The 72,089-nt window shown below is 37.3% G+C and overlaps 2 protein-coding genes across 4 annotated transcripts; one reads left to right on the forward strand and one right to left on the reverse strand.

Moving 5' to 3' along the window:
• Positions 1-5,505: 5,505 nt before the first annotated feature.
• On the reverse strand, positions 5,506-49,892 carry fhl3a (four and a half LIM domains 3a). Of its 3 annotated transcripts, XM_058746546.1 has the most exons (7): positions 49,672-49,892; positions 38,094-38,137; positions 13,781-13,959; positions 12,243-12,417; positions 9,074-9,243; positions 8,149-8,335; positions 5,506-7,989 (listed from the first exon to the last, which is right to left on the reverse strand). In XM_058746546.1, exons 3-7 carry the CDS (start codon positions 13,934-13,936, stop codon positions 7,838-7,840), a joined length of 840 nt encoding a protein of 279 aa, XP_058602529.1. In that variant the 5' UTR covers positions 13,937-13,959; positions 38,094-38,137; positions 49,672-49,892; the 3' UTR covers positions 5,506-7,837. The 3 variants fall into 3 exon arrangements, with proteins under 3 accessions (XP_058602529.1, XP_058602527.1, XP_058602528.1); XM_058746544.1 differs by lacking the exon at positions 38,094-38,137 and having other exon boundaries at positions 49,672-49,890; XM_058746545.1 differs by lacking the exon at positions 49,672-49,892 and having other exon boundaries at positions 38,094-49,659.
• A 3,954-nt stretch (positions 49,893-53,846) lies between these two features.
• Positions 53,847-56,976, forward strand: utp11 (UTP11 small subunit processome component). The gene is made up of 9 exons (XM_058747140.1): positions 53,847-53,920; positions 54,022-54,093; positions 54,372-54,433; positions 54,950-55,052; positions 55,176-55,289; positions 55,379-55,472; positions 55,892-56,022; positions 56,355-56,465; positions 56,678-56,976. Exons 2-9 carry the CDS (start codon positions 54,034-54,036, stop codon positions 56,759-56,761), a joined length of 759 nt encoding a protein of 252 aa, XP_058603123.1. The 5' UTR covers positions 53,847-53,920; positions 54,022-54,033; the 3' UTR covers positions 56,762-56,976.
• Positions 56,977-72,089: the final 15,113 nt, after the last annotated feature.

Genomic DNA, 72,089 nt, shown 5'->3' on the forward strand with positions numbered 1-72,089 from the left:
CATGCTGGCGGTTATTAAGCCTCTTATTAAGAAACCACAACTAGATCCTAGTGAACTGGCAAATTACAGACCCATTTCAAATCTTCCATTTATGTCTAAAATTTTAGAAAAAGTTGTGTCTGCTCAATTGTGCTCCTTCTTGCAAAAAAATGATCTCTGTGAAGAATTTCAGTCAGGTTTCAGGCCCCATCACAGCACAGAAACTGCACTTGTTAAAATTACAAATGACTTGCTTCTTGCGTCAGACCAAGGCTGCATCTCATTGCTAGTTTTACTTGATCTTAGTGCTGCGTTCGACACTATTGATCATGACATACTCATAGATTGATTACAAAACTTACCCGTATAGTATTACCCGTATTCAAGGGCAGGCTTTAAGATGGTTTAGATCAGGGGTACTCAAGTTCAGAGGCCAAGGCTAACTTTTTAAACTACACATGATACGAAGAGCCATAAATTACAATTTGCATCATCAGACTTTATTTAAGACAATATTTGCAGATTTACTGATTTAGAAATACAGTTTATTACTTATCTAAGTCTTGCTTGTCCTTGTCCTATTTAAAATAAGACTGAGCATGAAAATATATATATATTGGGCCGCCTGTTGAGTACCTCTGGTTTAGATCCTCATCCTACCTGTCAGATCGCCACCACTTTGTTTATTTAAACGGGGAGTCATCTCAATTATCACCAGTAAAGTATGGAGTACCAGAAAGATCTGTCCTAGGTCCTCTGTTGTTTTCAATATACATGTTGCCCCTTGGTAATATTATTAGAAAATACGGGATTAGTTTCCATTGTTATGCTGACGATACTCAACTATATATCTCAGCAAGACCAGATGAAACTTCTAAATTATCTAAGCTAACAGAGTGTGTTAAAAAATGTAAAAGACTGGATGACCAATAATTTTCTCCTATTAAATTCAGATAAGACAGAGATATTACTTATTGGACCAAAAAACAGTACACAGAATCTCTTGGATTACAATTTGCAACTAGACTGATGTACTGTTACTTCCTCTACAGTCAAAAATCTGGGTGTTATATTAGACAGCAACTTGTCTTTTGATCATATTTCCAATGTTACAAAAACAGCATTCTTCCATCTTAGAAACATTGTCAAGCTGTGAAACATGTTACCTGTTTCCGATGGAGAAAAGCTAATTCATGCATTCATGACCTCTAGACTGGACTATTGTAATGCACTGCTAGCTGGTTGTCCTGCATCTTCAATAAACAAGCTACAGGTAGTCCAAAATGCAGCAGCTAGAGTCCTTACCAGGTCAACAAAATATGATCATATTACCCGAATTTTACAGTCTCTGCACTGGCTATCTATTAAGTTCCGTATCAGTTACAAAATATTATTACTTGCCTATAAGGCCCTAAATGGTTTAGCTCCTGCGTACCTAACTAGTCTTCTACCACGCTACAATCCAACCCGCTCCCTAAGGTCACAAAACTCTGGACTTTTGGTAGTACCTAGGATAGCAAAGTCCACTAAAGGAGGTAGAGCTTTTTCACATTTTGCTCCCAAACTCTGGAATAGCCTTCCTGATAACATTCGGGGTTCAGACACAATCTTTCTGTTTAAATCTAGATTAAAGACACATCTCTTTAAGCATTCACATAATGCATCATAATCTTGTACTGCATTTATATCTGATCAAACGCACATTATTATGTAGTTTGGGATGAACAAATCATTTTTGCTTGGATGGAACAGCAGCTACGCTAATTATGTCTCTATTTGTTTCTCTGTTTCTGCCACGGGATTAACAGAAGCTTCAGTCTGGATCCAGATGATGCCAACCCCTCAGAGGACCTCAGAGGATGTCAACCCTCAGACAACATACAGAATTACCAAATTTTGCCATAAGTTAAATATATTAAGTTTCTACAATATATAAATATATTGTAGAAACTTAATTTCCTGTAAAGCTGCTTTGCAACGATTTGTATCGTAAAACGCGCTACACAAATAAACTTGAATTGAATTGAAAGTTAATATAAACTGACATTTCAGACATTTATCCTGAGAAATTTGTATCATTTTATTGCAGAATAAGTCATAGTGTCACTCATTTTACTAGGCTGTTTGCAAAGCTGAAAATAACATGTGTAACACAAGACAAAATGTTTTGTTTTGTCATAAGAGAATAGTTGTAGTGGTCAGTTGCGCAGACTAAAATTAATCTTGCCTCATGCTGAGGACCTAAAATTGTATCATAATATTAATCCAAATATTTACAGTTCAACTTGGAATAATCTGTAACATCAATTTAAATATGTTGTTAGGAAAACTCCATCTACTGTCAGAAATAGGAAATACATTTATATCATTGTACTTCTTTTGTAAGTGTTAGGGCCTCTACATCCCTTCCATAGCTTCTTAAAATCAAACAGCTGTGACCATAATAGTGCCAGGAACTGTCTCATCCGTTGGTGACTTGTAAAATCAGCAAGTGTTCATGTCAATTGTAACCACATTCCATACTTTGTCATCTTGACCTTAAACGACATCAGAAAACAGTCCAGTAATTGATTTTTAAAAGGATATTTAGAAATACTCAACCAAGTAACCAACCAAGCTGACTAATTCTGAAAGCTTGTCTAGACGTCTGCTCTAACATCATTTATGACCGTAACACTTACATTTCTCTCTCTCATTGTTAAGAGACATGGAAGAATTGAGCTGAAATGTGTAATCGATGTGAGTCATAAGGATTCTGTTCTTACTGTGAATCATCTCTGCTCCCAAATTGCTTAGCATGTCGACCTTATTTAGCCATCTTATACCTTATTTTTAGGTTTCTGTTGTGTTCGCCAGAATTCGACAAGAAGCACAGACTACTATACCTGCAAATAGGTCCTTGATTTCTCAGGTCATCCACAGATTTCATAAAGGCCATTCAGGTAAACAAGATTAAATGCACTTCTTGGAAATTCATTTCAACAACATGCTGACTTCAATCTAAGTTGTTCAATTTGGCTGTCTGAAGCACAAGCTTTCAAAAAAAAAAAATTAAAAAGTGTCAAGTGTTTGTCATGCGGTGTGACCTACGTACTAGTGTGTAACGAGGATACTATCTGCTAAATAGCCTAATCTGTGCTTTATAGAGCAACTTTCTGTTGAGCTGGAGTCCTGCTTTTAATGAGCATTTAAGTTCCATTAGCCCCCCACTAATTTTATAGGCAAATTTAGCGTGATGTCTTTACTGGTTAAATAATCACTGTCTGGCATGTGTTAGAAAATGCTTCTTGATAATAACAAGCAGACACATGAACCAGTATTGCATTTCTTGTTAAGCTTAAGCTATCTGTTAAAAATATGTTATGAGACTTAAGGAATAGAAGAACCACAATCACAAATGGCTTTATCGAGACACATAACGCCAAATAAAAGTGCACACAAAACAAGCTATTGTTCCCCACAGTGCTTCATTACTCTGCACTTAGTGTCATCATGGGAACTAGCAGTGTGTACAATAAATCATCAGGTATTTTCAGAGAGCATTGTGATAAAGTGAGATGACATCACACACTTTCTCATGGCTAGACTTCTCTCCTGATTCTCTGGGCATGAGTTGGATAAATAAGAATTGAAGTAGAATCCAAAGAATGCAGCTTAATTCTGTTTGTACAAATTACATCAGTGACATTATTTTGGTTTAAAATTAACTTTTACAGCCTCCAAACATCAGTGATGTCTTGTTTGAAGAAAATTAACTTATAATAAAATCAGATGTTCTTATTTCTGCCATTTCTACTTTTATGGTCACTATGGTTTTGGATACTAATTCTAAAAGTTTTACTTACAAATATATACTTTTAAGTTGTTTAAGTATAGACAAAGTGTGTGTGTGCGCACGCGCGTTTTTGTGACAAATGAGGACATAAATTTGTGACAATAATGACAAGGGTATGACATAGGTATTACATGGAGAAGGTGACTTTTCAGGACATTACCCCATGTCCCCACTTTTCAAAACGCTTATAAATCACACAGAATGGAGCGTATTGAAAATCTGAAATAGCACAAAGTCTCCTGTAAGGGGTAGGTTTAGGTGTAGGGTTGGTGTAGAGCAATAACACATACAGTTTGTACAGTATAAAAACCATTACGCCTATGGGATGTCCTCACTTTTCACAAAAACAAACGTGTGTGTGTGTGTGTAGGACATATTGGACATATCCCAAAACTTAACAATCCCTATATGATTCACTGACCACTAACTCTCAAACAAGTTTAGTAAATCACTTTAACTGACTCATTAAAAAGAACCAGTTCATAAGAGTCATTTTCATCACGTGCTGTAATGTAGCACTGCCCTAAAGTGCATATTTTCTGCTGTCAGTAGCAACTAGCAATTGAACACAACAATTACCACCAACTATTTTGGTGGTTTAAGATCGAGAAGTAGTATTTTCCATTCATTTTCTCCATAGGCATTTTAATTACTAACTATAGCTGTAAGATTATTCCTAATAGATTTGCTCCAAAACGTTTTGCTAGAAATCAGTTTATCTAAAGAATAGGAAAATCCAAGGTAATATTACTTCTGGAACCATACTCTTGTGATCTTTAAATCTATAACACTTTAAATTTAATAATATTCCTTCTCTGTACATTTTTGGTGAGAGTATTTGTACATTTAGTTTCACTCTTTGTCTCTCCTCTATTGCTAAACCTTCTAATCTAGTACATTATCTAGATAACAACATCCCTCACTCATCCTCTACCTGTCCTCCTTTTTTTGTGAGATATAACAATACTGGTGTTGTCACCCCAATCCTGAAGGAATGTTGTCTAGATCCTGCAGATTTAAATAATTACACATGTAGCTTACATCTCCCTTTTGAAGAAAATGTGTCGGAGAGAGTTTTCCTGTCAGCTTTAGTTGCAGCCTTTCCAGTCTGGATGTAGCACTGAGACAGTTCCCCACAGGTTGTTAATGACCTCCTCCTTTCTGTTGTCTCAATCTTCTCAGTTTGAACTGTCAACCATGAACAGCTTTGCATGTGATACTGTCTGCAGTAATATACGTTGCAATTGGCATAACTGACACAGTTCACTTCTGGTTCACTTCTTACCCTGATGAAAGTTTTTTTAAGAACACAATCCCCCCAGCCCTTTTAACAAGAGGTGTTCCCTAGGGATCTGTTCTTGGTCCCCTCTTTTTTTGTAAACTGGTAAAACATCTACTATACAATAATAAAATGTTGTCAGTTTGCAAACAGTACATATCTTGTTTGCAATTAAATGTATTTTGACATAATACATAGCATGGCTACTTTTGAATGATTGTATCGTAGTACCCATATCTACCAGCAGGCGTCATGTTAACCAGCATAACATTAACCTGTTGGTCTTGCCCCACAATACTTGATGATCTGCTGATATACTCTTATACTGTACCTTGAGTATCAGCCACAGTCAGTTTTACTAATTTATAATGAAGTGAGATCCATTTAAATGAGTTTTATAGTTTAAGTCAAAGCTCTTTATTATGGTTGGTTTGCTGATTTAATACAGACATGATAATGTCAGACAAAAGTTATTCTATTCAAAACTGGATGAAAGAAGACGTTTCATCATTCATCTAAGTACTTTTCAGCAGTTTTAGGGCTTCATAACTCATCTCAGTGACTGTATCAGGTTTGGTGGCCTCATCACTTGATTAATTAAATACAGGAGCCACTTAAGTCAGTGAAGTTTTGAATCACTTCAACTTCACAGTGTCCGGTTTTCCCACACGGCCTTCCTGGTAATGATTCACCCACCACTCATGTGATCCTCCTAACCCTCCTCCATTGCCTCACTGGCCCTCTCTTTTTTTTCCCATAAACCTCTTGACTGTGTGTATGTAACTGAACCCCAGTGGAAGTACCATGGACCAGCTCCAAAAACTTCAATCTTCCCTCCCTCTCTCCTCTGTTGTCCTCTCATTTTCATTTTCGGCTGTTCTCTCCCACATGCTCTCCCAACGTCCACCAGAAGGCCTCCCTCCCCCACCACCATGTCCCGTTCTCCTTTTCCATTTCCTTCTTTGGTGAAAATGCTGAAAAAGAGAAGGGGAGGAAGACCTTCACCAGTGTTGAGAGGGAGCAGATTTGGCCACGTGTTTGTTTTAAGTTCTTATGCCTCATCAAGGCGAAGAAATAGCACACTCAGCACGTTTGCACATAAACACACCCATCTAGAGGCACGAGGTAACCCTGAATGAGCTTGAAGACCGTAGAGGATACTAGTAGGCTCTTGGGTGCTTGGCCCAAACCGAGTCAAATTTTACCAAAAATACTCGTTTTTGGTGCTTTTGCATAATGTAGTCTCTGAAAAAATGACATCACAATTGGTTTAATTTATAAAATATTTAACAACCATCAATAAACTTTTTTTTTTTTTTTTTTTTTACCACACCTCAAACTTACAAAGCTTGAATCACTTTAATTAAGAAATGCACATTAGCCAACTCTTTCTCTCCTGTATTAAAGCTCAAAGTGAATATATACTTATACATTTAGAAATACTCAGAAGGTGAAACTAGTAAAATTGGCATTAATAAAATAACAATACTTAATGTCTCAATTTGACAAAGTCTGACAACATGCATACTATCATTTTTGACATACTGACACAAATATTGTTTCATTTCATTCACTCTTAACACAGAGGAGACATGTTTATAAAGACTTAAGAAATTATGATTGTAGAAGTCATACTGAATTATCAAACAAATAAAAAACAGGAAGTGAACAGGAAATAATATGTAGTTTGTGTATATACAGTGTAATGTGTGCTGTATCTCAAAGTTTCTGTGCTTTTATAGATAATTCAAGCTATAGTAGTGCAAATGCAAGTCTGTCCTCCACCTGTATACAAAATGCATTTCAAACTTCATTTTCCCAAACATCTCTGGACTGCAGAAACATTTCAGCTGTTATTTTTATTCTAACATTGCTATGCATTTTGGAAGACTCCCACTGAATTGAATGCATATGCAATTCAACAAATGTTGTTTGATGCTGAAGTTTTGCTAAGAAAGACAAAAGGTTTTAGTGAAGTTTTAGAAAAGAGTGCTCACTAACTACAGCAGTCACACATACAGTATTTATGTGACATATATGGTGTGTAAATGCCTAGATGTTTAGCTTTGTGGCTGCTTCTTAAAGTGTAATTTTACTGTACCCAAAACTCAAAATCAGTTGTGCTTTCATTCATGTAGCCTACACTTTGCTTGGCACAGAGTGTTTGGAACAGTTCTAAATGGGAGTTCAGTCACTTTAACAGAACACCAAACCTTTGACCTTTGAGTGTTTATGAAGGAATCTGTTTGAGTTCTTTCACAGGCTGCAAACACAGACTACATCCACCCATTAATGACCATTACCAGCCTAATGACAGTTCTGGCTGGCCAGGAAAAATAAAGATGGGAATAACTAGTAGGCAGATCAGATATTTTTATCTGTGCATAGAGACCTACAAGTTTATGGAGTGTTGATTCTGGATTGTGCAATGGATAGACTGTAGTTGGAACTCTGCATCGCGTGGCTTTCACAACTCAACAGCAATCTTTGGTGCATCTTTTAAAAGTCTTGTTTATCCAGTCGTAAACCAGCAAGCCTATTCTTTGAGTATTTTGGTGAAACTCAGACTATTGTGTGTGGGGGCAGATTGCTGGTTTGCCGTGATCCTCAAACAGCAGTATCTGCATGGGTGTAACTTGAGATGTGAAGTTCTCATTTGAGGGCACAGCAGTGTAAAATAGACGTGTGCATGTATATGTATGCGTGCATATGGGAAGGTAAGGTGTGTGGATAGGGGTTGCGTTCTATAAGTTGCTGTTGCAGTTGCGACAGAGAATCTCATCTTGCTCGGGGAAGAAGCCTGCGCCCACCAGCGACACAGAGCAACGAGAGCAGGTGAAGCACGGCTGGTGCCACTGCCGGTCCTCGAACGAAATGTACTTTCCTCCACCAAAACCTAAAATGAAATAAAAATCATGTAAAATCTCTGTGACATTTCAGATGAGTTCATCACATGACGTCAAAACTAAGACATCTGTAATCCCTGACACAAAACCTGTTGCGGCACCACTGTCCGTATCTATTTTTAAACCAAAGTGACGTCCATGCATGTTACCTGTAATAGGTTTTTTGCAGGCTTCACACTTCTTGGCATACAGATTGCCAAAACATTTGAGGCAGTATGGGCTGTCATCGCGGGAGGTGAAGTGTTGGCCAGCTAGTTGGACTTTACAGCTTGTGCATACAAAGCACTCCTTATGCCACGGCTCATCCCTATAGGTCACACCACCTTTAGCCAAGGCCTGAGGAGGAGAGAGTTCATCAGAGACACAAACAGTAACCTGTCAGCATGAGCTTCTGTATACTTGACCTAAACCAAGCTACATGGAAAAAGGTATGACATTCAAATGTATTGATTTACCATTGTTTATTATGCATAAAACCTTATGTCATGAATGTGCATTCATATAATATTCAGGAATTGCATACTAGGGATGGGTCACTATGGTTGTATAGTTTACTCAGTTTGCTCAACAATTGAGGTTGGATAGTTTTAACTATATTGCTAATAACTGAGCACCAAATTAGCATATTAGAATGATTTCTGAAGGACCATGTGACACTGAAGACTGAAGTAATGGATGCTGAAAATTCAATATTTTTACAATATTACTGTTTTTTTTTTTAATCAAATAAATGCATGACAAAAACAAAAAATCGTAACAATTATAAATGTTTGATAATATGCATATGTGTGTGTGTGTGTGTGTGTGTGTATAAATTATTTTATTTATTAATTTATTTTTTGTATTTCACAGAACTGTAAAGCCAAGATGCCAAACAGATGGTGCTTTGTCCAGGACAGGATGTAAAACTGACAGTCAGAGTTAATCAGTGACCAGCAAGACTTCTGATATGCAACAGGAAGGAGAAATGAGGTCAGAATTCTGACTTTTTGTGCAGGAATGTGTGTGTGGACTGATGAGAAACACATGGTTACGTATTACAGGCAGAGAAGCTAGTAAAACCCCACCACTGACCTGTTTACATCGAGTACAGCGCGGTGCAAACTTGTTCTCATAGCAGGGTACACAATAGTGGTCATCTTTATCTGGAATAAAGGACTTGGAGCCTATTGGCTGCTGACAGCTGTTGCAAATGAAACAGCTCTCATGCCATGTGGAGCCAGCATACTCAAGCTTCCTGGTTCCTGTGAGAGAGAGAAAAAGGAAGGAAGCCTTTAAAATAAACAATTTCCTTGTTTTCGACAGCTGTGGATACCATGTTGCCATAAAATCTATAACTTTAATTAGCGATGTAACTTTACAAATATAACTAGGGCAGAGAACTGATTATATGTGGCCCTAGAAGCACGGGTATATTTGTAGCAATATCCAAAATACATTGTATGGGTCCAAATTATCGATTTTTCTTTTATGCCAAAAATCATTAGGATATTAAGTAAAGATCATGTTCCATGAAGATATTTTGTAAATTTACTACTGTAAATATATCAAAACTTAATTTTTGATTATGCATCACTAAGGACTTAGACAGCTTTAAAGGCGATTTTCTCAATATTTAGATTTTTTTTTGCACCCTCAGATTCCAGATTTTCAAATAGTTGTATCTCAGCCAAATATTTCCCTACTCTAACAATTATACAGATTATGTATAAATCTCAATTTGAAAAAAAAAAGACCCTTATGACTGGTTTTGTGGTCCAGGGTCACACATATTTGGATCGAATTAAGGACATGATGTGCTAATTAAATTCATTTCAGTGAATTAATTATTAAGCATATTGTTAATAAATATATTCATGTATACTGTATATTTGAAATAATTCTGACCTTTATTAAAGCTAGATTGCGATAGGATAAAGACAATGAATTAAAATACTATACACTGAAATATTTTCTTAAAACTAGAAGAAAGGCTTAAAAACAAAGACCATGATGCATAGTGTTTATTTGCAGACAGGTTATTACGTAAACATGGTCAAATATGCCATTGTTTGGTCCTCAAGTCAGGCAATTCTCAGAGATGACAGATCTCCCAGTTAAGTAATGCTGCCATTTTGCTGGAAAATAGTTATAATATGTCTTATTCTCTGATAAAAATCATAATTGCCCATCAAAATTGCCTAGATTCTTTGCATTTTCCCATTGTGGGACCTGCTGATGAGCATGTCACCAACAGTCACTTCACCCAGTTTGAAAGAGAGATCTCACCTGAGACTACTTATCGCTGGGATTTCCCTACAAAAGATGAATTTGAGCTTTCAAAGTGACAAAATGATGATCTGACAGTCGAGCCTCATCAAATGATTAGCAGGTTAAAGGTTGACGTTCATAATCCACTAAGCGTTTCACACGTTACCCAGATCAAAAGCCCTATGGAGATCCTCCTTAAAGAGGCCCCACTGTCAAAATCACCAAAGCTTTACACAGAGGGCAAATGATAAAGGTCGTAATCCCCTGGATAACAACAACAAAAAAAAAGTTACAGCAAGGCTGTCTCCCTCAAGTTTAAAACTCACCCTAAAACATGCATCACCACATTTATCAAAGCAAAGTATGAACTATGGACGAGAGCCCCCCATCCTTTGTCTTTCCCTTGTCATCTGCACATCACAAATAGAGGCCCTAACCACTAACAATACGTTCCTCTTCCTATAAATGCAGCCCTCAGGTTATATGCATGAACCGGGACTGGCGGAATATTTTTTATCTTCTTGTTTTTGGTTTGGCAATTTTTGGAGATTGCAATACTGCTTGATTTGTTCACTGGATTTAACTCAGAAAATAACAGCCACACATTTTTTAATGTCAAAAGCAGCTAGATTTACGTTTTCAGTAGGAAATAACAGTACTTGCAAGGCAGCAAAATAAATGTTACAATTTTCATCTTTGCAGTCTAAAGGCGACAGTCTAAACCCGTAAAACCTTTGTTCATCTTCGGAACACAAATTAAGATTTTATGAAGTTATAAAAATTCTTTTTCTGTGCAAAGAAAACAAAAATAAATTTTCATTTCGTAATTTTCATTTTTGGGTGAACCTTTAAGATGGTTAAATAGGCGCCAAGACCAAGAGGAGTTCAATATGCAAATACTATATTTTCATATACTATAAATATGCAAATAAATAATTTTGACAACATCACTGTTGGTTACACTGTCGGTGCTGAACATTTGCAAAGTTTAAAGCTAAAAAACCAAGTCTAATACACCTAAGAATGAAATTATTAACAAAACAGCATTACACTACCATTCAAGAGTTTGTAGAATTTTTAAAGTCTATGTTCACCAAGAGTATGGCAAAGCTAAATTTTCAGCAGCAAATTAATGCCACATGAAATCATTCTAATATGCTGATTTGTGCTCAATGTTGAAAACAGTTGGTCTGCTTAATATTTTTGTGGAATACATTTATTTTTATGAATAGAAAATTCAAAAGAACATGATTTATTTGAAATAGAAATCACTTGTAATCCATTTAATGCATCCTTGCTGAAAAAAAAAATCTTACTGACCCTAAACTTGTGAACAGTAGTGTAAGTGGTTTAGGCTGAATAAGTTTCATACTTGAGTTAAAAACAAACTAACCACAACTCTAACCACATTTACGGAAAATCAATGCCTTGCAGGCATTAGAAAAATACATAAAAGGACTTTCAATGCTGGGCTCACTTTGCAAGCCTTGTAAAAGAACAACATACGTAACCTTTTGGAATTGTTACCTGCATTTCAGATGGATGCAGCCTTGCTGAAATAGTTTACTGGCTTATCTCCTCCTATCATCAGAGGCTTGGATGGCAGCCATGCGCAATGATTTGGCTGAGAGACAGCAAGCCAGGCAGACTGGCAATTATTTTGTCACATCTAACCTGCGCAACACTCCCTCACCTCTCTCTCTCTATTTTAGTCATGCTGCTGGTACTTCAGATTTGCTTTGGCAGAACTTTGCAACTTTGCCCCTTGTTTTGGCTCCTTCATGTTTGTGAATCTAATGTTACCTGCATACCTGTGGTTGTGACATGCTGTCTGTTTCAGTAGTGTGAAGACTTGCAGTCTTACACAACAGTATTGAGAACAAACTGAAGGAACGGTGCCAGAGTGCAATCGGACTAGACCTGTGACCAGTCTGAACAAGATTTGTCAGGAAATTACATGAGTTATGACTGATGATGTGTGCTGATGTCATACCAGGCATGACAGTTTTATCGCAGGCCACACATTTGGAGGAGAACTCGTTGCAGTAGCAGTCATTGCATAGAAGAGCATCGTCCTGGCTGGTGAAGGGCTCGTCTGCCAGTGAACGGTCACAGCGGAAACAGCGGAAGCAGTGCTCGTGGTAGTGACGGTCCTCGTAAAATAGCTCCTGAATCACAAGGACAGAGATGTTATGAACATTTAAGGGGAGAGTTCATGCAAAAATCATGTTGTCTGACCTTTTTTCAATGGAACACAAAAGGTACAATGTTGAAGAATGAACTTTTGGGAGGGTGAGTAAATCATGACAAATTTGCAGCAGCTGGTGCACTGGTGTCTCCATATTAGAATATTAAAAAAACTGCAGTTATTGTTAAAGAAAAGTTGACATACCAACAGATTAGCCATGATAATCAGAAAAAAAGTCAGAAGAGGCCACAAATTAAACCGCTTTTCCTCGATCCCAAGTACATTTCTGATTATGATCTCAAGTAATGGTTATTCAGCTTCTCAAACGCTAGCACATGTGCATCTAGTTATGAGTGTGTGCCTGGGTCAACTCCTCGTGTAAAATATGTAAACACATAGTAATAAGACAGGGAGGGTGAAATTTATGACCTGTGCTGCAAATGGCCAAGACAAACAGTGACTTAATTTAGCATCTGCTGTCCCTCATTGTCAATAAGTCATCAGACTCTTTGTCTGTAAGCGCATGGATTCGCGATTTCCTGTGGGGAGTTTACTGCTGTGGTAAATGAACAGCATTGTTTGGTTTTTATTTAATTTTGAAGGGATTAGTTACCCTCAGAATGGGTAGGATTAAAAACTCAATTGGTTGCTATTATGTTTTGCCTTAGGTTTTTAACATTGTTGGCCTGACTGAAGCTGAATGACATTTCTAATTGGACAATAAATGCCTCTCTCAAAAGAACTGCTAAACGGACAGTTTCAGTCTGAAACCACATAAAAACGCTTTCACGGTGTAATTGAGTCTCAAAATTTTCAAACCACCATGGATATGCTCCTGTAAAATCAAAATTTTGCTTTAGAATGTGAACCAGGCACTGTTTGCATGGTGTTTTTTAGGGAATAAAATCTAAAGGTGCGGTCAAATTTACCGTCATGTGGAAAATTTTGTGGGAGAAATTAGTTATTCCAATACAAATCCACATCTGGAATTTTGTGAGAGATTTCACACCGGGTTCATGCAATTTGGTCATGCAAATTTGTCACATTGGCCAATAGAAAGAAAGATTTGAAAGTGAATTCTGTGTGAACTGTGCTTCATACATTGCCAAACTAGTGATAATGGACTTTTTTTTCATCAAAATGTGATTGCACCTTAAAGCAACAGTCCACATTTATTGTCATTGTATCGAAAAGAGCAGCTTAAAAAAATATATTCTTTTGTGTTCCACAGAAGAAATAAAGAAAGAAGTAAAGAACAGAAGAAATAAAGTAATACAGGTTTGGAATGACACAACAAGGGTGAGTAAATTAGGACAACTATCTCTTTAATAAGTGCAACTCACTCTTGAATCATGGCCAATCAGCTCTTTGCACTCATCGCAAGTGTTGGCAAACAGGCTGTCGTAGCAAGGGATGCAGTAAGGGTTGTCCTCCGCCTGGATGTATTTCCTGCCGTATAAGGACTCCTTGCAGTTGTCACAATCAAAGCGTTCGCTCATGTTGCTCTGATCCGAGTCAGTCCCTGTGACAACACAAGAAAGATTCAGGGAGGTGAGCTTTCAGTCACAGCTACATTGCACAGAGAAAGACAAAGACACACACGAACAAACACAAACAGGCAGAACTGTCACGAAGCACTGTGCAAAACGTCTATTAAGTTTTATAGCTCTGTGATGATAGCTGGGAAATGAGAGGGAGGAAGCTGGAATTTTAGCAAGCACACAACCTTATGCTGCATGTTACGTGGCAGCTGTAGCGGCACTTCAACGGGAGGTCACTTTTAGACATTTCTAAGTTTGACCCCCACTTTTTGAGAAATGATCATTGTGTTTTAAGAGCTTCGTTTTGCTTGGCCACAGACCAGTGTTTCTCAATGTTTTTTCACTATGTCACACTGTGATGATTGTGTTTTTGAGACACTGTAGCAAGATAAAAGTACTTTAACTTAAAAAAGCATCAAGACCTTTTTTCCCTAAAATGTTGTGTCTGCATCTACTTGTTTTTGCATGAAAGTAAACGACCCCTTAACATGGCTAGCCTTTTAGCAAGTTATGTAAGGCAATCATATAATCATATATATATAATCAGGCAAACATTAAATCAAAATTTAACGTTCACAAACCAGAATTAGAGTTGAATGATTATTCATTAGTTTTATCCGTTATTAATGAGCTGAACTTTTCAAACCATTGCTTGCACATATGGCCAAATAGGCTAAATAAATGTCACTTAATGAGCACTGATTTCCTCTTTGTTATAGGTTTATCAAATTTCTGGAGTTTGCATCCAAAGCCCAAAGTATAGTTCACTTTTTATGTGTACGCTACCATATGCGTACAGTGCACATGGCACAAATTTCGTCATCAGAATAGTACGCGCACCACCCGATTTTTGTAACCACGTGTACAGGTCGCACACGTGCATTTAATTTGTTTTGCACTAATCAGTTGTTCCACAAGGTGGCAACACTGTCCTGGTCCGCTGTTTCACAGTAGAAAACGAAACTAAAGAGACAGAACAACAACAGCAACAAAATAGCGAAGACTGCAACAACAACAGAAGACTGCATTGACAAATGCTTCTGTGACACTGTCTCTACACCGGACACGAGCAGCGCGACTCAACAAAATACAATCGAATCCATTATAATCAGCGATGCTGTCTACACTGGATGCGGCACGGCGTGACACAACAAATCCCCGACATTAAACTAATTCCACGTTCTATTTATAATGTACTAACACAAAGTTCAAATGATTTTTAACGGTCGCTCTGTCACGTCCAGTGTAGACAGACTTTAGCCGTTGTTGCGCGCCGCGACGACTGTCATGTCCAGTGTAGACATGTTGTGAGAGTTTTATTAAATTGCTGCAACTTTAGTTAAAGTACAAAGGCATTTTTATCAGTCATAACGTCTGAAGAATTATAGCACAGTAGTGTTGTCAAAATTACTGACTTCTGTACCAGTCGAAACATCCATTTCCCGCTAACATTTGAATGCTGTTGAGTGGATTCCTAAACACTGCTTGAAAATGTTAGCGGTTAATGGACGTTTTTAAAATTTCAGTACCTAAAATTTCTGGTACCGAAGTCAGTAGTTTTGAAAATACTATAGCACAGACACTGGACTAAGATGAAGCTTTCTAGCCTGCTTGTGTCGACCACCTGAGTTCACGCATCAAATGGAGTACACTTTGAAAGGCTACGTGTTCAACTGTATGCATACGCTAGTTTACATGTACATAAATGAAGTATACTTCGGGGTTAACCCAGACTTTCTCGCTTAGTCATCCACGTGCCAAAAAAAAGACAAACCCTCACTGCCTGACAGATAAAAGGCCTGCAAGATCACAGAGGTAAGACTATATTCTTGACTGTTGGAGGTCTGCGCATTTGAATGCTTCACCAGCAAATATTTGTGAAGTAAACACTTCTGCCTTCAATGCGCAGACCACCTAGGGATATTGTTTAGAGAACCACAAAAGTGACAAGAACTCTTTTTTGAAAGACCAAGCACTGATCCCAAACAACACAGATGGGTTTGTGTTTTTTTATTTTGTAATGCCTGTCTTACATCAGACGCACATCTTCATAAGGGAGTATGGATCAGATTTGTTCACATTTGGTACAAAAACATACCCCACGTTCACAATGCTAGGTGTTAAAACCATTTACAGTAATCACATAAACCGACAGTGTAATAAAAACACCAGCTTGACCTTAAAGTGAGCATATGGCTCTGCGAGTGCCCGTCACGGAATAATATTGTTACAGCGTTGCGGCAACGCTATCAGGTTGCCAAAACATTACAGAGACATTGGAGGAAAGCCTTATGATAAGTGATAGGCCTCCCTGGAAGAGACAAGCTCAGTGCATCAGTTTCTACCCAGCTAATAATAATAATCAGCCACCACTGAAATAATGAATCTATTTGCGCTCCCTGTCTTACACACGCCCATAGGGAGGGTGTAATCACAGGATGCAAGATGAAAGATATCAACCACCGTGTTTCATCTTTCCTCTTTCCCCTGGCCTGACAAAAGGCTCAAATGATCGTGGGTGTGAAAGGCTAAGATAAAAAAAGAGCAACGCACCTCCCAAAGCTTCATAAATAATCAGCTGACACTCTTTTACTACGATGATACCACTTACTCTCAGCTGAGAGCTGCTTTAAAAGCTTCTTTGCCCTGGATCTGCTCGTAAATTAGGGAGTGTTAATGTTAAAGGCTCCTGTGGCCTGAGGCTGCCCCTGGTTTACATCATTACAGACCTACGTTTGAGGGAATATGAACCTTCTCTGTTCCCATCAAGGCTATCTTGGTTTTGTGTTTCTCGTAGATGGGTCAATTTCACATTTTTTGTCTTAATTTAGTCAAAAGTACATTACAAATGCAAATTTTCTTTTCAAATATAAGGCTTTGTAGGTTCATGTTGTAAAATGTCATGTGGTGTGACTCTCCAAAAATGTATGATACTTATGAATTAATAATACATAATATGTATAAAAATTACATTTTGACCCTGAAACTATATAAAACTTTTTTGAAAATAATGGAAGATTTGTACGATGTGAAGATGTGTCTTTAAAATGTTTTCAAAACCAAATTTAATCAAATTTAAGCGTTTCTAAGAAATTGGCATACATTTTTTTCAATTTTATTTTTCCTTTTATTTATTCAGAAAAACATTTATATCATAATATGCTCAACAGTGTTATTTTAGCAATATTTATATAAGGTTTCTATATTACTATTAACATTTTGAATAAGCCTTTATTTTATATTTAGATTTTACTTTTATTTATATTTTCTGTTTTAATTTTAAATGTTGCTTATGTGCTCTTTTAATGTGTTTTTGACATTTTTATAAATTTTTTATTTTTATTCTTGATTTTTAAAAAAAATTTATTTAAGTTTTAGTTTTTTGAAGTTTTAGTTTCATTTCAGTTAGTAATTTTAGTACTTCAACTTTATTAGCTTTAGTTTCAATTTCATTTTATTTCAGGTTAATTTCAATTAAGATTTTTTGAAGTTTTAGTTTTAGTTAACAATAACAACACTGCTGCCCTTTCATGACAAGTATCAGGATCTTTTTTTAGTACCAGAGACAGCTTTTGTGCAGGTGTGTGAACACCTGGGATCCATCTCACAACCGCCATCTACTTCCTTCATTCAGACCTCCAGAGCTAATGGTTGTCATTTCCTGGCAACTTATTAGACTGCAAGAAGGAGTGATGAAACCTGGCTTAGTGCTAAATGTAGCATGTTCTAAAAAAGAAGTCATGGAGGTCTGATAAACATCTTTTAAATGTATGTGAAGAAAATGCATTGCTTATAATGAAAGTTGACAGATCTAAGCATCTCTGTTCTTTGATTTGGCAGGCATATGCTAAATTTCACATTAAATTTCATCTAAACACAGGACAGGCTGTTTGCACATGCCAGGAAGGATAACCAACAGCGCTTCGAAGGCCTCATCGTTCACCCAAGTAACGTCAACAATAGCCGTTCTGCAGCCTGACTACAAGTGTGTTTACGGTCTCTGGGGAGACGTGAGCTTTAGTTAGAATAACTCGCCTCCTGGTAATAATTAAAGATGAGGTAGGACCGAGTCCTTCACTGTACGAGGGAAATATTGTTCCTGCTATTAAATATAAATACTTATTTTGTCAAGGGCGGGGGTTGTTATTACTTCCTTTCTGTGCTGAGTTCCTAAAACATCTTATGAGAGCAACAAATGAAACAAGCAACATGAGAGTAAATGGGCAGTTTGGACTAAGGCGGAGAGCATGATGTCATCAGTGACCCCAGGGCTAGACGTCCAGAAGTGATTCAATCCAGAAGCTGGGAAGATGAAGCAAGACCTCTCCCTTTACTTACAAAGTCAGAGTTGGCTTTGGTTGAAAGCTAACGCGGTATTTTGTACAGAACCACAAGGAACCCTCTGACACATTGCAGAAAGTGTAAGCAGGAATTTCCTCTTCTTTGCACAAAGTGTTTTGTGACTGATGAACTGGCATGAGGTAAAATACCAAAACTGCGAGCAAAACAGTCCTTGAGGGTTGAGGATGTCCAACAAAACACCATGACCTATCAGCTCTGTTTATTTAATATAGTCTGCAAAATGTCACTGCTTTTAGACAAACCATCAGAACATAATCACACAATGTCTTCATGGAAAACATGTTTTCTATCTATCTATCTATCTATCTATCTATCTATCTATCTACTTTATTTTTCCTGTTCATCTGAAATAGAACATTCGTTCATCTTCGGAACACAAATTCAGATATGTTTGATGAAATCCAAGAGCTTTCTGACCCTGCATAGACAGCAATGTAACTGACACTTTCAATGCCCAGAAAGGTAGTAAGGATAATCGATAAAATAGTCCACGTGACATCAGTGGTTCAACCGTAATTTTATGAAGCAACAAGAATACTTTTTGTGCACAAAGAAAACAGCGTTGTTGTCTATGCAGGGTCAGAAAGCTCTCTGATTTCATCAAAAATATCTTAATTTGTGTTCCGAAGATGAACAAAGGTTTTATGGGTTTGGAACGACATGAGGGTAAGTAATTAATAAGAGAATTTTCATTTTTGGGTGAACTATCCCTTTAACTAACATACTAACCAACTAATATAATTATTTGACCCTTTTACTGTTGCTGATTTCTTGGTGATAGTGAACATTCTGAGACAACATGCAGCTTTGTGGCTTCCAGCGTAGACAGTTGCTACATACTGTGTCGTTGGTCACTTCCAATGCTGTCAGTCTGTCTTCCTGCACTACTATGAAGGAAATAATTGTTTTAGCAGCCTTAGGCCAGCTCTCAAATATTTCAAAGCAACTATCTTGTCGCCTTCTGGTCCTATCTATATCTGAAGGATATGGCGGTCCTTCTCAGAACAGTCTGTGAGATTCTTGGGGAATGACAAGGCCACAATGGCATGTTTGTCTAACTTCAGAGAGGCCAGACTGAAAGGGAGCAGGGCAGTAGGGGCATGGGCAGTGTGTTCACGCAGACCCCCATCTCGCTGCAGTTTCACAGACAACAGCACTAATCCTCTGACCAAACTCCCATCACGCTCTGCTTCACTTTAAACGGGCCGACTGTGCCTCCCGCTGGGAAACTGACCCGGGCCTTTCCTGTTCCTAGGGTCCAGCCAGAGCTCGGCCTGTCAAACGTCTGCCTGGGCAACAGGAGGCAATGGCTGCTTGCCACCTCACCGTGACTATTACACAACACCCCAAATTTAATAACTCAACTACTTTTACTGTATATCATCAGATATAGTTATCATTGAATTAAATGTTCTGTCAATGGAATAACATTCTGTTTTGCATCAAACATCCCATTGCAAAATAGATTCTGTCAGATTAATACTGAGGCTGCCATAATTGGCCACATAATTTCAGGCTTGTGGCAAATGTGATGAATGTAATATTCTCTGTTAGGTAGCCTATAAGAAAAGAATCGTGTGTACTGTTTATGTAATGTGTAGCTTTTAGAAACTTTAACAGTTTTAACAGTTTTAACTTCAAAACAGAGTGATGAAGGGCAGGTAGGATCACAAAGGTTTATAAAGTAAACTGGCAAATGAAAATGCAGCATATGGATAAACAGACAGCAGCACACTGAGATCTGTCTGCCACTGGAGCAGCTCCAGGCACAGCGATAGCTCTAGATTTAATTTACAGTCAGCAGAAAACACACAACATTGTATGTCCAATGGCAACATAGCAATTGATATTATTTATATCTATCTATCTATCTATCTATCTATCTATCTATCTATCTATCTATCTATCTATCTATCTATCTATATATATCTATACTGTGATATTCTGTCACTAATGCTACAGTAAAATCACTGTGGAGTACATTGACTCCATATTGAATTTCAGAGGTCAGACATTCTTGACTGAATCTGAAGTGCTAAAATTAAGAGCTGACAGGTTCCAGAGACAAGATGGAGGTGATGTCTGCCAGACAAAACATTTATGTTTTTGTTGTAAAGTCACAGTATCAATTTAATATGAGAACGCTGTGGTGGAGAAGAAGTAGGCTACATGTGCACTTGGTATTGCCTTTTAGGATTGGCTCTCACCACATCAGATAAGGCAAAAATGGCAGAGAGAAGGAGGAAAGAGAGGGAGAGCGAGTCTTATCTAAGGAAGCAGGGAGGCAATTGCCGATGAAGAGGAGATAGGATTCAAAAACAAATCCGAACATTTGCTCTCGCTCATTCACACATCATCTTTATCAGTTTTCGATGCTTGACAGAAGAGTAATCTCCACTTACATTAGGTATTTTGTATACAGTACAGTACATATAAAAGCTGTTTTCTCATATCTGCTGATGTTCACATGCTGAACAGTGGTTCTCAAACCCTCCAAAGTCTGGAAAAAACGACGTTATTGAGTAAATAAATTATAATTAAATAAAAAGCTAAATACATCATTTATTTTAATCTCTATGCCACTGTTTAAGATCTTCAGCTGCCTATGTGTAATGGTTGTGCTTGTGAAATTGGGCCTTTGTTGTTTACTCTCCCTGGAGAAGATGCTTTGACAATGTTAGTAAATGATCTGTTCGACTGCCGCCACAGAGTTTAAAACCTACACATTTTCTCTAGTGTGACAGTGATAACAGTTAACATTCGTACTGGCCAGACACCAAATGTTGCAACCGCAGAGGGCTTGATCTCACTTATACCGTGAATCCATCTTCTGTTACAGGCCCAGCCATGTGGAACAGATGTCACTGACCACAGTTATCCTTCAGAATGACCATCATCAGCAAATAATCCACACCAAGACAGCTTTGCAAAACAACAAGCTTCGACATAAACCAGACAACATGCCAAATAAACAAACGCTCTTTCTTTCTAACCATTTTTTTTTTAATCAACCTAAAGTATTATTTACCCCTGCATAAGATTAAATCACTACTAGCCTCATTGATGCAAGAAGGCAGATACTCTTGGGTGACTGATCAGTATGGGTCTGTTTGTTAGTTTCTGAGCCTATTCTATTATACTGCATGTTAGATGTGAGACAGGAACAAGCCAGAAGAACAGACATACACCAGGCCTAACATGTAATTTCCACTGAGCCCTTAAAACACAGCTTTGTGCCGCATGAGGATAGCAAAGTCAGGTTCACCTCGTAAACATCAATGTACATTAATGAGCACCTGCTTCAGGAGCTAACATTAACAAGGATGTCATTTTCCTAGCTTTTAAGAAGAAGGGAGGTGTGGATATTTGCCCTGAAAATCACCTTCACAAACCACCAGCCCTTCAAGAAGCATATGGATGTGTCTTTAAGCCATCATCCAAGGCTAACTCGAACTCCCTTCACAACAATAATGGCCTTATTTGACCCTTTTGGCTTTTTCACTATAGCTGTTTGACATTTCAGACTCAATCTGTGCCAAGACGGTTTAGCTAAAGGCTAGTGCAGCAGTCATTAAAAAGGACACGCAGAGCTGCACAGTCAATTAGCAAAGCCCCAAAGTCATTGTCAGCAGAGTCTAGCTAAAGCCTTTGTGCTTTAGCAAAGGCCCTGAGGAGGAGGAAATTTCCTGTTTCACAGAAATTTTATTCTAAATTACAGCTCTGTATGAGAGAGACATTAAGCCAAAGTGGGGGAAAAAAAATAAATAAATAAAAAAGAGGCACAACAAAACAAGCACAATCATACTTTATATTCATGCTGCAGCTATAGTTAACTGGTGCTTGCCCATACAAAAACGGCTTACTAGTCTGAGCCTGAAATTATTTATTTAATAATTTTGTGCAGTTTATTATCCAATGTACAGTAAGAAAAACTATAGGCAAAATGTATGTATAAATACAATACTGTTCAAAAGTCTGGGATCAGTAAAAATGTATTTTTAAGAAATTAACACTTTAAGAAATGATGATGCATTAGATTGAAAAGTGACAGTACATAAGTTTACAATAAATAAATAAATAAATAAAATACAAACTGCTGTTTGAACTTTCTATTCACCAAGGAATCATGAAAAAAGTATAATGGTTTCCACAGAAATATTAAGCAACACAAATATTTATTTATTTATTTGTATGTATTAAAATATAAAACAATTGCATTACTAACTTTTTTATGCTAATGCAGCCTCGGTGAGCATAAGAGACTAATTTCAACAACATTAACAAATCTTAGAGACCCCAAACTTTTTGTTGTTACTGTATGTGTATATTTTCCGGGGGTATGATGATTGATAAGTACTGAAAAGGTAGCATAACACTGTGACATAATCATATTTATATACTTTAATATTTATTACTTTATAGAATGCTATGAAATAAACATGGTGACACTTTTTTTTTAGTGCTTCAACTGCTGTGACTGTATCTGCATTTCAGGTCTGCTTCTGCTCAAACTACTGTGCCAAGAAAAGGTGAAAATAGAAGTAGATTTATTCATCATCTGTATTTATGTCCATGTAGATGGTAAAAAAGGGTCTTGTCTGCATATTTCTCTCGGTGTAGTGAGACAGAAGGGAAAAACTGCCATACATTAAAGTTTAACATCTGCTTTCTATTGACAGAAGTATGCAGTTGACTCCAGAGTGCCAAAGTAGGTTTTGGAAGTCACTGGCCGAAGAATGCAGGAAGGGCTGTCTTTTCTTCACTTTCTGTGGTATTTGCCGGTAAGTGCTTCAGAGGCAAGAAGAATACAAAGATAGAAACTGACAGTATGAAGGGCGGACTGGGATGAAGAGAAAAGCTTAAAAAGAGGAGGTTTGTATGGTTTGAATTGTATCAGGTCATGGAATCCAAGACAAACCAGAGAAAGACCTGGTGAATTAAATGTTCACAGCTTTGTTGCATTAAAAGGAGGAGAGAAGGAGGGCAAAATGAGAGAGGTGGAGAGAGTCAGAGCAAGAAGGAATCTTTTAACCAGAGTGAAGACAACTAAGGTTGGGTTATTGATGGGGGAGGGGTGTTCAAAGGATAATGTAAGACAGTAAGAAAGAAGCAGTGAGTATATTATTGCTCCCAGAACAAACAAACACAATTGTAATCCCACGAGCCTGCTCGCTTTTCTGTTTCCCAGTGGCAACGCAGAGTAGAATTTATGACCAAACATGGTCATTGGCGTCACTGTCCTCCATGTCATCAACCTTCTGTAATTGAATGTGCCTTTGCTTTAATAAAAGGTCACATAAGATGAGGTGAATATCAACACATGCATTTATGAAGAGATAATGTGAGAGAGGGCAAGGAAATAAAAAGGAAATAAAAAACATGGAAAAGGAAAGGAAACGGTAAGTTATGGGAAAGGAAAGGAAAGGAAAGGAAAGGGGAAAAAAAGAAAAGCAAAGGTAAAAGGAAATTATTTTGGAAAGAGAAGAAAGCAAAGGGAAAATAAAAGAGGAAAGCAAAGGAAAAGGTAATTAATTTGGAAAGAAAAGGAAAGCAAAGGGAAAAGGAAATGGGAAAGAAAAACAAAAAGACAAAAGGAAGCAACGGGTAAAAGAAGCGGAAAAGGACATGGAAAGTAAAGGAAAAGAAAAGTCAAATGGAAATGCAAGGGAAGAAGGAAAGCAAAATGAAAAGTAAAGGGAAATCAAAGGTTAAAAGAAAGAGAAAAGCAAAGGTGAAAGGAAATGGGAAATAGAGGAAGGCAAAGGGAAAAAAAGAGGAAAGGAAAAGAAAAAAGAAAAATGAAAAAAGAAAGCAAAGGGAAAGGAAATTGGAAAGGAAAAAAAAACAGGAATAGAAAAGAAAAAGGAGAAAGAAAAAAGAAAGCAAAGGAAAACTGGTGATGAATGGATTGACTGACAAAACTCATAGCAAAATCAGTAACTATCTTTCTCATTGAAGCTGCATTACACTTGACTTGAATGGGACCAACTCTAAGCTGATCACTCATCAGAAGTGAAGTGTGGACACTGGATGCCTGAATTCTGCTCGTCCCGCTCTGTATATTCCTAAAACAACCCTACGATTACAGCAGTGTGCTGCAGAGGCTTGGCAGTGTTACACGTCAGATGTCTGGACTCGTTCTTCTCCATGCCGAGTAGAAAATAAAGACACAGAAAGGTGGTCTGGCAAACACAAGGGGCATTTGTAAAGCATTTCCTTGGGCTAGGGGTGAGCTCCTAAATTTCACTGGTGGTTTTTTAGCATGCTGTAGCAGAGAGCTTTTTAACCTCTGGAACACTTGCTTTGATCAAATGTCTTTTGATGTTGTTGATGGAAACTGGTCTTAAGCACACCGCTTCATCCTCAACATGACAAATTATTTACAATGGTTAGAATAATCGCTGGCGAGGTAGATTGAGCGTAACATTCAAGATTGACTTTCCAAGCCCGGTTGCCAAATGACTGAGATGCTGTTCATTGACTAAACAGCATATTTGAAGAGCCTAAATTCATCCAGTCAGTTACTGAGAATTTAATGTAAAACTCTTTTATGTTGTTTTCACGCTCTTGTTCCTCTTTTCCACCCCAATCGTTTGACAGATATTTCTGAGAACCCAAGTTTGCTCCAGGGTCATTCCTTGTCAAATCAACCAAATTTCAGAAATTTCCCCGTCTCAAATTTTTGATTTTGCTAATATTTATTCTGAAGAAAGATAAACATGTATAGTGATGATAGCCCAAATATTAAATGTCATGGATTAATATTTACTAAGTAATCCACTATTTTGTAGAGGGGGGTCAAAATGGCAATTTTCACCTGAGATTGAGAGCCAAATTACAGGAGGTTAAAAATGACTTAAGAAAGATGGCAGCGTCACAATGTTATTTTTACATTGAGATTTACAATGAGATTGGTAGGTCTGTTAGTCAAATCTGTTGACTTTAGCAGGGGCGCCTGCAGGATTTCTTCCGAGGGTACGCACAGATTTTTTTTTTTTTTGGGGGCGGGGTTGTATGTAATGGTAAAGTGATTATATTTTGTTTTGTTTTTTATAAAGTTAATTTATAAAAACGTCTGGAGCACTTTTTGTTCGCTAAATGTACGTGTTTTTTTTGTTTGTTTATTTTTTATTTTTTAAGTAACAACCAAGTGGCCAGCGGCAGACAGTGAGCTGATCATAGCCTATGTTTGATCAATTTAGCCTTCTCAAATCATCAGGACTTGCCTAATATAAAATCTATAGATATAACCAGTTCAAACATATCACAATGTTAGTTTAAATGTTTGAACTATATAAATGTGCGCAAGGTGCATATCTAATCGTTTGTGTGAAGAGTGGAAGCTGAAGCACACTTTGCAGGACATGGAGGCGCCAGAGCGGTTACTTGCCTTTTTTTCTTAATAGTGGAAACAACTTAAAATACGCCGTAATTTTTGCTCATAAAAGTAAGAGTAATACATCATTCGGAACTGTAAAGGGTCCACAATATCAACAAAACGTTGTGCTTTTATAAAATAAATAGGAAAACAGAGGATGTGCTTGCCGTCTCGTCTTGAATAGGAGCGCTTCACAGTGATGAACCGAAACTCAACGAATTGAGTCACAAATATGATAAATATATCTATAGAAAGCTTTAAATTACTACTTTAAAACGAAATAATTCAAATCGAAAACAAAAACTCTTTCATTATGTAATCCGTAAAGATGCATTTCTCTCTAAAAGCACGTCCAATGAGTCATTTTTCATCACCGTCTAAAATATAAAAATAAGGAAAAGCCTAAAACAGGCCCGATTATATTTTTATGTTGCTCTGCTCTGAATTCCTTACAATTTAAAGGATTTTCTGCAATGCAATTTTGTCTGATATGTGAATTATTTATTAGCCTATTTTTTTTATCCATGCAGCAAATGCTTTAAAAACAGCTTTAAAAAATACTTTATTGCATTCCAGATGATTTTAAAGAACTTTTACTATACATTTTACAGGTAGCTTGAATGTAAAACATTGTCATGAATTCCTTGTATTCCCATTTGTAAAATAGGCTACAAATTAATTGTTGTAGTCTAACCCGATCTCATGAAAGTGGGTGTAGCACGATTTTCTCTTTCTATTTGACGTAATATTTAAAAGCAGAAATTGATTTTGGTGTGCAAAAGACACATGATACATTCATTATTAATGGCATGGCTGGTTCAGTCGACAGAAATACGGGACACACGGGCCTATAATTTACTGCTGAAATGTTTCCGGGGCAAATCTCATGTCAGTCTGAGCGCTCATGGTACGCACAGTGCGTACAGCCGTACATCTGCAGGCGCCACTGGACTGGAAACAGCACTTTTCAAGTTGTGGGTCAATTTGCAAAAATATGATACTTCTTTTCTTTTAAAGAGGAATGCCTGAAGAACAAATATTGTTAAAACTAGAGATTTATCTTGTTTACTTCCGTCAAAGCAACTGCATTGAACATACCTGTCTGAGTGCCATAAATATTATTTTTCCAAAGTTTGCATGCCTATAACTCAAGAAATATTAAATATATCGCAATATGATTTAAGATTCTAGTTCTTAATAAACTTTTCTTTTGTAATCTTCATTTTCAAGGCCCTACATTGAATCACAATGGATTAACCTGGATTAATTATTAGAATTTCTTTTTCTTTTTTATTGTTATATAATGTTAGCATAGTCATAGTGCTAAAGGGCATATTTGGCATAATCACTGATAATACCTCAAACATTTAAGGTCTCTCACACTTGAAATAATTAACTCTGGGTAATTGTAAACCCCAGGTAAATGGGATCCTGGGTAATTTCATTTTACATTTCACACTGTTCATACTTTACCTAAAGTCACCAATTAATCCTGATCATTCATAATCTGATGCGTCACACTGTACATTCCTAAACCCTGGGTTACTGTTATTGTGTGCTTTGTCAGCAATGATGACTAGATAAAAACAAAACCACGTTTTGTGTGAAAATGGGTAGGATACAACAATTTGGACATGGAGCCGCACCAAGATAGGATTAAACAATACAGGGCCTTAAAAAGGACACTTACAGGCACACAAAAATTGGAAAAATAATATTTATGAATATTTATACTCAAACAGGTATGTCCTATACAATTGTTTTGATAGAGGGAAACAAGATGCATTCCTAGTTTCAACATTACTTATTCTTCAGACTTTCTGCTTCAAATACAATAAGTATCCGCTGTATATAAAGTGACCATGACCAACATTTGGTTTTCAAGCGCTGAAATGTAATATTCAACAATCTGAAAATGGAGCCTCATTGAAGTCCCCATATCTCTGGGATTGAACGATGTAGGGTCTTGAAAATGAAAACTCCAAAAGAAAAGTTTATTAAGATATAGAATCTAAAATCATATTGCGATATCTTTAATATTTCTTGAGTTACAGGCATGCAAACTTTGGAAAACAAATATTTATGGCACTCAGACAGGTATGTTCAGTGCAGTTGTTTTGACAGAACTAAACGAAATACATCTCTAGTTTCAACATTATTTGTTCTTCAGACATTTCTCTTTAAAAGAAAAAAAAAAAAGTATCATATTTTTTCAAATTGACCCACCTGTGGTTTTTGACCACTGAAAATATGTACATTTTAACAATTTACTCCTGAAGCCATATTAAAATTCGAATATCTCTAGAACCGAACTATATAGGGCCTTAAAAATGCACATGCCAAAAGGAAAGTTTGTTAAGACCCAATATCTAAAAGGGCATCAAGATATCTTTAATACTTGCATGCAAACTTTGAAGAAAAAACATTAAAAGTGCTGTTTCCCCATTTTTGAATGGTCACCATTGGCACATAATACAACAAAGATTGCTAAAGTGAACAGATTTTACTAACAGGCCTACCAATCTCTGTGTAAAAATAACATTATGATGCTGCCATCTTTCTGAAGCCATTTTTACCCCCTTTTAATTTGGCTCTGAATCTCATGTGAAAATTGCCATTTTGACCCCCCTCTACATAATAGTGGATTACTTAGTAAATATTAATCCATGACAATTCATATTTTGGATTTTCATCACAATACCTGTCTGTCTTTCTTCAGGAAAAAAATAAAAAATAGCAAAATCAAAAATGAGCCGGGGATCTCTGGTTGAGTTGAAACAGAATGACCCTCCAGTCATTTCTGAACAAAGTTGATATGCTCTGACCGGTTTGATGTTAGGAAAACAAAGAGAAATGGAAGCTTTAGCGCAAGTTCTACTAGGAAGACTTAATGGTACGTCACACATTAAAATGAGATCTAGCCAATCGTCACTCGATATGAGGAATATATAAGCTCTCTACTCACCCTTCCTCGTGTTTGCAGAAACTCACTTTGATGTTCCCTGCTCAAGCTGTCGCTTGACTTATTGCCCGACTTTCCCTGGGTTACTTGCATATAGTTAAGTTTGTCTTCTGCGAACGATTGCGAGTTTGACATTCCTCTCAAGATGCACGCCAGATCGTTGGCATTGTGCAATGCTCTGGTGTCGCCGGTGAATGTTTGCAATTGTTTTGTAGTGTTGCCATGATATACAGGTGTCGGGGTTTTCACGGCGGAGGATGTGAAACATTGGTGGAGCTTTTAGTTCACATCCGTGTCATTCCGAGTGATTTCCGAGCTGTCGCGTCGGCGCATCTCAATCAACAAAATTTTACGCCTGTACGCAGACGTGAACCTGCTCGAACGAAGACTCTCAGGGCTTGCTGTCAGAAACGCGGCTGCTGTCTCCTTCAGCATTCTGTCTTCATAACTTAATCAGCCTACACCATTACAAGTGTTACTTTGTTTTATGCACATGTGGCGCTTGGGCGTAGATTTTATTCTCTGCAAGGTTATTCACACACATGAGGCTATCCTCGCTACGGCCTTTTGTAGCCTTTCTCTCACGTCCTATTGTGACCTTTCTCTCCGTGACCTATCTTTTGAACATCTATTAATTAGATTAAACTGTACAGAAATTGAAATCTACATGCTAATACACACTATACTCATAGTGACACAATGCTGATGTTGTAAATTTGAGAATAAAGTATAACAATAGTAATTTGCACAGTTTGATGTGACATGAGCTAATCGATCATTAGATTAAAATCACCATTGGAAGCACGATTTATGGTAATGTTTTTTCCTCAGTTGGTCAGAACAAACGTGACTGACTTGTTACTTGTTCAGATGACAAAATCCAGTGACAATTTTTATTTGGGTCATATATTCCAAGATATAGACTAATCTGTGATTGTGAAGAACAGTAAATATCCACACCAGCGTGGTAACTGAAACATAAAGTGAAATTTTCATGTCATGGGACCTTTAACTATGACTAATTAATTATTGTTTTGTTTTGTTTTGTTTGTATGTCTAAGATCTTCTAAAAAATACTTCGACTGGTGGGTATATAATTTCCTTCACTTCTTTTGGGGGTAGGCTCCGCCCCTGCCTTCGTCTTCGGCAGTAATAGCTGGAATCTACGACTAACAGATTCAAGCTACGGATGGGGCCTACGCCAAAGAATTCTATTTTTATGTCTTGGTTTTGTCAAATAAACACTCGAGTCTTATCACCTCCTGAGTCTTTCTGGTAGAACAGTGGGAACATAATTGATTAGTTGAGTCAAGTTGTGATTTTTCTTCAAGTGCCATAAAATAGCAGGCTGTGAGGGGGTTCAAGGCCTTTTCTATTTGCTTTCCTTGTTTGTACTTCTCTGCTAGTCACAACTGCTATGTGTTGGCATTAAAATGTGGCCTGTTAGGTCTAGTCTCCAAGGTTTTTGGTGCTATCTCCTACATTCCTTCTCTTGTCAACACAGAGTAAATTAGCTGAAAGTGCTGTACTTTGTTCTTCGAAATCTAGGGTAGAGTATAGGCTGAAATACCTTTATTTTACAATAAATGATCAGTGAACAGAGGTTTTTATTTTATTTCATATTCTTATATAAGGTTTATTCCTGTTAAGAACATTGTAAATGTCTAAATGCAGTTTCAAACTATGATTTGTGCTATTAGAATATAAAATTATACAGAATGGATATCAGGGTTGCAAATTTAGCATTAAATTAAAATATCACTCAGTAGAAACTAGCTATTTTGGGAATAAATGTTGGTTTGTAGTTACTGATAAACATTTTTTCGTAAAATTGAATACATTTTGTTTTATAATATTATAATAAATATTATTACACTATTGTCTAAAAGTTTTGGCATCACTATGATTTTTTTTACGCTGTTTCATAATTTGTTTTTTGACTAATGCACAAGGATCACACAAGGAAATTTTACTTTTATTAGTGGTGGAACAGGCTTTTTTAAATAGAGACTTTCATTCTAGGTTAATTGTGTTAAACAATTTATCAGTACAGCTTACTATATTAGTGGAAAGTGCCTTTTATCTCTGGTCCAAAATGTGCATTCGCACGGCCATCATTCGCGACTGAAGTATAGTGACTCTGACAAACTCTGACATTTGACATCATGTGAAGTTTTCAGGAGTTAAATTAGGTCATGGAGTGGTTAAAGCTCTCCTTTCCTGAACGGTTTTCCTCTCTGATCCTTATTTCTGGATGTGAACCTATAAATAATAGATTTGATCTGTATTAATAATAGATTTGCTTAACAAATGTTCCCATTCATGGCAAGAATCCCAAATGAACATCTTTCTCCTAGTGCTTGTAATAAGTATATGAGTTTAGCACAGCACAGTAAAAGAGTGCATACTCACTTTCACGTAACACATGTCAGTGGGTTTAACCACTGCACAGCACGAACATAGGGCTAATTTGGGTTGAAAACGGAAGCTAGGCGGTCCTAGGTGGTCTTCGTCTCACTTTGTTTTTTAATGAAAAGGCACTAATTCAGCAAGGTCAACCTGACCAGAATGAGAGCAACAGAAGCGGTTGCTGGGTCAGTCTGCACACCTGCAAGCAATCAAACCTCAAAAAACACAGACACAAATTTGACCCATATAATTAATTGAATTAATCATTAAAAAAACTGCTTTCTATGATCAACTCATTAACTCTGATTCAAAATAATTTTCATCTTTTTGTTCTACAGACAAAAGTAAGCATTTGGAACAACATGATGGTGAGTAAATAATGACATTTGATGAGTAAATTGCTACTATTTTTTAAGGCAATACCTTTACAAAAAAAAAAAAAAAAACCTTTAGCCTTGTGAGAACTAAATGTTTGTCTTCTGTGTTATCACATTTTATCTAAAGATTAGCAGTGAGGCAGGAAACAGACAGATTCTCTCACTCTTTGTCCCTGGCAAAGGCAAGCTGACAGAAAAGGAAAAAAAAGGGATCCTGCTAAATGAGAAGCGTCCAGTATCATTTACCATCGGAAGTCATTCCAGGATATTATCCTTTTATTTTTCGACCATCCCGTTTATGGTTCTTCTCCTTGGCAACATGTAAACAGTGTCCTGGCTCTACAGAGCAATAAAATACCCAGCCTTCATCATCAGGTTTTTTTTTTTTTTCATTTTCTCCATAGGGAAACAGATTTTTAACTTACAGTATAATCCTCAGATAGAGTTTAGCCAGATTAGTCCATTCATTAATTTACTAATTATAACATAATCAAACTTTGTGATCTTGCTTTAATTGTTGTATACACTACCTTTCAAATATTTGGGGTCTGTGATATTTTTAAAATGTTTTTGAAAGAAGACTCTTATGCTCACCATGGCTGCATGTATTTCGTCAAAAATACAGTAAAAACAGTAATAAAGTAAAATATTATTACACTTAAAATATTTTAATGTAATTAATTCCTACATTTTTAAAAATACTTAGGGAAAAAAATATAGGAATTAAAAAAACAAAAAAACAAGTGCAAATATCAAAAAGTATCCTGCTGTTTTTCAGACATGAAGGTCTGATGTATTTTGTCTTTTGTTCAGCTGCTGGCAATACAACAGAAACTGACTTCCTGCTATAAAGTGACCTATAGCTCAGCTGCATCGTGGGGGTCTTCCTTTATGTCAGCTGATCCCAGACCTAATCTATAAAACATCTGAACTTCTGTAAGTCCAAGTAAAACTGTGCTCATATCATTATATTGGGACCCTTTCATTGGATATTAACTGAAAGTCTCAGTTTTCTCAGGGTCGTCTTCCTATATCCCTTCAGTAAGAGATATGCCCACAGCATCTGACAGCTAGACAAACAAATCACAATTTGTCTGTAACACAGACAAAAAAGCAAGACAGACAGGGAGGATGATAATGGTGATGCACACATGCACAAAAATGAAAATAAACGCAGCAAAAGATCTAGAGACAATGGAGGAGTTGTTCAGGAGGGGCTGACACTCTGTGCAGCTGCATACACACATTTCTTCTTTAACTCAGTTGGTGGTTGCTTTCCACAGCGTAACCACAACCCCACACTGGCCCGCTTCTAATCCAACAGACTAGATAAGATTATATAATGCGATAAAGTTTGGAAATGAACTGCACACGACTGTCAGGTCTAATTCCCAACGGTGGATGAATGAAAAAATATTTTATAGCACTCTGGAATACTTGATTCTGACTGGTCAGTATAGGATTTCTGCAGTCAAATATATTTGTAAAATGACTGCTAAACTGACGATTGTCCCTGGCAACTGATTTACCATCATTTGTCATTACTATTAATATTTGTAATAGTTTATTTTATCACTCTTTGGTCTTGTCATTACAACAAAACAGTATTTACGTTGGGGATGCACAATATATTGTTCATCAATCTGACAGTTTTTTTCTATTTAGTTAATTTTTTTAAATAATTTAATAACACTGTTAAATGTAATCTTTAGCAAATCTAAAAATTATTATATTTCATATTATTAATACACAATTTTGTGATGCCTAAATTCATTTTATTTTTTTTAAAGATTTAGATTTGTATTTTTTAGACAAAATATTATAGAAATATATTATATTGGTTATGGGCCATAACATGAAATATCATACAGACTTTTAGTATCAGTGCATCCCTACCATATGAGTAGGTAGTAATACATAGCCAGTCAATACTGCAAAATATTACAATCCTCATAAAATCCTAATCACTCTATTACTATTTAATTTACTTTGCTAAACTACAAGCAAAGAATCTGAGTTAATCACACTGTTTCAACTCAATGAAGAAGGAAATAAATGCTCCTAAATATAGACTTGCATGTACATGTGCGCACATGTGCAAACACACTTTTTTTTTCCAGTGGAAGGATCTAAGAAAAACACAACCGCCATTGGTGGCTGGATTAGGCTTAAACATGTCTCCCTTGCTCCTCTTTTATGACTCTCCAAGGACTCATCTAGACCACCTCCCTTCTTTTCCTCGTCTTCTCCTTCTCTTTTCCTGCCACGTTTTCTGTAACCTTCGAGATAAATGTCACATGCAGAAAAGCAAACCAAAAAAAAAAAAAACGTTAGCACATGGCTAGACGCATGCCTATAAATTGCCATAAAATGAGGAAGTGTATACTTTGCATGAAAACGGGTGTGGGTGTTGGCGACCTCCAGGGGTCTTTTTTTCCAGGGGACTGAGCTCCAGGCACCAGAAAGCAGAGCATTGGCCATGCTGCTGGAATGAGCTCACTTCAAAGGTGACCATAAATCAAACAGTTGTGCCCCCGCCATCCGCTACACCATCCCCCAAAATCCCTTCTGTCATTCTCAAGATGGTGGGGCTGGTGGAGAAGTATTACTTCAGACTCCAAGCTCAGACTTCTGCACTGTGCCTGTACGGGTCGTTGTTTAATTCGCCAGTTCCTGTTCCTTGATTGTAAAACTGCTCAATCCAGCTACACCAAAAACTAATACTAAAATGTCATATCTGTGGCTGTGTCCCTTCACTGGCATCTAAGTTTGAATCTCAGAGGTACCAAAATTAGGACAGCAGAAACCCAAGTCGCAGAGTTCCAAGGTGGGTGAGGTAATTGTGGGTAACCTCCTGTCGATCTCTTCTGCAGTTCCCATGGCGCCTGTGGTCAGTTTCCGGATCAATGGTAGGTTAATAACTTGGCGGACGTTAAAACAGGGGTGCCCAATCCTGTTCCTGGTTCCTCTAACTTCCTGCAAAGTTCATCTCCAGCCCTGATCAAATACAACTGAACCAGCTAATTAGGATCTTCAGGAGCACTTGATAATTACAGACAGATGTGTTGGAGCTGGATTGGAACTGAACTCTGCAGGTAGGTAGATCTCCAGGAATAGGACTGTGCACACTATTTTTATAAAACACCCACTATTTTATTCCTATATGACAGCTCTCTGAAGATTTTAGCATGGTATTGGATATGACAATGTCAATGTTTTTGGTCTTGGCGGAATAGATCTGCTACTCTGCTGGTTATTGCTGTTGTTGTAGATTGCTGCTGCTGCTACAAAGCAAGTACAGGGACTTACTACTGCCAATACATACACCGATACAATGCTGTAAGTATTTAAGACGTACTGCTGCTGCATAAATAGCATGTATAATAACCCGTAGCAGATCTATACAGGTGGAGCTGGGCAAGGTGAAGGGTTTTAGAGGAACTCTGAAAGTGCGCTGCAAACTTCTTTAGTAAATGTGAACGAATCATTTAAATGTAAAGCAGTAAGCTCATTGGCTGCATATGCAACATGAACCAATCAGCTTGTACCAAGTAGTTTAACACTGTGAATATCATCAATTTGCGTTAATGACCCACCAGTCTGCGCAAGTTGTACCATCATGGTTTTACTTGTATATGTGTAACTACAGCTTTTCACAATGCATTCAAAGGTCTGAAATTAGCACGCAAATTAGCATAGCATACATTCACCTAGCTGGAACGATATACTATGGTGTAGAAGTTGTCATCTCATAGATATGAGTAAGTCTGTTTCAAGGCACTCAGTAAGTACTGTAATACTATACACTGATTGCTTATGTGATTTTTTAGTCTGATGGGGCAAGTTGGAAAAAAATACATTTCTTTGACTTTGCAGAGGATAAGAAGGGCAATTCATCATGGTCTTATCTCGCTGCGTCACGTGGGACTCTCTTTATCATGCAGCCATGCAAAAACACCATTTGTCTTCAATGCCTTGTTCATTGCAAGTGATAAAATGTACGTTCTTGAGTGGAAACAAAAAAACGTTAGCATAGGTAGTTTGGCAAATGCAGATAAGACTGTATAATTATGCAGATATCAAATCAGAAGGCCTCATCTAAGTGTCTATCAAACTCGGGTACCTTTCTCTATCCACAGCTTTCTGCCATGATGTTTCCAACCTCATTAAACCCCACAACCCTTTATAACCTCCATCTGTTCCACTTACTAAAACAAACCTGGTTGATTTACTTGACAAACTGAGTTCCACGGTGCAGTTGTGCATTTTTTAGGCCAAGTGGAGCAGCTCACCACAGATAAATGAATACGCAGACAGCCAAACAGACCCAAAGCCAGACGTAAAGACATCGGTCTTAGGTGGCGAGTGGCGCCAGGTTCTGCACATGGCTTTCTGAAAATCTCATCATAGATCATCCAAAAATATAGATTTTGTCAAGACAGCTGCGTATTAATAGGAAAGACTGCAGTTTTTGGGCTGAGCTTGCAGCCTAGTTCAGAGTCAAGGCATTTTGCTCTACGTAATATTCCTGTATGTAGAGCATAATGTACATTATTAAATATCTGCATTCCCATTCTTATAAGTTTAAGTATTTTTTTTCTGTTGTAATAATCATAAACAGTACATGGCTTTTAAAAAAGGCTTTTAAGCTTAACATTTAGCAGTTAGATATTTTCAGAGTGAGGCAATGGCTTTTAGTGTCAGCGCTCCTGCATTTGAGTGTAGGCAATCTGGCTCTTGTTTTGTGTAATTATGCATTTCATCCATTTTCCTGCACTGGTTCAATATCCCTCTGTCTCTTGTATATAAAAGAATGGCAATTTCATGCCATGGGGAGAAACACAATGTTATTGTTTCCATTGAAGAACCCTCATTCCAATTCAGTCAAATTAATTCCTCTCTAACAACTCCTCTTAAGACCTATTATTTGGAAAAAATCCTAATACAGGACTGTTTTGACTTCTTTTCTGGAGAGACAGTGTTTACTAATCAAGTTTATATGGTTTACTCTCTTTAGAGACAAGAGATGGATAACTTTCAGAGAAAGATTTTCTAAAGCTATAAGAGGAAAATGACCATCTGTAATGCAAACAGCATGACAGGATGCAACGTAATGCAACAAAACTAGATGGACCCCATTATAATCAACCCAGCTGTCAACACTGCAAGAATCAAAACATTGCATGCATGCAGTGTAGACAGCACTGTAGCAAATTAGCTCAAAAGCGAAATGTACATAAATAATTACAATTAATTATGATTAATTACAATTATTTATATCAGCCGCCAGTAGTAACTGTAGCGGAATTAAATTCACATCATCTAATCTGTTCGTCCAGCGAACGTTCAATGTAAGTTCATATCAACTCTAAGAAAGTATATTCTTGTGGCCACAGAAAATATTTTCCTAAGTATTAATGCATTAGAGCATGTAGTAAGGATCAAAAATCGTAAAGGGACATTAATTTGCAAGGCAGAATCAGAAACTAGGGATGCTCCGATCGATCGGCCGGAGATCGGTATCGGCCGATAATCACATTTTATGACTTGATTGGTACTCATACATTTGGCCTCTCTCACGTACCAATCGGAATTTGATGACGTCAGTGCATGAGGACGTACATGATGCGTGGGGACATAAATGATTTGGCGCTGCAGTTATGTCATTGCCGGTGTGAAAATGTTTTGAGAAACAATGAAAAATTAGTTATTTGTCATGTATGTTTTGCATGATGATTGAATGGATATTTCAGTTTTTAACAGCAGATTCAGTGACGTTAGAGCTGATCTGCGCATCACTGCACACGTTCCACAGGAACCTGAGCTGATCGCGGCCGCAGTCAGTGCTTGTGTTTATACCAGCCATGGTGCAGCACGTTTCTGAAACGGCTCTCCGCGCTGCTGGGCTAAAAATAGTATTTTGTGAGTTGTCACAGCGTGGAGGACGGAACAAAACCTCGTCGGAGCCGTAGGGGTTAACGGTAACATAATATATTGATCGTGGGTTGCTTTTAAATGAACATTTATTCATAAAACAAAAATATCTTCTTTGGCCATATTAGCCCACTCAATAGCATTAACACAGGCTTTACTCCTTTCAAACTTTATCTGGAATGTTACCGTTTCTATCACTGAAACTTCCTGATCAAGCGAAAACACACAAATTAAATTGTCTGCCTGATGAAAAATGTATTTAAAAAAATTAGTTAATATTTACATCATTTATGATTTATTTTATCCACCCGCAAATAATCAGAATGCATTTTTTTATTATCTGACCCGTGGATTATCCGCATCGCCCATGGATAAACTGTGATCGAACTACTCCGTTTTGTTCTTTCAGTAGTTTAAATGTTTCTATTTATTTTGTCCTCTCTCTAACATACATACTATTTTTATATATATATATATATATATATATATATATATAAAATTAAATGTTCTTAGCCTACAGATTTAATAACACTAAATGTAGATCAGAAACGTCTTGTCACATCTGGTTTGAATACTCAGAGTCATAGGTTATAGATAGATAAATATAGATAGAAAGAAAAATAACTATATTTGCAGCATTGTTGTTTTCTGCTGTGTTTTAGTGGAAGTAATCTATAATTTTTTGCTGCTCACCGTGTTTCTGTTGTTAGAATAACCGCGTCATCGCAGCTCTTAAACTTGGCGCCGGCACACATCCGGAGAGAGAGAGAGAGAGAGAAAGGGCATGGTTAAATAAAGCGCCTTTGGCTTTAGATAAAAATACTAGAGGATATAGCATATGTTATGCATAAACACCATTTTAAATTAATATTAAAATGTTCACTGTATAAGGAATAATTTTTGTGATTATTTATATAACATTATTACATATGTTATATAAAGCTTGAAGCATCAGAATCGGCATCGGTATCGGCCGATCACCATGACAAGAAATCGGTACACTGTATCGGCTGCAAAAAGCCTGATCAGAGCATCCCTATCAGAAACTCATGTAATTTGTGCACAAGAGTTTTATTAACTAAACACTTAACACAAACTTGTCTAACAAACAAACAAACAAACAAACATACATACATTCACGCGTACATACAAAGGGGACCTAAAGTGGATGAATGAAGCCAATAGAGAAACGGGGTCTATAGCTTATACTAAACCTCCGTTTCGTTTAGTTAAATGTCAACGAAAAATGCAATGCAAGTATCGTACGAGTGTCCGGATGCAGTCTCGGATGAAAGTCTTGATGGTTTCGAGGTTTTGGACTCGCAATCACGTTCTTCCGGGTTGAAGAGTGATGAATTCCAAAGATGTCCTGACTCGGTGATTGGGAGTTTCTTCCCAGGTAGAAATTGAAAAAGAGCTAAGAAAGAGATCTGCTGAGATCCGAGGATATTTTGTTGAATGGAAAGTCAAGTCCGCAAGGCCTGGCGCAAAACTTAAGGGTTGCTGAGGAGCTCACATCCTCCTCATCCTCTTAGGATCTAAAAGAACCGCAAACTGGAAGGCGGGTCACTGATGTGAGAGCTTTATCTGCTATAGAGGTCACTCCTTTCGGGTGTCAAAGAGCCAATGGTGTCTTGAACTTTTGGAGGGAAAGTTTACGACTCTTTGTCTCCAAGCATGGTAATTTGCATATGTAACTGGATCGGAAGTTGTTATACAAACTAGTAAAGATTCTTAGAACACTAATATGTTGCATAGGTATCAACATATAATATACACTCTCAATTAGATCATCCGAAGACGAATTGATAGAGACCAAACATGGTATAAGTGAGGTGAATTAACTAGTGATCTATCATAAGCATGCATAAAACAGTATACAATACACAAGAACATATACAAGAACAGTAATAATATACACAATGACCTGAAGGATATGTGTTCATTCAAAGAAAGGTTTTTCTATGAATTAATTAGAGAAGAGTCCATTTTTATGGCATAATGTCTTTCCTAAGGTTCAAAGATGGTGAGAGGGAGAACTCTCAACTTGCCATTAGGTCATACATTTTATCTGGTCTGGCTAAAGTGTCCTGGTTGTCATGGTAACTGGGGCCTGGAGTCATTCACAGACATACTGGCACCCAGTATGTGTATTGGGTGAGGGGTCTGTGATTATTTGTTAATCTAATGACTAATTGATTTGTTAAATCTAATGAAAAATTGTGTTTGATTGGTCCAAATGCTACAGCACTGTTGATTGAGCGATTGAGTTTTGACACTATTGGCATGCGGACATACTCTGCATCCAAATATGACAATGGTTGAGAAGTGTGTTTAAAAAGCAATTCATGGTTTGGTAGACTTCACGTGCAACTGCAAATCACTGAAGCATTCAAAGGGGCTCGGTCTTTGTATTCTCAAGGTTTTACTCAAGGCAGCCTTGTCAACAAGTGTCAGAAAACAAGTGTCTTTGCTTTCTCATCCCTCTGCTCTTATCCAGGCCCTCTGCATTAAATCATCTTCATCTTTCTATCCACTATAGCCGCCATCCTTTTATAGACACAACAAGGACACTTTCTCCCATTTATGGACTTCTGTGAAGTGCCGAGCCATGGTCAGCGAAAGTCCTGTGAAGGTGTTCACTCACAGAAGGTGACAGCTTACCTCCGCTTTCCCTGCTCTATGGAACATTGCAAAAGAATACATCTCTTTAAAGGGGTCATATGACGTTGCTAAAAAGAACATTATTTTGCGTATTTGGTGTAATGGAATGTGTTTGTGTGGTTTAAGGTTCAGAAAACACATTATTTTCCACATACTGTACATTATTGTTGCTCCTCTATGCTCCGCCTTTCTGAAACGCGCCGATTTTTACAAAGCTCATCATTCTGAGAAGCGAGGTGTGCTCTGATTGGACAGTATTATATTGATTCGCTATTGATATATCCAGTGCATTGTGATTGGCCGAATACCTCAAGCGTAACAGAAATGTAACGCCCCTTACCAAATTGTGATGCCGTGTCCCGGCACGATGACACAAAAAAAATAAAAGCCATTAGAAATAAGGCATTTGTTGCATCCAGTGGGGACATAATTACTGATTATAATGACTTATACCGTCTTTTTAAGCGTTGTGTTGCATTGCACCGCATAAACATTACCATGTCTGCATTTGTGATCGGAGAAATGACAAACAACAAGCGCTACTCTACACAGCTCAAAACTCGCATTTGAATAGTAAGTGGGAAATTCTTTAAATATGAAAACATACAGACTGTGAGTCATAAGAGCCAGACTGTCCTTGCAAAGTTGGAATTGCCCCACTTTATAGAAACAGCCTTTGTGCACAGCTGACATTGTAGGCTACTCTCCCAGGTTCAGGAAATAGTCCTCCGTAAAATGCGCTGCACACACTCTAATATTTGGGTTGAACTGTTCTGGAACAGTGTTGTAAATACAACTGAACCACTGATTTCCTCTTTTGGAAGCCCAGACAAAGTACTTTTGCTTACACAACGAAACACAGCGTCTCTAGGACATGGTGCTGGCGGCAGCAACAATACTACAGCGAGAATAAAAATCACGCCCTCGCGTATACATTTGGGCGGTGTTATTCAAATCTTCCCACACAGCAACATAGACATGTGGGGTTTGAGACTTTAGTCTTTGCAACTTTAGGGATCTTATCTATGCATGAACAGCTTGTAACACTTCAAAGAGAAAGGAAAACATGAAATCTCATCATATGACCCCTTTAAAACCTCTGTACCATGTAGGATTGTCACCAAAAATTAGTGGCTATCAATACAAGGGAAATGCCATGATTCTCTTTCGCACATATACATATATGTGACCCTGGACCACAAAACCAGTTTTAAGAGTAAATTTTTTCGAAATTGAGATTTCAATACAAATACATCAACTGAAAACTGAATAAATAAGCTTTCCATTGATGTATGGTTTGTTAGGATCAGACAATATTTGGCCGAGATACAACTATTTGAAAATCTGGAATCTGAGGGTGCAAAAAAAATCAAAATATTGAGAAAATCGCCTTTAAAGTTGTCCAAATGAAGTTCTTAGCAATGCATATTACTAATCAAAAATGAAGTTTTGATATATTTACGGTAAGAAATTTACAAAATATCTTCATGGAACATGATCTTTACTTAATATCCTAATGATTTTTGGCATAAAAGAAAAATTGATAACTTTGACCCATACAATGTATTTTTGGCTATCGCTACAAATATACCCCAGTGACTGGTTTTGTGGTCCAGGGTCACATATACACACTACCAGTCAAATTGGTTTAGAATAATTTTTCTTTTTTGAAAGAAGTACAAAACCAAGCACAAAAACAGTAATATTGTAAAATATTTTTAGATTTTAAAAGGACTTGGCGCCAATAGCCTCGTGGTTAGTGTTACTGCTCAAGGAAAAATTCTTATAATAGTCAATGCTGAAAATAGCAAGTTAATGCTTAAAATTTTTGTGGAAACACTCCTATTCCAAAAGTTTAGGGTAAGAAAGCCTTAAAAAAAAAATAAATAAAAAGAATAGAATACTTTTACACAACAAGGGTGCATTAAATTGGTTTGTATAACGTTACAAAATACAGTATTTCTATTTCAAATGAATGTAGCAAGGTTTACACAAAAGTATTAAAAAAACAAAGAAAAAAGAAATTGAACAACTTCAAAATTAATCTGCCTGTTTACATTCTCTTACGACAAACCGAATGTTTACACTCATACCAAGAAGTGCATTTGACCATTCACACATGCATCTGCATTGCACTACCAGATTTCTCCATGATGCAAGTATTTTGCAGCTGTTTACTTAAGAGGGAAACACTCTTGCACAGCTGTGCATCACATAAACATCAGCATAAATCGGAGGGGAAGGAGACTTTCAGAAAATTTCAGAAGCGATCCTAGCAAGCGCTGGTTTTTTTATGCATTCCATTGCAGTGTGCCCCGTAGGTCAGCAAGGGCGAGCCGGTTCATCGTGCTCCTTAAAAGATTATGACAGCTCGTATGCTGTCGAACTCAAGGTCTGTTTAGAAGTCCAAAAGCAACCAAAATGAGTCATTCATCACTACATACAAACACAAAACAGATGCACAAACACGGAATGGAAACACTTGAGTCAGATTTCCTCTCATCTGAAATGATGTCACAGCCATTTGCTCTCATCTCTTACAGATGTGGAGGCTAATTAAGCATTGGGAAGTGATCAGCACTTGCAATCCAGACTTGGCACCCTATAATGTGCTTAAATGTATCTGCCTACACATGTGGATCTGTGCATGTGTGTGCATGGGTTAAGATAAGCCCTGTGCAAAAGCAGGAACTGTGTGGTGGTGAATTGCATGTGTAAAATGTAATGATTGTGATTAATCCTTATAAATGGCTTGTTGGAGAATTAATGGCTCCTCTTGACGATTCCAGGCCCAGTAAAAAGTTAAGCAGCTGGGCCGCTGTCTCTGATTCACAACCAGTGGTTTCAAATCTAAATATTAGTTTTAATTTTTTCCTACACTGTACATCTAGTTTACTATTCTCTTAATGCTGCTGTGCTTTTACCACTGAAGAGCCAGCAGAGCTTTTACTGGATCAAATTGACCCTACTTGACAAATTACAGCTCAAGAGTCACATTTTTTCTGTTTGTAACTGAGCATGTGTAAAAGACATGGTGACAGTAAAAGTATTTTAAATTGCCATGTAGAGATGCTTTTGCTGAATGATTATTTGGCCAGTTATTTCCTTTGTTTAATGGAACATACACTCTAAAAATATATATATATATATATATATATATATATTTTAGCAGTTGTAAATAAAAGTAAATGTTTTAAAAGAAAATTTCACATTTATAATGCAAGATTGCAAGATATAAGGCAACTAATATTTATAATATTTAAACCCTAAATTTGATGTCCAACAACAACTATTAAGTTACTGCTAAGTTTAATGGCAACAGCAGCACTAAATAATTTACTTGCATTCAAGTGGATGTTGCATTTTGCATGTTAAGTCAAATAACAGTAAAATTTAAGTGCTGCATCTGTTTAATATAAAGTGCTTGTTACGCTGTAAATTTTAGTCTGTCTACTTCAAAATGTCAATTTAAATTTTCAATGCGATTTCATTTGTGAAAAATACTACATTTCTGAGGAAAATTTGTAAATCCCATTCCAATTTTTTTCAGTACACTTGTTTTCTTACTGTAGTTCACTTTGTGACCTCTGAATGTTTTTTCTCTCAGAAATGTGTTTTTAAATACTTAAAACTGATGTAACTGATAAAGGTTCTCTGTGTGGAGTGCAAAGAACTGACTAATTCCATCAAGTCGGAGAGGGTGGCAGAACAGACGGAACATTAAAAACAGTTTGATTTATCAGCAAGAATAAATCAAGTCAAAATAATCAGTCTGCAGGACAGATGTTTGAACCATAAGTTTCCAGCATGTGGTGAGTCACCGTCAGATGGAGAAAAACTCCCAGCCATGAAGATGAACAGAGCAGTTTGTATCAACCAACATCCCTATTCACTATTTATAATGTGCTGTTAATGCTCAGGTAAGATATGCTCTTTCCTTACTATGTTGCATGGTCAATATATCAAAATCTAGAATTTTTTTTTTTTTTTTAGAGATACCCCATGTATATTTATTTTTTATGAAACAATTATTAAACAATTTGATAGTTCATTGTGATTTCTACAGCTGTGCACCATGGCTTTGGTTTTTCAACATCCCTAAACTACAGATTTTATTTGCGCTGGATCCAGATTTTACAGGAAACTCCCTGCTGCTATACACATATTTCACTCTGATTCTGATAGCATGTTACTGTAAGTTTGACAGTCATAGCTTTGAGAGTGCCAACCAGACACGTTTTATGTGACTGTTACAAGTACGGACCAGTGTTTACGTTCCAATGTGGGTATTCATTGTCAGGTTGAATGCATCCCTCTGACAGATTTGGGAAATTTTCCTCTTGGGAGTTGGTGATATGTGTACGAGTCGAGGAGTGAAAGAACCCAACCCTGTGACCGGACCGCTTACATTGTCTACTACAGCCCGCACCTCTAGGATGACCGGATTCCTGGATCTGTACAGAGATGAGGTGCGTCAAAGGTGAATCAGGGACTGTGGCTGGGTGACAAAAGAGTGTGGATGGATAGATTGCACAGTAACATCTGTTGTTTGTGATACAGCTGGTATGACAGACATAATAAGCATTGACCATTAGAAAAATGGCAATTGCTTAATCCGTGTAACCCACAGATGTTTACTGATGCAACTCATGCATACAGACACATGCCATCTGGCATTGCTAATCACACTTGTAAGGTCTGATTCATCAAGTTTTGAATGCCTGCTTATAATTGGAATTGCAAGGACTTGATTCCTAGTCTGGTTCCATTAATGATTTATTTAGTATATTTGACTAAGGCCTATTTGGGGAAAAACAAATGCAATTAAATTTTCAAACCATGAGATATTGTTCATAATAAATGTAAAACTAATTTTTACAAATTTTGTTTACACAGACTTTTTAATTGATTTTTTGCAGTCTTTTAAAAAGGCAACATAAATATAATCCAACAACTGGACATAACTATATTAAATTCAAATCCTAAAATAAAAATATGGCAACATATGTCATCATTCATTCATTTATTTTTATAAAATACTACTGACAAAACTACGTTGAAAACACATTGTCTGTAACTGGACTGATTTAAGTCTCCCAAGCCTTAAGCATTAAAATGCAGTAAGTAAACAGTATTTGTTGAATTTTCTAAAAAGAACCCACTAATAAGAGTTTGTTTTTTGTTTTGTTTTTGGAAATAGGACTACACTAGTTACACATGTAACTGTAACACATGTAACACACGTGTTCATTAAACTAAAACAAAGCGGCTTATAAAAGTCATGTATTTGAGAATCGGACTACACTAGTTGCCCATAGTTTTGATTCGCTATTGATTTGATTCGTCATTTGTTTGGGATTCGAATTATATTAGTTGCAGTCTATCGTTTTAATTCATTAAAACAAAGCGGCTCATAAGAGTCATTTGTTTAGGAATCAGATGACATTCGTTGTACTGTCTATGGTTTTGATTCATTAAAACAAAGAGTAATAAGAGTCATTTGTTCGGAAATCAGACTACACTGATTGTGCTATATGTTCTGCGCTATATAATAATTAACAGTATTGTGGCAACACTGAATAATAGTGCAGGAAACATCGTCACAGTATTTTAGTACTATATTCCGTTCACATCAGCAGAATAATTTAAGTCTGAGAACCGTTATCAGAATGGGTTCGGTTAATGTTTCCCGCTCAAACTTTTTTTTTTTTTTTTTACAAAATGGAAAAAGATATTTTTTTATGCCAGATATTATAGTCTACTAGAAGGGGTTTAACCTGCTGAATGTTGACCCATTGGTCACAGTGACACAGAGCAGCATATCGGACTAAATGATAAGTGTTGAAGAGAAGTGACCGGAAGAAAGACAGACAAAGGAGAATAACAACAAGTGGCTCAGAGCAAGGCACTAGCCGTCCATGAAGGACAATAAGGCCTGTGAGAGGAAGAGAGGGGAAAGGTAAACAAACAGTACAAGCGAGCAGATAGCACACCGAGCAGAGGGTCGCGTCTCTTGGGGCCCAGGCTGTGAGGATCTGATTTCATCCATTCTTTCTCCTCAGTCTGGGAGGAAGCCACCATCTCACTGGATCACAGATGCACCTGGAGTCCCCCGCAGGAAACTCCCAGTAACTTCCCTTAATTCAAAGTTAACCCTCCAAACAACCAGTTATATGTCCCCCATGAGTAATTTTAAAAGAAATATAGCAGTAGAACACAAAAAGTCTGAATTCTGAGATTTTCACACAGCAAGGTTGTGTATGGGACGGTCCCAAAGTTGACACAATAACTCATGATGTAAAGAAGACAGTAAACGCAGTGTACTGGTATGTGTTATTCAATTCAAGACATCTGAATACACATTGCTTCATCTGGCACTCTTTTTAGAGATGAATTAAAGGGTTTATTGTCTATGGCTTGGCATTATCTTACACATTTGACTACAGAGCTGCTTTATTGATGGACAGATGTTCAGTCCAATTGATTTGAATATGGGCGGTCTGATAAATGTTTATGGCTTGGGCACACATGTACGCTCTTTTTGTGTGTTGTGCTATGACTTTTGAATGGACAACTACTTTCAGTGTATGTTGTGACCAAACAAGTGGCAGTTTTTGAATAGAATACCACACTACTCTTTCTAATGCTGCTGTATATAGTATGTATAGTGAGAACAATATGCCGTTTTTTGCATAAATATAACTGCCAAGTATATGCAGTTTTCACAGAGCTCACTTTATGGGAAACTTGTCATAAAATGCATTGCGCTCTGTCCTATCACTGATGAACAACAGTCCCTGCATAAGATAAAGCTTTCCGAAAACAAAACACAGTGCTTCCAAAGAATGTGGCCATGATCACACTTGCAGTCACATCGCCCTGACCCAACAGGGAAAAAACAAATGCATTTTCAACCTCCTTCAGTTTCTGATGGGTCTGAATATTCTAGACACCAAAAAAAAAAAATGTACTCCAAAGATGACAACATCACACTTCATGGACTTTTTTCGGACTTTATGGACCTTATAGACTACCAAAGAGTCCACTGATTTTTAACCACAAGAAGACTCTTTAGAAAAATAACAAGCCAAATTTTGTTGGCACAGCAGGACACTTCAGAAACCATAGCCCTTATAAGAGGAAGCCCTGTTGTGGTTAGTACAAAATGAAATACAGCCCAATTTACGAACTTGGATTTCTTTGATGGACAATATGATGAGTTATTCATGAGCCACTTTTAATGAAGCACTTTTTATGATATGTACAGAATATGGTGGAGATGGGAAAGTTGGAATAAAAAACTTTCTATATCTTTTTCAATTGTATGAAAGGTCATTTAAATTAAAAATAATAGTTAAAATATATAAATGATATAGGTTAATTTTATTTTATTTTTTTATTTTTAAAGAAATTCTCACAAGTCTACATTTATTTGAACCGTTTTAAATATTAATTCTTTTAAAATTTATTTTTTCCAGTTGAAATTTTGTGCTAAACCCTTTGATCGATTTATGCATTCTTGCTGAATAAAGTAATAATTTTGTTGAAAAATAATAATATTATTATAATATTATAATAATATTAAAATAATTGAATTAATTGCATAAAATGCATTACATTGAATGAAATAATGGCATATATCAATATTTGCTGAGAAAAGCCCCCAAATAAAGACACTTTGTTGTGGCAGATAAAGCACTGAACACTTTTAAAACTGGCTTAGAAGCTAGTATATAGTAATAAATACAATATATAATGAATCACAGTACAGAAGCATGTTCAATTTCATTAATTTTGTAATTATAATTAGAGTATAAAGGACTGGCATATAAGCAAGTGTTTGGATAAAGTATTGAGTTTCATATTGCATGTGGCAATCAGTTGCTATGGAGCATACTGTGAGACACACTAAGGCCTCATAAAGTTTGTGGCATGTATATGAGAGGCATAGAACTTAAGTTTCAAAGGGATGATTTGTTTCTCCACAAGCACCTCTGAACTCCCCCTCTTGGAATAATGAATGGGAATGTAATGGCAGAAGGCTGGCGGCAGACAACATGGGAATCTGGCTCTGAGGTAAGCACTTTCAAAGGTTTCTTAATGCACCAAAAGACACAGTGATGCACCTCAAAGATCTCTCTGCTTTTTTCTCACGCACACACAAACATATGCATGCCAGAACATGCCATACTACACTTAAAACGCACAGCACAACTCATTAAAAACACTTTAAGGGTTAAAAGCTCAATGAGTCACTGAATGTGAGACAACTGACTCGCTGCCTATGCGATGTCTACAGGATGCCAGAGAACAGAGGCCAGTCTCAGCAGCTGGGCTTGAAAATAGAAAAGAAAGAGGAAATGAGTGGAGGACGAAGTTCTGTTCTTCCTGTCAACTTTTCTGACCTACTCGCTGCTGTTTTTGCCCTGTTGTCTGTCTTGTCAAGACTTTCCTAAGACAGAAAGTATTGCTTAAATGACAAATCTATGCCAAAGGAGTTTAGTCATCATCAGAGGATCGGATATATATAGAGGACCCACCCATTGATAGATAAACTATTTCCACTCACCTGTTTCCAATCACTCAAGGTGTGTCTTTATGAGTCACATCTCTCACTGATATGCGTAACCCATTTCCTGTTTTATGTTTAAGGTTACTTTCTATAAACACACACCACATATTATGAAATAAAAAAAATGAAAACCATAAATATTATCATTCTCAATGGGCTTCTATATTATTACCTCAGTAAACAGGGCTGTAAAAATGTGCTGTCTGAAGTAATTTGCAACGGGAACCTTACGTGGAGTTACTCAAAGTATTCACTACGCTTTGGAATGCAAAATGTTCTGGGATGAGGTGTGTTCAAAGATGAGCAATCAAGTTCCAACCTGGATCAGCTTTGACTAAACTCAGGAATATGTCAGACCCCCACAGCATGTATGTCTTCGTTCTGTGTTTCTAATGGTTATCTGCATGTGTGCATTTAATGCCAGTGAAGACTGTCAGAAAACTTACACAAATAACTGTCATGTCGTGACACGTGTGTCAGATTCCTCTGAGAATTACAAGTGTGTGAAGTACAAAAAGTTCACCATATGTTTGTCATGAAGCTCTGACTTAAGGGAGAGTGGAAGGTGATGATAATAGTCTTTCTCTCACTCACACATGAGAAATGAATGGCTTAGAATGAATGATATTTTACACTAAAGTCCAATATTAGAAAACTTTTAACAGGTTTATGCTAGGATTTTCTTCCATTCACCTAAAATTCAATTGATCATTTTAAATATTGTAGTTAAAAACATGTATATATTTTGGTTTTATTATTTTTCACTTAAATTATCCATGGAGGCTATGTAAGTGTTAAGAGTTAGTCAAAAATAGGATTTTACAAGTACACTACTGAGGTAAAACAGTGAACTGTCTAATACTTCTCCAAGACATGCTACCATAACCTGGATGAATGAAAACTTTCACAGGCGAACAAGTCATCGATTTTTACTCTCTGGTTATGAATGAAAAACGGGTTGAAAATCATTAGCTCTCTGTCATGTGAGTTTAAATGTAAATAACGGGGGAATAAGAAATGAAGAAGTGCGCTTACCCTTTAAAAACTCTCTCAGTCTCTGTCCGTGTCGAGTGTCCTGGGGTCAGTTTAGCTGGCCTGTTTAATAGCTCTGTAGTCCTGTTGCTCCTCACGGGTGTGCAGAAGTGCTCAGCTCTCTCTCAAAGCACCGAATGATAGAACGCTCGCGCTTAACTCTTCCATGCGTTACTATAGAGGAAGTTGAATGAGTCACAAGCTCCCGCCCCAATGGATGAACGGTCTTCAAGTTTCATTGAATAATCTTTAAACTGAAGACAGTTTGCATTGTTATTTGTCTGACTTGCCGTTTGCAGTTAGCTTAGAATGGAAGAGATGTCTGTCTATAGTAAATGAAAGTAGCGCAATACATACCTGTTACTTTACGCTCACATCTGAGGGGAATTATTCGTCATGACAATGAACAACTTTTTTTCACTCCGTAACCGCACTGCTCATGGGAGATGGAGCATATTTTAGACTAGGTTAATTCAACAGACCTGAACTTATGATTTAAAAAACAAAACAAAGACAACAACAACAAAAAATAAAATAAAACCTAAACCAGTCTAACCATTAGAATGGAGAAAAGATGTTTTTCTCTCTCTCTAAGGGTGGAAATGTCTCGTTCAGTGGAGCACATATCCCGTAGCTTCCTTAGGAGATTCTGGGAGGTTTTGTATTTACATGGGTTTATTTTATTTTATTTAGCCTAGTTTTTAAGTATATGGTCAAATTTAAACTGTTTTGGAAACTCTTAGCAATGGAAAGTTTTTAACTCTCTTGAATATGTCATTATTTTTGCTACTTTTCAAATGCCTATTATGTATAGATTTTTATTTTAAAATATGAAAACCTTTTTCAAAATCCCAACAAGTTGCTATGGTATAATGTGATGAACGTTAATGTGAAAATATGAAAGAATATGAAAAAGTTTTAAAATATGATTTATTATTTAATACTAGCTGCAAAAATGTACCTTTTATTCCAAAATATTTAAAATACCACTTGCTATTATACCACTTGTTAGCAGAATGCTGTTTAATATTAAAATTAGTTTTGAGTAAAAGCGATGGGATGGAAATGACAGTGTGGTGGAAATGATGGGGGGTGGGGGGGGGGGGGGATTCTGTGATTCTGTCCTCCTCACTCCAGTAATGGATGAACAAATTATTGCTACATGATATTCACAAAAGTTTGCTATGAAAACACTTCAGGCATTTACATATGTTATTGTATAACAAAGAGGTAAGTGTTGCATTGATATTAGTTTTTGCTATGTGGTTATGTTTGTAATGCAATACTTAAGATACAAAGATACCATATAAAGAGCCTCTTGCAAGATTAAAGAGAGTGACTTTGTCCTGTACTAATTAAGGCAGCCGCAGAAAACACAGAGCAATTGTTGTAAATGAAATGATGCAGTTTGTGTCCAGGAATATCATTAGAGATTATATAACTGAAACTAAATTAGTAACTGTATGTTAAGTTGACTTGCTTGTATGATTTGCTAACAATAAATGGATTCAATGATTGTCTCAGAACAGGTATTTAGTGTCATCACACATGACCTTACCAACGAGTTCATACATAATTCAAATTCATTAAATTACACCCCTAGCAAGAACAACACCTCTTGTTTTTCTCTTTAACATGTTACGATGTACCAGATGTCTGATTCTCAGCGTCAGGACTGTAATGCCATTGGGCTTTTATTACCACTCTTTAACAGTTTAAAAGAAAGGTTTATCAGATTACACCAAATTTAATCAAGTGTGAGATACCTTCACTGCTTACGATAATCATTCCACTTATCCCTGAAAAAAAGCAGACAACTGTGTCCTTGTCTGTCATATCTTTAGATGTTTCTCATGTCTTTAGGACCTTAAAACCCTTTTTTATTGACATTTTGTACTGCCAGCTCAAACTGGGTAATGTAAATAGTGGGGTGAATGTTAATTGTCCCATATTCACTCTTTACAGGGTTTTGTGGTCGAATTTTGAGAGTGAGAACCAAACATTCAAGAGAGGCCTTTTCCTGGAAGGATCTAGGGTTCAGACGGCGTTGTTAACATCCTTGGTAAAACCTGAAATTATAAGTTTTAAATCTATTAAATGGTTTCCTCTGATTTAAAAAATACTCCTCAAAAACCTTTCCCGCTGACACAGGAGTAAAATGTGAATAAGATTTCCCACAATCCAGACTGTCCACCATTTACAATTTGTATGAATGGAATCAAGCAAATTACATCTATTACTTGAATAAGACCACTCAAAAATTAGATGAAACCTGATTTATGAACTACGATAGTGTAATTCATACGGGAGCTCCTCTCGATTCGGATTAATCTCACTCTTTGTGTATAGAAACCCTACATTGGTTAAGAAAGCCATTCCAAGGTCTTTAGCTCAGCTACTGGCCAGTAACATTATGTCATTTGTGTGATTTTTAAAGGCCTATATTAAAAACCAAACAGTAATATATCTGTCAAGCGAGGGCATTCCAGAAACTCCAAGCTATCATAAACCTATAACCCCTCGTTTTGCCCATTTGACATTCTGCCCTCTCTTAAACACAGGTTCAGATACTTAGTTGTTCCCTAAAGATTTTTTTTTGTTATGAAACATATATATATATCTGATTAAAATTCAGTCAGGGAAATCCTGTTTTTGTTTTACATGCTTTACTGTGGTTTATTTTCTGTAGGAAAAGTCCATCGGGCCACTTGGTTTTATATGTCTAGCATAAAGAAGTTGAAAGCCCACAAACCTTGGGTCAATCAAGACTATGACATCATATGGAAAAAGTGACCCCATGAAAGTGTTTCCTTCTCAGTAAAGAATCTGCATGTTTTGTGAATCTTTTGCCATTTTTTTTCCAAACATTAAACAGGAAAAAGAGGATAAACATATGAGGTAATACATATTATGAGTTTGTCCTTCTTCAGTTAAATTACAAATGAAAATACTTTCCATTTGTTCCATTTGAGGTTCCTCATAACTTCAGTGTTTCATTTTGTAAGTTCTTCTGTACCTGTACAGTGCCTTGTATGTTATAAAAAACAGTGGGAAAAGACTTGCAGCACCAAAACATTATGTTCTGTATTTCTGAGTAATGCACAGTGTTTTTCTTTTTTTTTTTGCCAGAGGAAAAGCTGGTTGTTATTTCAAATCTGCCCTTGCTTATGTCCCATGCCCCGCATGTTTTGACACACCAAATGGCCATTTCTGCCCCCCTTTCATTCTCAGAAGACGAGCCAACTAATGGATAAACTGGACCTTCAGAGCTATAAGAGGCACGCAGGTGTCGTCATCAGACTTTAGCTTTGACATTTGTCACTCTAATGGCCGAAAACTGTCCTTCTGCTCAAGATACAAATTAGGTGTCTGGAATGGAGTAGGACACCGTTTAAAGACCCTGCTTGAGAAACACCAAGTATTATTTGTTAATGTTAACCAGTCTCTTTGGCAGATAGAGGCTGTCATTATCATGACCAAAGTGATTTAAAATGTCAACACACTGGCCAGGATATATAAACTAAGTGTCTCAGCACCCAAGGTTTGTTATTGAGTTCTTCCCTGCCATGAGCCTGGCTATCTTCCTCATACAAAACAGTAGACAACTCCTGTGACGGATATCACTGATTAGATGGCCATATAAAGCTAATGTTGTGGTGTACGCTCAGTGTAAAGGATACAGCTTGTTACTGGAGCTTTGTGACTTTCAGAAAGTGCAGTTTTTAAAACAAGATTGATTGATTGATTGGATTTGAAAACATAACATTTACTCGAGTCAAAAACAATTTTGACAGAATGGAACTTTCAAATTTGAAAAATAGGAAATGAGAGTGTATGAGTGTGTGATTGCAGTGGAGGACACTGCCATCTGCTGTCGACACTTCTTCAACATTTCTTTCACACTAGGCTACTTTTAAAATTAAGCTAGTCCTATGCAAGAAAATACAGTTTTTTCTTCTTCAGTTACACGGTTAATAATACCGAGGAATAGACTACTGTAGAATTATACATTTTTATAGGTAGAATTTACGATTTATAAACTTTATAATTTATTACATATTCTATGTATTCTATTAGTTATTTATTTCATATAGTTGTTGTTGTTGTTTTAGTTTTTTTGTTGTTTTAGTATTTTAAGAAATGTACAAAAATGAATAATATTTATTCGTTTGATCAAGATGGGAAGATAAATCTTCGCCGCGAATCTGCTGCTGTGAAACAACACGTTGTTACTGTGCTCCATCGAATCCACGTGAGTTCAGAACCATATATGCGAGGTTGTGCGGTGTACATACACGTTTCTGTCTAGGTTTTTTTTCTCCCTCAATCAATCGCAATTGGATTTGTTTACAGATATTTACAACCATGTCTTCTTTTCGAAAAGCCTTGAAATCTAAACAACGAGACCACAAAGAGCGATCACAGGTAGGCTGTTTAAACATACTGGTAACTCGCGTGCTGCCTTGCTAAATAACGATTTTAGCAATTTGCTGAAACAATGTTTCAACAGCGTTTCAATTGTATTTATTCTCACAGATAAACTATTGTACGGAAATAATGTTAGTTGTAGTGGCAAATGAATGGGGCTGAAATCCGACGGCGGCTTTAGTTTATGTATCATTTCCCAGCAGTAAATGAGAAGAAGGTTTAGCTTTTCCTGAATCTTATTTTGTTTATTAACCTGACTTTTTTCCCCATCTCAGCTCGGTTTCAGGAAACATTTGGGACTGTTAGAGAAGAAGAAGGACTACAAACTTCGTGCAGAGTAAGACATCACAAAATTGATATTTTTTTTATTATTGTTATTGTTGGATGTTTTATGTTTGTTGGTTAATGCATTTAGACGCTCTCCCATTAGAGATGTCATTGGCTTCTCTTTGAAATGTTTTGTTATGTTACACAAGCAGCAATTTGTCATTCTTTCAACTAAATCGTTACTAATTAAATGATTACATCTCAAAGGGAAATTTTTTTTTAATGTTTATTTTTTCCTTCAAAAATATAATAAAATAAGTAGTAAATGTAATGTATTTTAGGCAAGATAGTATTAAATATTATGTATTTGGTACAGGGTGATAACAGTGAGTTTAGATATAATAACATTAGATGTAATAAATGGTAATAAAATAATAATAATAAAAATAATAATAAAACGGATCATATTATGTAGAAATTAGTTCTTCAGATTTGTTAGTCATTTTGAATATAGTTGAAATAGTGCACTTTATGATTTCAGTACAGTTTATAAACCGTTGTTCCCAACCTGTTATTTGTAATGCAGTGACTACCACCGGAAACAGAAGACCCTCATGGCCTTGCGCAAGAAGGCCATGGATAAGAACCCTGATGAATTTCATTTTAAAATGATACACAGTCAATTAAAGGTTTGTCACCTCGTAGTACTACTGCTGTATTAAACTAACATAAACTGCATTGAGAGCACACCTACACTAGTTGTTTTATGGCAATGAGGTTTTGTGACCTCTGCTTATTCTGCTACTATTCAGGATGGAGTTCACATGCTCAAACCAAAAGAGGAAACAATGACAGAGGAGCAGAAGAAAGTGATGAGGACCCAGGACATCAGATATGTGGAAATGAAGCGAGTGTCGGAGATGAAGGTAGGGCTGCTTCTTCATATTTATCTGTGTATTTGTGGCTTTATCCTTTTAAAGTTGAGAATAATGGCTTAAATGTTTCTGTTTTTCAGAAAATCGAACGGATGAAATCAGAGCTCCACCTTCTTGATGTTTATGAGGAAAAGAAAAATAAACATGTTTTTTATGTGGACTCAAAAACAGAAGGTAATATTGTATAGCTGCACCTATTGCATAGTGTAAGAAGTTCAATTTTGCATTTTAAACCTGCCTTATAATAACCTAGAATTATAATATAATAACCTATTTATACACTTTGTGCTGCCTACATTGCTATGCCAGTAAAGTAATCATTACTGATGTTATATTTTAATGTGGTTGATACAAAGTGTTTACCTCTAGCTTCTTAACTTTAGCTTTAGGTGAAGTTAACAATGTATGATTGTATGTGTGTTAATGTACATTTTCGTAATAGTTTGAGATCAAATGATACTTGGTGGACCACCAGCAGTATTGCTGCAGACCCCTTGTTGAACTAGACCATATTTATTTTATATATATATATATATATATATATATATATATTTTTTAATTTTTATATTTTCGAATCTGTTAATTCATGCTAGTGGAGGACTTTGACCTGGCCACACACCTCAACACAGTACCTGAACTGTTGGGACGAGCATATAACAGACCTACAATAGAGACCCTGGAAAAGAAAAGCATTGTGGGAGCAGTGGAGCCTCAGAATATAAAAGTAATGTAGCCACTGTATAGCATGCTAAGTACATAACCTAAGTATTTTAGTGTGTACAGTGCACTGTTGAATCATTTCTTCATTCATTAACCCATTTCTAATAATAATAAGAGTATGAATTTTTTTAATGGTAATAAACAGTAATAATTATATAAATAGTAGTTATTGTAATGACATATGTTGAGAATGTGTATATATGTAATAATTTTTAAGCCATGAAAATGCAGATCCTGTTGTAAATAATAGTGAAAAATCAGTTTTTAGTTAACTTCTTTGCATTTAATGTCCACTTTCTTATGTTTGTCTTAACATGTTTATTCCCCCTTTCTCAGAAACTTGCAAAGCAGAGAGAACTTCAATATCTGAGGCTTTCACAGCGTATTGACCGAGAAAAGAAGATGTTTGTCATTAGTCAAAAGATCCAGACTAGAAAAGATATACAAGTAAGTGCATTCATCTACATTTCACCTAAACCCTTCAATATGAGTACTTTAGTACTGATTAGAATCATTTCTGTTTAGTAATGCATGGATTTATCAGTGATCCAATGTTTAAGAAACTTATCTTGTCTTACAATGAAGTATTGGTTGTGCTTTCAGAATGCATTTGTTTTAATTATTGTGTGACATCTGGGTTGTGCTTTTATCTCTGACAGGATAAGGTTAAGAAAGTGAAAGTCCGTGAGGAGACCAGAAGCGCTCCAGCTGTCTACAGATTTGAGGCCAAGAGGAAAAGATGACATCTTTGAATCAGCACACTGAAGAAACTCACTTTGTCTTGTGGCCACCAATCAGCCGTTTAATCTATGAAGTGGAAATAATCTATGGATTTGTCTTTCACTTATATAAAATAGTCTGTGAGGCCATGCTGGGAATCTTGCATGCTATAAGGCAAGGAGTTTGTACATATTTTTGCAAAATCATTTGTTGCTTTAAAATAAAAATTGGTCTTTAATGTTTTGTAGTTCTTTGGTTTTAACAGTAGATGGCACTAGCACATTTCATCTGATCTCATCAAATTTGCAACCATGTTACAAAATGAGCAACTTTCCTGTCTCTTGATGTAGGCATCACTTTTTAAAATGTAACTAATTATGTCTTTAAAATTCAGTTACAACTTTCAAATTTATTGGGCTACTTAGTGTTTATATTACATGGTCAATTACCATAATTCAGAAATACTGTTAATATAATGAACAAAAAAATATATATGAAAGTATTTTTTGTATATATTATAAATTATATATTTATTATTGTAAAAAAAAAAAAAAAAAAAATTAATTAGTCAAACATAGCATATATGTATCTTTTATATTTTTTTTATTTTGTTTTTGTATTTATATTTATTATAGTCTTTACTTTAAGACTTGGTAACAGTCCCAGTGGTTTTCATTAAATATTACAACACTAATTTATTTTTTATTTTTATTACATCGTTTGGATACATAATGTTTTAAGAGTTAAAGCAAAGTTAATTTTCTCAGAACTTTAAATGGCCCACTTTTAAACACTACCATTCTCGTTCCTGCTTGTGTAATTGTTCATGTGAAAGGTTGTGTGCTGTCTGCGCAGACTGAGCTTTTTGTGTCGTCTCTGCGTTGCTTGATTGATCATGCAGGTGGCAGCGGCTTCATAAACGGGCCCCATCCATTACTCTCTCCTGGGAAAGAGAGGAGGGGTGAATCAGGAACAGGGAAATGTCACTGTGTTTGGGAGGAGCAGGCCAAGAGTCTGTCTGTGCCAACGCTGACCACAGGAAAAGCTGTTTGTAATGAATGCTGTGTGCATACTGCTTCTGTACTATAATTCACTCAACATTTTAAATTCCTACATATACTTTTAAATTTTTTTAAAAGGATTTACAAGTACATGTTCACAGTGACATGAACATGCATGTCTAAGCCTGGTGATATTTACAAAGCAGCTCTGTGTGACCTATCAATATTGACCTTCTGTATTTGCACAATCCTCAGCCAAAAAAAGTGACAGGCAGAGTGTGCGCGTGTTTGTGCGTCATGCGCTCGAGCATTCGTCACTGCGACCGCCTCAGTTTGGAGTGGAGGGTCACGCAGCCGTGTGCGCAGTTCCGCTCTGCTTCCGTCTGTCGTTACACAGAAGGCCACTGTTCTTACTGAAGCCTGTCTTTCATTCAAATCAGCTTTTGCACAGGGGTCATGGCTGCAGGTCTACCAGTGCGGTGTTGGTAGTGACCCCTAGATTTGAAAGATATTGGTCAAAATCCTCCACATTGTCCCATAATTTTATTCACATTAGGAGATGTAAAAGAGGCCTCCTGTGGCACTTATGGAGCTCTCGAGCAATTTGTTAAAGCTTGAGTTGACAATAGTTTTGAATAGGCCCATTTGATGGGATGCCATTGGAAGTCTACTCTGACCCTCAGTGCTTTTCCTCATTTTTTTGCTGGTTTGTTCATTCTGGTGTTGTAAATACAACTGTACTGATGTGTTAAGTGTGACGAGGGACTACAGATCACCATTGTTGTTTTGGATAAATAGATGTTTTTTAAACACATTTCGAAGACCTGCAATTCTTCAATTAAAAAATTTACAAATCTCAATTAAAAAATTTTACAAAAGAAAATGAAAAATTATTTTGGAATATTTAAACTTTTGTACACTCAACTAACATTAAGTTGCCTGCAAAAAGTTGTATTTTACAAGGAGTGGGTCACCTCATGGAGGCAGCCATTTTGAGATCACACAACCAGCTGTATACTATACATTTTTAGAGCTGGCTGGTGTGTAGTTTTAAGATCTTTAAAGTCATTTTTAATTGTTGTTTGCAACTTTTTGCTTATGTAATGTAACATTAAAACAGGATGTTATGCAGGGTGGCACTTATATTTTTTCAGCTAGAGCTGATTGAGTTGTGAAGTGTGAGTATTGCTCACTAAATCAAATAACCAAATGTGAGGGAAAACAGCAAAACACATAGTTTTAGAGGAAGAGCAAATTTTTCATTAGAGTCACAATGTAACAGAGGTAGCGATGAGTCAGCTCTTCCATGTTATGATGATGAACATCCAAGTGAAACGAATTAGCGAAAAAGAAAATATAAATTGGGGACTTGCTTCTCTCAATCTGTAGTAGTTGATTGGATGGAGGCAGATTTGGCTGAATTTGGCTTGCATTTGATTGTATGAAAGGTGGCGGGGTTTACACAGACTAAATGATTGGAGATGTTTGGCATACTTCACCAAAGAAGTCGGTCATTTCACCCTGAAGATGGAGTTAAAACATATTATGAGGTCAATAAAAAAAGAAACCTATGCATGGATGAATTCACATACATACATTTTTTAAAAATAAGGCGGATTTCATCACAAATTAAAATGAAGATGTTTTTCTTTTGTTTAAAATAAGACTATTTTAAACTCCATAGCTATGAACTAAATGCTAAAATATTTTGTGAGATGTTTTAAGCCCACATTAGGGGTTCAAATATATCTAGAACCTGGATATAGAGGTCATATATTTGTCATTTTCAATTAGAATTGTCAATTGTTTCTCACAGAAAAAAAGATACCGTAGTGAAATCATTAAGATGTGTAATTGGGATAATGTCTTAACCTGACTCCTGAGTAATTAATATGAAGTGATTCTGAATGGCGCTAATAAAATGAGCTGTAAATGACGTTGGGGCCCCTCAGTATGTAAGGGAGTGGGAAGAACCATTTCATAGCAGAGCAATTTGCTTATTGCTGATTTGTATCTCTCTATTTTTATTTTTTTGGAGGTTTTTCATGCAATACATCAGGCTGTAACAATTTCCATGGATTAAACTGTAATTACAGACGCACATAGTATATCATGAATAATATGAAAGCATTATTGTGTAGGCAATTAATGTGAGAACTTTTCACAGCTGTATAGTGAATAGAGCATCATGAAACACACTGGAAGTAAGGCCATTTCTTAATCACTCTCTGTACATAACAGCGTTGGTGACTCAGAGTAGTTTTGACCAGAGAACGATGGCCTTGGCTGTTATTACAGCACCTGAGCCCGCTGGATGTCAAGCCCTTAGCTGCCTCTCCTCTGCTGTGCCTCAAAGACTCCTTTCATGAGTGAGGTTAAGAACAGCACTAATCGATTTGCCAATTACGGTGCAGGGTAACCGAGTGGGTGAACAGTAGAATCGGTGGGTCGTGTGGAGAAAAAATGGCTGAGGTTCTTATATCTGCCCCTTTGAGTTGCACCGCAGTTTGTCACACGGCTTTTGAAGTAGCGGATTGTAGCGAGAGCTTGAGGGGTGGGGGTTTGTCTCTGTGCCAGAGGGAAAGCGATTGAAGGAAAATCTTTATAACCCTCACTGCGTGCAAGTGTGTGCGCGTGTGTGAGGTGGGATCACAGAAACCCCTTTAAATTGTCACTAATTAGCCATGAGCCTGTTTGGAAGAGGCACTCGAATTGATTAAATTTGCATGGGAGTCTAAATCACGCTAAGGCCTCCTCCCCAGTGGAGCTCGTTTCCCCTCCGCTCCCCAGACGTGGCGGGCCCATGGGGGGGACCCGCTGCGGGTGAGAGGACAGGACAAGGCGTGGCGCGCACCCATCTGCCTTGGTATTACCGTTAGTCCATCACTCTCCCACTGGCAGCCATGTGCCTGGGGGATGTGTTCATTACACTTTAACTACTGGATCTGTCCTTGTCTGCAGGCAGCCGGGTGTCATTGTCTGTCTATCTCTGCGTATCCCTCCACACTCTGCTTCACTCAGCCTTATAGAACAACAGTCTGGCTTTATGGTCTATTATGGCCCGTTAACGGATGCACCTTATTGTTGTTTGCTACATAGTGTCCCTGTTGGATTTTGTAAAGTGCTCTCCAGCATTACTTCAAAAACCGAAGTAGTTCAGCCAAAAAAATTAAATTGTGATCATTTATTCACCATCATCTTGTTTTAAACTTGTATGGCTTTCTGATTTTCTTGTTTTTGTCCATGCAATGAAGGTCACTAGGTCCAATGTTGTTTGAACTCCAACATTCTTCTTTTGTGTGCCGCAAAAGAAATAAAGTCTTGAATGACATCAAAATGACATTGAAATATTATGATTGATTTCTCTTTAACTTTTTAGTTAAAGTTGACCCTATTCCAGAGACCCCATTGATGTGTAAAAATAATGAGAGTAATTTTCACTTTTAAATTATTGTAATAAGTTCATATGAAGCTTTACACTTTTACCACAAGGTAGGCATTCATATTTCAGAAATGTGACTGGCAGGAATGTGCAGTATATCAGTACCATATTGGTCATCAGAGAATATTAGAGTTCTTTTTTTTTTTTTTAAATAGATATCTGTGGATTATTGGATATTTAATTGTGCATGCTCATTTCCTCTATTTTTACTTACATTAAGATTATTTGTTTTTAGTGTTTTAACTGTATTGATTTAGAAAAAAATGTAGATTTTAAATATTGTCCATAATTGGTTATCAGCCATAGCATGAAATTAGTATCGGCTTATCAGTATCGGTCAGACCTTTATCATAAGCAAATCTCAAAATAAATATAAAATTTTCATAATGTACATTATAACCTTGTGATGCCTAAGTTCACTTATTTACAGTATCTCACAGAAGTGAGTACACCCCTCACATTTTTGTAAATATTTTATTATATCTTTTCATGTGAAAACACTGAAGAAATTACACTTTGCTACAATTTAAAGTAGTGAATGTACAGCTTGTATAACAGAGTAAATTTGCTGTCCCCTCAAAATAACTTAGCACACAGCCATTAATGTCTAAACCGCTGGCCACAAAAGTGAGTACATCCCTAAGTGAAAATGTCCAAATTGTGTGGCCACCATTATTTTCCAGCACTGCCTTAACCCTCTTGGGCATGGAGTTCACCAGAGCTTCACAGGTTGCCACTGGAGCTGGTGTTAGAGACCTTGCGCTCCTCCACCTTCCGTTTGAGGATGCCCCACAGATGCTCAATAGGGTTAGGTCTGGAGACATGCTTGGCCAGTCCATCATCTTTACCCTCAGCTTCTTTAGCAAGGCAGTGGTCGTCTTGGAGGTGTGTTTGGGGTCGTTATCATGTTGGAATAGAAGGGAGGGGATCATGCTCTGCTTCAGTATGTCACAGTACATGTTGGCATTCATGGTTCCCTCAATGAACTGTAGCTCCCCAGTGCCGGCAGCACTCATGCAGCCCGAGGCCATGACACTCCCACCACCATGCTTGACTGTAGACAAGACACACTTGTCTTTGTACTCCTCACCTGGTTGCCGCCACACACACTTGATACCATCTGAACCAAATAAGTTTATCTTGGTCTCATCAGACCACAGGACATGGTTCCAGTAATTCATGTCCTTAGTCTGCTTGTCTTCAGCAAACTGTTTGCGGGCTTTCTTGTGCATCATCTTTAGAAGAGGCTTCCTTCTGGGACGACAGCCATGCAGACCAATTTGATGCAGTGTGCGGCGTATGGTCTGAGCACTGACAGGCTGACCCTCCACCCTTCAACCTCTGCAGCAATGCTGGCAGCACTCATACGTCTATTTCCCAAACACAACCTCTGGATATGACGCTGAGCACGTGCACTCAACTTCTTTGGTCGACCATGGCGAGGCCTGTTTTGAGTGGGACCTGTCATGTTAAACCGCTGTATGGTCTTGGCCACCGGGCTGCAGCTCAGTTTCAGGGTCTTGGCAATCTTCTTATAGCCTACGCCATCTTTATGTAGAGCAACTATTATTTTTTTCAGATCCTCAGAGAGTTCTTTGCCATGAGGTGCCATGTTGAACTTCCAGTGACCAGTACGAGAGAGTGAGAGCGATAACATCAAATTTAACACACCTGCTCCCCATTCACACCTGAGACCTTGTATGAGTCACATGACACCGGGGAGAGAAAATGGCTAATTGGGCCCAATTTGGACATTTTCACTTAGGGGTGTACTCACTTTTGTGGCCAGCGGTTTAGACATTAATGGCTATGTGTTGAGTTATTTTGAGGGAGCAGAAAATTTACACTGTTATACAAGCTGTACACTCACTACTTCACATTGTAGCAAAGTGTCATTTCTTCAGTGTTGTCACATGAAAAGATATAATAAAATATTTACAAAAATGTGAGGGGTGTACTCACTTCTGTGAGATACTGTAAATGAATTTTAGTTTTTAGTATTTTAAACTGCATTTATTCAGACAAAATAATGTATAATTTTAAATATCGTCTATACTCGGTTATCAGCCGCATGAAATTATTATTGGCTTATCGGTGTCGTTCAGGCTTTTATCATTATCAAATCTGAGAAAAAAAAAAACTGTCAGACTATTAGCATCAGTGCATCCATAGATTGGAATCTTTTATAGTAACATTATTGGTTTGTTCTTGATTTTACCTAAGCAAAACACATGGTAGGAAGTACAATAAAACAAAAGCCAGTGTGTCTACAGTGTGCATACCAGTCAGAGAATGTTAGCATAAATTCATTACATTTATTCATGCTTTAAATCTGGCTTCTCTGAGAACACCAACATATGTAACATTTTTCATTGAGTGTATGTGATTGGTTATCACTTTGAAATTTTGTTAAAATATTAATTATCAACCTGACACTTCAATGTCAAGTATGTTTTTTGAGGCTCTTGTGGTCTAGAGGGTTAAATCTTTAATATTTCCTGCATTATTCTGTATAATAATACTTTTATGTTATGAAATTTGCTACGTATCTGTATTGTATTATTCCCGTTATTGTAAGAAAAGAGTGAATGAGCATTCCAATATACTTATCACACATTCCCAGTAAACCTTGCACTCTCTCTCTCTTTCCCTCTCTCATGGGACTGGTCCTACGGGCTGTGTGATTGCTGTAATCAGATCTCGCTGTTAATCAGAGTGTGTTCGTCAGTGTCCTGATGAGCGGCCCTCGCTGATTGTAATGTGATGCCTCTGTTTCGAAAAGACCCCTCCTTCCTGAGCACTAACACTATATCGCTCCTGTCTGTGGCTGAACAGGGCAGCCTCGTCACACAAGGTGGGATAGAGAGAGCAGGTGGGGGTGTGTAGCGGGGTTGGGGTCCGATCTGAAATGCTTTACGACCCTGTCCTGTCCTGTCGTACACAAACAACAACATTCTCTGTATCTCGTTGTCTTTCTTGTATTTTAATGAGGTCCAAGCAGTGATACTCTTATGGCTGCCTCATCAGCCAAGTCCCTACAAGGGCTGATACAAATTAATTAACCTAATTAGAGGCTGTGATTGCAGGCGTGATTGTGGGGGCCGGGGGAGGAGGGTGGCGAGGGGGGCTGTGCTGGCAGGCAGGGCTCGGGCTGTAATAAGCCGCGAGGTGTGGGAGAAAAGCCAGATCACTGTGCATGGCTAATGAGCGGTAAAGAAATCCCCCATCTCTCCTTTTCTCTCCCCTTAGAGTCCATAAAATCTCAGTATCTCATAGGGCCTTTTTATTTTTTGCCTATTGTCTCTTCAAATCAATCCTGTTCTGACATGCTGTTTTCTCTCAGAGGAAACTCCAACCTCATATATATATATATATATATATATATATATATATGTGTGTGTGTGTGTGTGTGTTTATTTTATGTGTATGTGCACAGTGCTTTACTTTCCTCGATTTTTGTGGTTTCTTTTCTTTTAGTGTATGTTCTTTCTTATCATTTCCTTCCTGTGATTTGTTCTGCTTCTCCTCGTCCTGTATTCTCTAATGTTAATACTTTAAACCCATCCAGTCCACTGGGTACTGTGATACTTATCTTAAACCTCACAATCTGTCTTTCTCTCACTCTCTAACCCTCCCCCTCACACACACACACCACAAGAGCAATATTTAAATTTCTTGCTATTTGTTTTGGAAACAGAACAAGGATATTCTGGAAAACGAAGCAAAGCGCATTTTTTTCTTGCCTGGATCAGCAGTTCTAACGTTTCTAATGAGTTGGAGGAGGACTGGAAGCGTTATCTGAGGGAAAAAAGAACAGTTTCTCAGGCAGGCACAAATGTTCTTTTCTACCTTGTGTTGAGAACACACAGTGCCCACCTCATGAACTACTTATAGTTTAGCATTTAGTAAGGAGCCCAAGCCATCCGATGTCTTTTGCTTAGATAATCTGACAACAAAATTCTCTGTGTATATGACTTCCATAACTGATGTGGCCTTGATGTAAAATTCAGGTATTAAGAGGCTTTTTAACCTTTACAGACCTAGAGACTGCTTATTCAGCCCAGTGACAGTGAAAGTATGAGAGAGAGCTACTTGATAACATTTTATAATAATTTTCTTTACTTATTATGTACATAGTTATTATTGTAAATCATATTTGTATATTTGAATAATTTATATATTTAATCATATATAATGTATATTTACATTTTGAGACACTGAATTTGAATTATATATAGATTTATTACATATTTATCAAGGGTTATTATTATATATTGTAATTTTATTATTATATTAGAATAATATTGCAAAGAATATGCAATGAATCATTAATAAATAATAATAATTTATTTAAATAGCATTTGAAATAAAATTGTATACAATTTTAAATTTTATATATATATATATATATATAAAAGTCATATAGTACATATACATACATATATATAGACACACACGCACACACAACTGAATAATTTAAGTGTACATGATTGATATAGCAGTCACCTTGTACTGTGCTTTGGTGAGATGAGGAGGTGACAATTAACTGAAATCTGTATATCCTTGCCATCTCTTTCTCTCTCTATCATGCACTCTCTGTCTCTTTCTCTCTTTAGATAAGCGCTGTGCTATCATGTGGAAGGTAAGCGCAGCTCTTTTGGATTCTTTTCTCATTTAGCGGTCACATTTAGTCTTTAATTAAGCCGAGAGCGATACCCCGGCAATGAGCCGATGCTATCATGGGGCCGCCAGGGCACACTGGGTGATGAGGGCCCGAGAACGGACCAGTAAGTGCTTACGTTAAAGCCTATGTGTGTGTGTGTGTATGGGCTAAGCGTTGCTTTCAGAGCTAAACAGCTGTAGAGCGGCCGCTATCAGATATTTATAAGAGGCTCATGAATATGGATGGCGGCAAGATGGGGCTGATGTTTGTCCTCTAAAGGGGATGAAAGGAGAATGCGCTCTCCTCCCAGAGAGACACAGTCAGGGCCGCTTGGAGAGGAGGGGTGGAGAGGGTCTGCACAGTGGAACGATAGGGTGAGGTTGGTACTGAAAAGGGATGACACTACACTTCTTTTCCTCCCAATCAAACTCTGCAATTTCTTGGATGAACTGCGTAGCATGACACCTTCAACCGTGTTACGTAATCGACATTTCCTCACCACAATCAGAGATAAAAGAATAGTCAAAAATTATGAATATTGTGTAATATTAGTACAATTAATTTTTTTTCCTATTTTAATGTATTTTAAAATGTAATTTATTCCTGTGATAGAAGATCTGAATTTTCAGCAGTCATTATTCCAGTCTTCAGTGTCACATGATCCTTCAGAAATCATTCTAATATGCTAATTTGTTGCTCAAGAAACATTTCTTATTATTTTCACAGTTGAAAACGGTTGTGCTGCTTAATATTTGTGTGAAAACATACATTTTCTTCAGGATTCTTTGATGAAATTTCCATAAGTTCAGAAAGTTCAAAAGAACAGAATTTATTTAAACAAATTCCTGTCTTTACTTTGACTTTTTATAAACTTAATCCTTGCTAAATAAAAGTATTGTTTTATATATGTCACAAAATACCCTCAAAATTTGAGGCCCCGGTGACAAGGTAAAGGAAAATATTTTGCATGTCTGCTCACTGCAACAATCTATAGGTCATTCTATATGTGTATCACCTGAGACAGGCATTTCTACAAAATCCACTTCTTTAGATATACCAAACATGATTAGCCATCTAGTGATGTTAAAGCCATTAAGACTATTTTTGCACAAGGTCTATTTCCTCTATGATGTTTGCAAATTAGATGAGCGCAATGAAGTTGAATGAGCTCGGTGCAATCAGGGTCAAGCTCTGACCAGTCGGATGGGCCTAAAGCATGCGACCCTGTACCTCTCAACTCCCTCCCCCTACACGTTAGTGGCTAATCCATTATGATTAATTGCCTGGAGCAAAGCTACCTAAAGTTGCATTAGTAGTTGCCAATTACCATAATTGGGATGTTTTAATATGGTTAATAGGCTGACATGACCTTGCCCAAGCGCTTGGCAGGTACACGGTGTGCAAGAGCGGAGCCATGTGGAGCAGCCATATTTAGAATATTATTGATGGAGAGTCGGGCCCGTTGATTCATGGCTATGTTTGAAAGGAGAAGAGGTGAACCAACAAGGGACAAAAACACGCATTTAGGAACCATCAGAGTGAGTGAAAGACATTTAAAACGCAGTAGATAGACGCAATTGCCCAACAGAGCCTCCTCTGTTTGGTGGCGAGACGAGGGCCAAAACATAATGGCCTCTATGGTGGCGGCTTTGACCACGCAACCTTTGAAATACCTTCATGGTGACTTTGGCTGCGTAGGAGCGCTGCTGGGACGTCAGTGTGGGCACAAGAGTGGCAGGGAGGGGTTCAGAATTTAAAAAATGCACCCCGAAAGACCAGAGGGGTCAATGTTTTGGTTTTCGAGTCTTTTGTGAAGTGGACAAATGATCCCCGACGCTGCACAATAATGTTTTTATGAGACTCTAAATTTTGAGATGAAGAGGCCCTTTGTGGGCGTGGAACAGCCAACACGTGGCCACTCTTGAACAGTGGTAGTCCTGCGGCATGTCTGCAGCGAGATTGGTTGATCTTCGAACACTTTGCTCTAACAAGCAGCCACTTTGTTCCCATGAGACAAGGGCCACTCAGAGAATTAATTACCTAGAGGACAGGGCGAATCGTGCCAGTGCGGCTTCTGGAACCAGTGCACTGGCTCTATTCGGAGAGATAATGTTTCTCTCTCATCTAGGGCTATCCGCCCACCGCTGGGATCCCTGGGAACAAAGAGGCTGCTTTGCAAAGAGCTGGTTGCTCTCTTTTACTCTCTCACTCTCTGGCTTTTACTCTTTCGCTATCTATTTCCCTCCTTCTCTTTTCTCACATGCATTTTTACTAAATTATTTGTTTACTATTATACAGAGAATTCACCATTCAGAAATGAAATGAGAATACTTTTTAAAATCCAGTTTAATCAGTGATTTTGAATTGAAACTGAATTGAGAAAGCAAATAATTATTGTAACTATGAAAGGAATGCTTGTCAAGACAACCTTTAAATGTTGGCTTGACATCTTGAGTTCAAGTTTTGAAAAAAGTTTACAAAGCCCTGAAGTCTGAGGGTTTATAGCCGTGGTTCTCAACCAGGGGTCCGGGGCCTTCAGCACAGTTCCAAGGGGGCTGAAATATGGCTTAAAATTATAAGCTTTAAAATAAGCTAAAACAGCAGAAAATTGAGATGTATGCTGATATCATATTTCTTATTTTAATTAAAAAATTATGTAAATTGATAAAATATTACAAATTCATGGACATTTCTGTGAAATGTACATTTGTACTATACATTGTTCTAGTTGTGTCAAGCTTGAAAATATTTTATTGTGTGGAAATTGCTATTTTAAAAAAAAATAGTAAATGAAAAAGTAATTAAAAACCCTGTAATCACAAATGACTTATGTCATGTAAATTCATTTATGATAAAAAAAATATAAACCCTGGACAGCATTCAGTTTCTGAAATTATTCAGTTAATTAAATACATTTGTATTTCAGCCTGTTGTTAAAATGAGGTTTGTCATTACAGCCAAAGTACCACAAATATTTTAGGGTGTAGAGAGACAGAATTAGATTGATATTCCATATAACTTCCTGTGAGGTGTGGCCAATTCACATTTATGAACGAGAGCCAGTTCTTCAATTTGCGCTCATGTACTTTAGTCAGTCATGAACTCACCTGGAGATCGACTGCTTTTATCAGCATCTGTGTGATTTTTATCTGTTTGATGAGAATTCATGTTTTTCCATTCCTCTTAATCTTTATTATCTAAACACACTGGTTCCTATTTTAGATATTGAAATGATATACCACAGATCCCTTCTAATATCTTTTCAAAGAAGCTATATGAATAATTAGTTACAGGCAGGCTTTCAGCCTCAGTCTACGGTTGCGTTCTCCAGAGACCCCTTAGTTTTAAACTACTTTGCTTTACGCTAATTACATTGTTTGCTAATTGTGGGAAAAGACACGTGTGCTGAAAGACCCCCATTATGGTGTCAGTGATCCACAGCGAGCCCTTTGGATCATACATTAATCTTTAGCCGCAAACCTTGTTTGGTTTGATGTAAACACATGTGCTCCGAGGGCAACATGAGATTCATTCAAATGAATCATTCAGATCATGCTGGGAGATGAGTTTTTATAATGTGAATCTTGATGCACTGTACTTATACTTCCTCTGTTTTTTCTCCAGACTCCTTTTCACCTGCTGGGAGACTATAGGGCAAATGGAAGAGGTGCATTATGGGCTGCGGCATGCCTTCCTAATGTCCCCAGAGTGATGCCATATGTCTCCTGTTAACAGGGTGAGGGCTGCCGGACACATAATCAATAGATCAATCATAGAATGATCGTTTGCAATCAATCATCCACCGCCGCAGGGTAGCGCTCTCTGCTCCGTACCGTTCCATCGAACGGGGCATAGTTATGACACATTTATTTCTATCCTGCCACATTTCTCTTTAAAATATGAATAGTGTGTTTGACAGTGTGCCGAAGCACACGAGGTGGCGAAAACGAGAGCATGGAACAGTACAGAGGAAGATCAGAGGAGGTACACTACCCTGTTCAGCCATTCTTCACTTCCCAAGCCTTACCCACTTCATCATAAAAAATCTATAAGCCAGCCCTGTAATTTAACACACATCTGAAGGCCTCTCCGTAGTAATCAGCTCGAGTCTGCCGGGGCAAAGCATGGTATCCGTGTGCACCAAAGAACCCCGGATAGGTCTCCATCACAGCGAAAGTGCCGCATGGGACTCCGGCGAGCAGAGAGAATGGGATGAAAGTATAATGAAAAGCCACTGTGAGAGAGACCGAGAAAGCGAGCGAGGGAAAAGAAAGAGAGGGGTATTGTTTTGCGTCTGCATGCTCAGCTCGTCAGAGTTGCCATCTTGAATTCCATCCATTCAGATGGCAGCCACTGTGTAGGCCAGGCCTCCGACGCGTTTCCCTGCTGCGTTCACAACAGACGCATTGACACGGCACCGCTGCGGGACATCTGCGCCCAGGCGCGCGCTCGCATGCTCACGCAAACACTGGGTTGCTTTTGTATGCCGGCCATGACGCAGAAGTTTAGTGACAAACGCAGGGGTCTCGCAGGCTTTCGGGTGCATATGCTCAGGACTGAGGGGATTGCAGGGCAGGAGAGGTTATGGGCTACTGATGGGGGTGTGACAGGGCAGGGGCGTGTGTCCCGTGGGGTTTAGAGATATGGTCTTGCGTGGCACTGACCTTCAACATTCCTGGGTGTCTCTTCACTGTGTAGTGATGTGGGTGGGCCATTCACCCTTGAACCCTGAGAAGTGCTCATGTGGGTCCATTGAGTGGGCTGTAAACAATTCGGTTTAGTTCTGCTGAAGCCGTTAATAATGGGTTGAGGTAACTCATAAACCCTTGTATTTGGTCTAACAGTCATAAATATGGTTCATGTTCTGCATTTTACAACAAGCAATATGTAATAAGGGTTAACCCTGCTGAAAAAAACCCCCATCTTGGACCAGACTAAGAGGGTTTGCTATGATCTCAGTCTGGTCATGCTGGTCTGTTGGTGGGTTTTATGGAGATTTTGCACATTTTTGTAGATAGACCAGCTGAAAACCAACTTAGCCAGGCCAGAATTAAGGCCAGTATTTGATTTTATTTTATTTTTTTAAGGGCTACCACAGTTAATTCTCGGAATGGTTTAATTTTATGGTTGCAATTTTAGTAGTTTAATAGCCAGGACATAATTAAGGCCAGGATTTGATTTGATTTAATTAGATTTTTAGGGCTACCAAAGTTAATTCTCTAAATGGTTTAATTTTAATGGTTTTAATTCATTTAAAATGTTTAATGGCTTTAGATTTCACAGTACAGTCTTTTTTTATCTAGTTATTTCTATCTAGTTTTAGGTTTAATAAAATGTTTCAAAGACTAAAGTTATTTTCTCTCAATTTCATTTTATTTTGTTTAGTGTTTGAGTCACGAAAGTGTATTTTAGTTTAGTTGTCCCGGTTATGTTTGTTTCAGGTGACAAACATGTTTTCATTCATTTTTCATTTTAGTTTTCAGACTGGGAGGACCAGCTTTAACCAGCTAAGACCAGCAAACAGCTTAGACTGTTTTAAACCTTTTTTTCAGCAGGGAAATTCATGTTAAAAAGTGGGCTTTTGCATCCTGTCTGCTTGGACCGAACCCAGACAGACAGACTATCAAACCAACACTGTGTAGGAGCGATAGTCAATGTTATTGTTAGTGATAATGCCATGCACTTGTTTTGTTGTTGTCCAGCAATCGAAACATACATAATTAATAACGGTGGGCCATGAATACAATTGTGCCATTGTCAGAGCCTTCTCACATTCTGAAGCTCCGGACTAGATTATGAATACACTCAGTGCTGAGAGTTCACAACAAATTCTCCTTTTTTTCCATTATTAATGTCGGATAAATACTAAATCTTGACCGAAAAGAACACAGGACATCTTGCTCGATAGGCAACCTGCTCTTTCAAAAGGCCATCACAATTGTCACTCTCCACCAATTGGTCCCTTTTGGGGCTTCCTGGCATTTTGCACACAAGCCACTCATCTGTTGAGCGTGGCAGGATTGATGGATGGAGCTGGAGAAGAGGTGGGGGGGCCGGTGGAGGACAGGAGCCGGCTGGACCTGCCCAAACGAGTGCAGAGAGGGTACATCGACGGTCATGTCAGGGTTGAGTTATGGCGCTGGTCCCCCAGCAGGGTGTAGGGGGTGTGTATAGCAGACACCGTGATGAATGTAGTCCTAAAGATGCTCTAGAAGGTCTAGATGATAGTCCGACATTGAACACCA

This window comes from Onychostoma macrolepis, chromosome 16, assembly GCF_012432095.1.
Source record: "Onychostoma macrolepis isolate SWU-2019 chromosome 16, ASM1243209v1, whole genome shotgun sequence".
In the NCBI taxonomy this organism is placed as follows: domain Eukaryota; kingdom Metazoa; phylum Chordata; class Actinopteri; order Cypriniformes; family Cyprinidae; genus Onychostoma; species Onychostoma macrolepis.

Coding starts and splice junctions, on each gene's coding strand:
- fhl3a (XM_058746546.1), bottom strand. CDS start 13,936: ATGAGCGAACGCTTTGATTGTGACAACTGCAAGGAGTCCTTATACGGC. Junction 12,418..13,780: donor TGATTGGCCATGATTCAAGA/GTGAGTTGCACT, acceptor CTTGTGATTCAG/GAGCTATTTTACGAGGACCG. Junction 8,336..9,073: donor GCTGTACTCGATGTAAACAG/GTCAGTGGTGGG, acceptor TCTCCTCCTCAG/GCCTTGGCTAAAGGTGGTGT.
- utp11 (XM_058747140.1), top strand. CDS start 54,034: ATGTCTTCTTTTCGAAAAGCCTTGAAATCTAAACAACGAGACCACAAA. Junction 55,290..55,378: donor AGCGAGTGTCGGAGATGAAG/GTAGGGCTGCTT, acceptor TCTGTTTTTCAG/AAAATCGAACGGATGAAATC. Junction 56,023..56,354: donor TGGAGCCTCAGAATATAAAA/GTAATGTAGCCA, acceptor CCCCTTTCTCAG/AAACTTGCAAAGCAGAGAGA.